Here is a 71,274-nt window from a genome sequence, read left to right as displayed (position 1 = left end):
AGTAAGAAATAACATTTGATGATTCTAAATGAGATTTCAAAGACATGTGAGGTAGGAGACGGAAGTTGTTCAGGAAAGCAAGGTATAGGTTGTGTGTCGGGAAATATTTACGAGTATCGAGCTAATGTTGACTTAATGATGTCCTAAGGAAGAGTTATAATGATCCTTAGATTGGTAATGAAGTGTTAAACAAGTGTCAAGAAGGTTCCATAAGGATCGAAGATCAAACGAACGTCGGAAACGATTTAAGAGAAATGGGGTTATACGACCGCTTATACGGTCCGTATAAGGGTCCGTATAACACCTAATAGAAATTTTGTTTCCCTGATGGTGAACCACGGACACTTATACGAATCGTACAATGTTATACGGACCGTATAAGTGGTCCGTATAATGCCCGACGGACTGATTAAGTTGCAAGTATAAATACATGTTCCCACTTTTATTTTCTCATTCTTTCCACTTCTCTATCTCTCTCAATACTTCTAGAGGGTTCTAAATATTTCATCAACACAAATTCAAGACAAATCAAAGGTTCATATCATAAATCCAAGATAATCAAGTGCAAGAAACTCATTAGGGTTCATCCAAGACAAGAAATCCCATTGGAAGTGGAACTAGGGTTGTGCTCAAGTGAAGTGTTTCCACTCAAAGATCATTCCCACACTATCAAAGGTAAGTTTTATGATCAATTCATGTTATTTAGAGTATTGAGAGGTTGAAAGACTTGGATTATAGAAGGAAATAGAAAATGGGTTACAAATATGAGAATAGTGACATTTTTTAGTAGTAACTTAATATGAATCATGATTATTTGTATGTTACGAGTATAGTTATATTATAAATAATATTAAGAACATAGGAGAAACATTATATGAGGATGAAGGTAATGTTGTATTATGACCATGGCTATGGATGCCCTTGAAATGGAAGTAGGAGAATTGAATAATGTATGGTTGATGAAGATTATTGAGTATGATATTATGGATATTGTTATTGACGTTTGGGAGTTGATATGTAATATGAGAAAAGTTGAATAAACAAAGGAAACGCTGTCCAATTTTCTCTAGCATTAGTAAGCACGCTCATATAATCGAATAGCTAATGTTGATGCGAATTCCCTTGAAGGTAGAGACGTGAGCATTGAAGGAGAACAATCAAGCGGTAGAGTAGCTAAGCAAAAAGGTATGTAAGGCTAGTTCCTTCTTTCTAAGGCATGACTCCTATAGCATGAATCCTTCTATCTTTCCATGATTTTTCTACATATCGGAAATTATGAGTCTACGATTATGAAGAGCTTCATACAAGATAAAGAAAAGAGATACGTTATGAGCATGACAATACCGATGATGAATCTAAGTCTAGAAGTCCTAAAGCTCATGATACGACATTCCTACGAAACTAATGATCCTTATATATGATTCCTACGATATTATTTTCCCTACTTCTCCATGACTTTCTTACATTCCGGGAACTATGAGTTAAAGTTGATAAAGAGCTTCTTATGAGATAAAGATGAGAAATATATCATGAATACGATAATAATGATGATAAGTTTAAGCCTAGAGATTCTAAAGCAAGATATGATGTCTATGAAGTTAATGATCCTATTTACGATCTCTTGATGTTGTTCATGGTGTACACTCATCTTAAAATGTTAGTTCCTTCAAGGTGAGATATGATGAATATGATCACTCCATAATGTAATCGGGGGTTCTCGACCTTATGTCACCCCGATATTGTTATAGATTGTCTATAAGCTCTAATGCATGCCCTATGGCAAATGTTCCGGAAGAATTACTAGTCTATGTTCATAGGGGATTTCATATGAGATAAAGCTAAGAGATATGCCATAGATACGATAATGGTAATGATGAGCCTAAGTTTAGAGATTATAAAGTCTATCATACAATATTTTTTACGAAGTTCATGCTACGAATATGATATGATTTTCATAGATTGTCTTTAAATTCAAATGCATGCTCTATGGAAAGTTATGATGAGCTTATGAGATATATGTGATGGCAATGATGATGATGAGATATACCGAGCCTTGTTATGGCCGGGTACGGAAGACATGTATGTGATATTGTCGAGCCACTACGTGGCCGAATACGGATATTGTCGAGCCACTACGTGGCCGAATACGAATAATGTTTAAGGTGTATGAGCAGATACGGTACTATGATATATATATATGATACGATGATGTATGCACTATGATGATACATGTATTATGATTATATATGATATATGCATGAAAGGTATCCACCCTTAAAAGTTACGCAGGTTATATCTTCGTCTAATGTCTTATGATTTCTCTATTATGTTCATTTCAGTGATGCCTTACATACTCAGTACAATGTTCGTACTGTCGTCCGTTTTCTTTGGACGTTGTGTTCATGCCCACAGGTAGACAGGGAGGCGAGCCAGATTTATAGAAGCCGATAAGCAGACTTTTGAGAGCACTTCATTATTCCGGAGGTGCCGTTGATTTACTATTTTGTGTACATATGTTTTGGGCACGACGGGGTCCTGTCCCGTCCATATGTCTAGTACTCTAGTAGAGGCTCGTAGATACATATGTGTGCGTACCATGGTCTCACGATTTCCTTATTGTATGTATATTATTTTGATAGCCGAAGGGCTTATGTATATAAAGGTAATTATGTTCAAAGTGAAAAATGATTTTCCTATGATTTGAGTATAAGATTAATGAATGAACACTTGATGTGGACGATGGGTAATGGTACAAGTAATGCTCGGTGGTTAGCCCCGGGTACCCGTCATGGCTCCTAGTCAGGTGGTGACAACAAGATACACTAATTGCATGCATGCGTTGGTTGAATATTCAAACTTCAAATCTTATTAATACAGAATTCAAATGAAAGAAAAAATTCTAAGTTTCATCCAATTTTTATCACAAATTCTAAGTTTCATCCAACTTTTACATTTTGTACTCCTCCTAAATTAGTCAAAAAATGGAAGATGTTCCAAAAATTAGAGTTTTTTTTATTCTGGGACGGACAAATTATATTCGAGAAAAATAATTTGTGCTATGATTCTCCCCCAAAATACCATGTTAAGTTTTCATTTGACTTAAAATTATCAAAACTACTCTAAGCCTTGTATAATAGACTACAAGTTAGTAGGAGTGATTTTGATTTAAATATAATTGAAAGATATCCAATGTCATTTACGCCGCAAGGTATAACTAGTTATGGACAGTGGTACATTCAAGACGATGGTTCTTTGACAGATTATTTGAAAGCGCCTTATGATTTTAGGGAATGCATAACTTTAAACGTCCTTGAAATGTACATAGAGAAGATCCCCATTAATAGACTTGAATTCATGACTAGGGCTCCTCGAGAAGCCCGAAATAAACCTCTTCGGGAAGCCCCGTCTAGAATTCAGGCCGAAGTCACTCAAGCAGAACCTACTTATGAACACAATTACCCTGACATGAGTCCTTATGAAGGCATTTTGACGAGCCAAATGCCTCTGGATAGTTTAAGTCAACAATTTGATGGGCAGTGGTAAATATTCATTTTTTACATTATTATTATTATTATTATTATTATTATTATTATTATTATTATTATTATTATTATTATTATTATTAGTGGCATTTGAATGCTACTAATGATGTTAATTATATTATTTAGGGTTATACATCTGATATGGATCATATCGGACAATTCTCTCAATCGGGATGGATGAATTAGGTCAGAACATCCTCAGCTTATCCCACTACTCAAAACGATGGTCCTTCCTCAAGTTTCGGTGTTGTGGATTACTATCGGTACGTCTATTTTTTTAACATCAATAGTATTATTTTATGTGTAGTAGTTAAAATACTCTACTTTCTTATGTAGGAAGAATGTGGTGGTTGCACCAAATTATAGGCAAAGACCCGCTATGGATGGTGTGGATTAGCCGAACTATATAGTGACATCATCGAGTAATAGTGAGGAAATACCTAATGTGGAGGAAAGTGAAGATGAAGAAAGTGAGGATGAGCCTCAGGTTGGAACTAATACTCAATATCAACTAGAACTATTGCAAAGACATGATGAACAGTTCGGCACACCAGGAAGAACTGAATTCACAGCACCCATTTGAACAACAAGAGTCGACCCTGGTTCAGTGGCATTCCGATGAGATCCCCTATCTTGATTATCTTCAAAATCACCCAGATGTCTTTGTCTTTACTAGGGATGATGATCATATTCGGCGAAGTTTGTGGAAAGAGCCACTGGATCTTGTAAAACAAAATGCTCGTATTGAAAAAGGCATGATTTTCATCTCAAAAAAATCATTGCAAAGGGCTGTTAAGATTTATTGCATCCAGGGAATGAGAGAGATCAAAGTTGACGATTCCACACGAAAACTTTGGCGATTGGTCTACAAGCGAAAATATCAAGGTTGCGAATGGATGCTCCGTGGTAAGGAGACTGCTAAAAAGGTGTGGACTATTTCAAAGTTCTACACAAAGCACACTTGTAATATGGGTGACCTCGAAGATGATCATTGCAATCTAGATACCAATATGATTGTTCATGTGTTAGTTAGCGACATTAGAAAAAGGCCAAGGTATCCCTTTCGCCTAAGTTTATTTTAATTGACATTTTAATACGATGTTCCTCATTGCTATATGCTGATATTTCAACTTATTCAGCTTCCCTATCAAAGATTGTATTACAGCCGTCCTGAAAGTATATCGTAGGAGGCGGAAGGCGTATCTTGGGCGTAGGTGTGCACATGAGATAGTCTATGGCAATTGGGAGGGCTCTTTTAAGAAGTTGCCGAGATACATGACGACTTTACAACACTTCAATCCTGATACTATTGTTGAATGGAATCTCAAATCGAAGCCCGGTGTGCCTGATAATATTTTTGAGTTTGTGTTTTGGGCATTCAAACCATGCATTGATGGTTTTGCTCATTGTCGGCCTGTAATATCAATAGATGAAACACATGTGTACGGGGAATACGACATAAAGCTGCTAATTACAGTTGGAATGGATGCAAATTGAGCTACATTCCCTCTAGCTTTTGCAATTGCAACTAATGAGAGCATTAGTACATGGGGTATGTTTTTGGACCACTTGAGGCAACACGTTATTAAGGATCGCATGGGAATATGTGTTATATCAGACAGAAATGCTGGCATATTGCACAATATGTTTAATCTGCAGGGGTGGCAGCCACCCTTTGCCTACCATTGTTATTGTTTAAGGCATTTGAAAGCAAACTTCCAAAAGGCATATCGAATCACAACACTTTGCAATTAGATGTGGGCGGCTGCAACAAAGCATCAGGAGAAGAAGTTTCACCTGCAGATGGAGATTATTAGGCGGGCGAATGAGGAAACCTTCCACTGGTTGAATGCAATTGATAAAGATAAATGGACATTACACCAGGATGAATGTAGGCGATGGGGTATGCTGACAACAAACAGCTCTGAGTCATTCAATGACTTGTTGAAATCTGCACGTGAACTACCCGTCACCGCAATGGTGAAAATGACTTTTAAGCAGGTTGTGGAGCGGTTCGTCAATAGATCAAAAGAGGCCAAAGCATTTGCGGAAGAAGGTCTAAGATGGATGCCAAAACCATCAAAAGTGTTCGAGTACCACAAATTTAAGGCTCAGCAACACGACCGGATAGAGTACAACTATGCAGAACGCATATTTGAACTCACAACAAGTGTGCACCAAGGTAAAGGAGGTAGCGTCAATACAATTTGTGAGATTCCAAGAGCATGCACATGTGGCAAGTGGCAATCATATCACATGTCATGTTCTCATGCCTTCAAGTGTTTTATCGGAATGGGAAAGAACGTCTCCCCATACATGGCTAAGGAATAGACAGTTCAAAATTACGCAAAAACGTATACTGAAAGGTTCTACCCACTTGTAGCGAGAGTTATTAGCCACCAGATCCATTTTCCATGATTGCAAATAAAGCATTTATCCGTAAATTCAAAAAGAAAACATACTCCCGTATTCCTAATAAAATGGATGTTCCACTAGGGAGAACACTCGAAAATGCTTATTTTGCAATTATGTTGGTCATGATAAGTGCAAGTATTCCTTACGGCATGGTGGTCAAACTACATCTCGCGGTGGAAGTACCTCTCCTGGTAGAGGAAAGTTTCGTGGTGGTGGCATATTTAGTGGTGGTGGCGGCACATCTCGCGGTGGTGACAAAAGATCAACTCAAGGGCATTAATTGATGAATGTTTTTTTTAAGTTTTTTTCTTTCTTTGATGATTGTATTTAAAAAGTTTGGGTTTGTTATTAATGAACAAGTTTAAGTATTTTCATATTGTTATGAATGATGCAATTTAATTATTTTGAGATTGGTATGAATGCTGCAATTTTGACTAAAAAATAGTACACTTAAATCTAAACCCTAAATCATAAAGAACTTAAAGCTAATGACACCAAGTCTTCAAGCAAAAATAGAGTTCGAGCATTTTTCAACCACTAAAACGGCAATCCGAAGTTTTTTTATCCTTGATGTATTGAGCCTATCTTATTAATCGCACAAAAATAAATAGGGTTCTATATAAAATATTGAAGTTTCGAGATCCCCAAGCATGATGAATCTATGATCAAAGTACGTTAAAAAGTGTAAAGAAAGAAGAGTTAACCAAAAGAAAAAAATGGGTTATCCTTTAGAATTATTGCGCTAAAGGAGTTAACGTTGCCGTTACAGTTAACTCCTTTAGAGCAGTTAAATTACTGCGCTAAAGATAGTTTTGTATTTCTTTTTTTTTGTTGAATATATTTTGGTTTAAAAGCACTTTTTAGGGATCATTTTAGTTCCGGACTCCTTAAAGTACTTATACTTTGTGTCGGGGCGCACGGTAATTCATGTACCTTAGCCTATCAAAACCATTGTACATGACACTCACCCCTTCAACAAGAGCGTGAAAACACAAACACTCTAATCTAAACTATCTTTGACATATCCACCGTTCATACTGGCGCGTATCTACGCTTCCTACATCTGCGAGTGGAATTAGCACTCCACAAATTCAAGATCCTCTAAGGGGTAGTTTGGACATGGCACTGTAACACCATCTTCTTGCAAATCAAACCCTAAATTTGCATTTTTGCTCTTTTTTCATCTCAAAATCAAGAATTTGTATACATAAATTTGTGGGTTTTGTTGAATTCACTTCAAAGGTTTGTTCTTTATTGGATTCTTGATTATATTATCCATAAATTTGTGGGTTTTGTTGAATACACTTCAAAGGTTTGTTCTTTATTGGATTCTTGATTATGTTATCCTTAATTTTTCATTGATTTTATTTTCTTTTGTTTTCTGTTTGAACACAATAATTTGAATTGGGTAATAAGAGTCTTTCATTTCCATTTCCGAGGGTCTTTCGGAAACAGCCGTCCTACCTTGGTAGGAGTAAGGTCTGCGTACACTCTACCCTCCCCAGACCCCATGATGTGGGATTTCACTGGGTTGTTGTTGTTGTTGTTGTTGTTTTAATAGCAAATGGGGTTTACCCATATGTTGGTTCTTGGTATCTGCAAATTTCATTTTTTTTCACTGAATTTGTTCTTGTGCATAAAAAGTTTAATCTTTGTGGTTATATGTGATAATTCTTTGGCATGTCTAAGTGTTTTCAGAATTGTTAGCATTTGCTGAATGTTTGTGATTATATTTTCATTGATATCTAACTTTAGTTTCAGTGTTGATGTTCTTTGAAATTTATATTCATATTTTGATTTAATTTATAGTACTATATTTATGGGGATAAGTTAAACTTAATCTTTGATCAAAATTTTCGATACATAAATTTGTGGGTTTTGTCGAATGCCCTTCAAAGGTTTGTTCTTTATGGATTCTTGATTATGTTATCCTTAATTTTTGATTGATTTTACTTTTGGGGTTTTGTTTTTTGCTTGAAACACAATTATTTGAATTAGGTAAGCAGAATATTTCATTTCCAGATTTTTCCTCTTTCATATCAAATGGGGTTTACCCTTAATGTTGATTCTTGGTGTTTAGAAATTTCATTTTTTCACTGAATTGTAACAAGTTCATTAATATAGTGGGGAGATAGTGATTTGTTGTTTGCAGTAGTATATTGTTTATAAAAGATTTAATCTTTATGGTTATTATGTTATTAGTTTTTTTTTTTTTTTTGCTTGAAACACAATTATTTGAATTAGGTAAGCAGAATATTTCATTTCCAGGTTTTCCTCTTTCATATCAAATGGGGTTTACCTTTATGCTGGTTCTTGGTGTTTGCAAATTTCATTTTTTTAATTGTTCCCTTTGCTGAATTATAACAAGTTCATTAGTGGATAGTGATTTGTTATTTATATTAGTATTTTGTGCATAAAAAGGTATATGTGATAATTGTATGGCATGTATATGTGTGTTCCGAATTGTATCAGTGTTGTTTTTCTTTGAGTTATTCATATTGTGATTTAATTTATAATATTTTTTGGGGAAGTTAAACTCAATGTATATGTTTGTTTTCTTAAAAGAAAAAGATAAACTCAATCTTTCTATGATTTGAGAATTTTATGTATGTTGAATATTTGAGTTTTTTGATCAGCCTATATTCAACTCACGAATTCCTTTTCTTTGAGTTGTTCCTGTTTAATATAAATGTTTGGCTTTTTTCTTTTCGATAAGGATGTTTGCCTTTTCTGTTTCCAGACAGAGTTCTGATGCATGATGCTGCTCGACAGATTAAGCGTGGAATTTTCACAAAAATCTTTTCCTTTTTTTTTTTTTTTTTTTTTTTTTGCTCAAGTGATGGGGTAATACTTGCAATGTTTAGACAACACCAAATAGTGCAAATTAGCACCCTCTAGTATACTATAGTGTGGATTAATTACACTAACACGTATAAATGGGGATAAACACATTCCTTTTTTGGATGTTAACGGTTCTTGTAAACACCCCAACTTGTTTGAGACTGAGGTATCATTGTTGTTCTTGTGTTTGTCATTTTTGCGCTGTTAATTATGATATTTTGACTTGTTTTGGCGCCTTATATGATCTGTGGGCTAGTTTTGTATTAGTTACATTTGTCCACCACCAATGTGATATATCCACTTGCGGCTGTGTTGTGCAGATTATGGATCATGATAATCAATTGGATGTTCCTGATACCCCTAATAGATTAGCTGCTAAAAATCTGAATGGGAGGAGGTATGTCAATGTAGAGAGTGATTTATCTACATTAGGGCATTCAGGATATGGGAATGTTGCTGCTGAGAATGGAAATCAACTTAATGTTAATGGTTTTGGAAGACGAAGGTTGTTTATGCGTCCTCCAAGAAATATCACTAGCTCCACGAAATCTGAATGCCATGCTAATTCATCAGCTATTGGTATGGGGGATTCTTTGCCTTCAAGAAATGGTGTTCCATTCATGGTTTCCTCCATTCCTAATTCCAAGGAGAAACATAACTTGCATCTTGCAAAAAGCGAAAACACAGAATCAAAAGGTCAGCAAGACCATCCTGTCATAGACTTGACAAAACAAAATGGGTCGACTCATGTGTTTGTTAAGGCTCCTACAGTTGGAGTTCAGGATATTGGTCAAGTTGAAAAATGTAGATTGCGATCAACACCATCCAGCAGTGCCAGCAAAGGAAAGGAAACTGCTGATTTAGTTAAACTTGGTTCAAGTCTTAAATCTCATGGAGAAAAGGATTCTGCCACTGATGCGCAACTTGGAGCTCGTAAGGATGGTTCTGTATCTCTTGTTAACTCACCAAGAGTAATTGGGCAGAAAAGATTGGTCCGAAATGGATGTATATCCCCACATAACATAGCTAAGGCCAAAAAGCCAGCTGGGATGGAGGACCGCAATGTTTTAGTCCATGGGCTAACTGATACCAGTCTTACAGTATCATCGGCTGGTACAATTTCAGATAGTGCTAAAGAAATGAAAACTAAAGATGATATCTCTACCGTAAAGGGTAAGGAGGTGGTAATTCATTCTTCTCCTTCGAAAGAACGTGACACAACACATACATCTAGCAGGTATGTATTTGGTGAACTATATCTATTCACAGGAAAGATAGTTTTAATTCAGTTTACATCAAATTTACTAGCTGTCCAAATAGGGAAAAATGACTTCTTCTTTTTTTTAACATCTTCTATGACATATTAGCATAGCGTGCATGTCAAGATGTACGACAGTGTAAGACCTGCTGAGGATCTACACTTTGATAATCAACGTGGAACACAGTTTAGCTTGTTTTCATGTATGGATAGATGCATGAATTCAGCCATCTGCACAAGTGATGCATCTAATTTCAGATCTGCATTTGGACATATTTGCTGTGCGGAAACCAATTCAGGAAAAATTATCTGTGCTTTGCGTACTCTGTTTTGGCTGAAATGAGCTTTTTTTGTAAGTGCTTGCTGCATCTTGTTGTATGAGATATTACTACTCCTATGTAACTTCAGAAATGAATATGTGACGTTATTCTAGTCATTTTACACTATTGCTATCGTACCTAAGTTTGTGTGAAGCAGTTATTGTACCTTTGCTCTCTTCTTATCGATGTCATAAAAGATTGCTATTTGGTTAGGTGATTTAAGTTGCTTTATCATTCTTCATGCTTTAGAAATATATTTTCTTATCCTATATTAGAGTTGTGATGCTATAGCAACCTGCTAGATTTTTTCTTTTTATTCAGTAGCATAACTTTCTGATTTCCTTTACTTTTGACTGTTAATAAATGTCCAACTATTAACTATTGTCCTCGTAAAGGTCTCATCAGATTTTTTTTTTTCATTTGAAACCAGTGATTCCAGTAGAGACTTGTTCAGACACTTTGACGAATCAGGTGGATGGAGAAGTACGCGTAACCGTAGTTCGAACATGGACTTGTCATTGTCCAATGTGCGCAGGACTTCAGAAAGAGATAGTGGTCAAGATTCAGCTTCTAATAGTCAAGATTCAGCTTCTATTAGACATGTTTCTGGTGTATCTGCAGGGCCGAAGGAATCCCCTCGTGGACCTCAGTGTCGCCTAATTAATGGACATCGTACTGCACCAAACACAGTTAAGAAAAGACTAAAGCAGGGACCTGCCTCAAGCAGCCATGGTGAATGTTCCACTTCGGTGTCTAATGATGTAGACGTCGTTTTGCTTACCTCACCTGAAAGTAGGGTTAATACAAGGTCCACCAGAAACCCAAGTCATGTAGGTACAGGCGTAGGACCAGTGATTGATGTGGACAGTCCCTCCTCTAACACAAGACATGAAGGCTCTAGTAGGAATGAAGATGCCAGAGCCAGTCAACTAGAAGCTGATGAAAGGCTCGCACGGGAACTCCAAGAACAGTTATACAATGAGGTCCCTTCCTTCGGGGGTGGCGAGGTGGTACTCTTTATGAAGAATAGTTTTAGTTGTTCTCCATAATTAGCTGTTGTCTTCACATCATGCTTGGATGTTTGATAATTTTTCTCTTCTTCCCAACAGATTGATGAAGATGTAGCCTTGGCTTTAGTGCAGGAGGATTTCTTACGTGCTTCCTCTGGATCAGAGAACCAATTACCCGGTCTTGTATGTTGGGTTTCCTTAATTTTTATTCTCCTCGTATACTTTCCATCACTTCGTAGTAACATATGTGCCACCTAGGTCTAATATTGATATTAAAAAAAAGGGCAGCCCGGTGCACTAAGCTCCCGCTATGCGCGGGGTCCGGGGAAGGGCCGGACCACAAGGGTCTATTGTACGCAGCCTTACCTTGCATTTCTGCAAGAGGCTGTTTCCACGGCTCGAACCCATGACCTCCTGGTCACATGGCAGCAACTTTACCAGTTACGCCAAGGCTCCCCTTCCGGTCTAATATTGATATTGTCATCTGATATTCAGATATCTATACATGATGTTCATGTTTGAAAGCTTTATTAAGTTCAAAACTAATAAAAGAAAAGGCTTTTAATTCCTACCCTGCTTTCTTCCTGTAATGATTGTGCCTTGATCTCTGACTAAAATTCTCTCTTTTTCCTCTTGTCTTATTTTTGGGATGTCGGGATGTTGGTTTAGAATGGATCATCGGTCACAAACGTACGTAGAAGGCAACCAAGAAATGCACCCAACATATCTCGTAGAGCTTCTCAAGCTCGGGCGTCTACCTCGAATAGGATGGCAAGGTTGAGGAGCAGTTTCCCTGGACAACCTCGTACTATCTCATCTTCTAGAGGAAGAAACTCACTGTTTCCTCCTAACATGGATGTGGACATGGTATTTATTTCTTTCACTTCTCGTCATAATTTTGGCCAGTAACGAAATATTTGGTCAGCTAAAGTTGTATTTCTTGTTATTTTACTGCGGCTTATGTTCATTTGGCTACACGTGATGACCTTTGTTAAAAAATATTTCTTCTATTATTTGGTGGACCCATGAATTGCTTAAGTGACTTTTCGTGAGGCCCATATGGATAAGTAGATGTCAATGGACAAATATAAACACTATTTTGCTGGTGACTGGCATTTATAATATCACTACTTACCAGTTGCAAAAAAAAAAAAAAAAAAAAAAACAAAACAAAACAAAAACCTCTCATGGAACCAAAAGCTCGCTCTAGAAGCTCTTTATTACTCTCTTCTGGGTCTGCTCCTGTGGCCTGATTGGTTCTTCCGGTCTCCACCTTTCTGTTCTTTGCTTCTTTCCAAAGAAACCATCAGCTTCTTCCAAAACAATTTCAGCGTCAAGGAGATGCTCTTTCCACCTTACTTATTAAAAGTATCATTTAACAAAATGATGGAAATGGGGACATGTCTAATTGCTGACCCTATATTTGCTTAATGTGTGTCCACGTTATCTGGCCGAGAATGTATAATTTACCTTTTCTGAATATTTCAGAGGATGCATATATTGGAAACATTAGAGGCTTTCAGTAATATGGATGTTGATAGTAATCTCCTTCAGACGCAGCGTGACTTCAATGAGTAAGATTTCTTATGTTTATCAGTGTCCGCGTGTTCTTTCTGATAATTAAATTAACTTTTGTTGCATTAAAATGTAAAAGGAGCCATTGGTGACTCAGCACTCAAAACACTCTTAAATGTATATTTTTGTATGATATTATTAGAAATTCCCTCCTCCTCCTATATCCTAAGTAACACAAATTTGATCCTCTCTGAAGTTAAGGTCCAAGGGTATGGGTCATCCGAGGGAGAGATGATTTTTGTGAATGAATTGTCTACGTGGTGTTAGCTTCTTTGTTCTTTAATGTGATCCCGCCTTATTTTTAAATATATAAGTGCGGTGTCCGGGCCATCTTGCGCACACCTTGACTAATTCCACAGGATACCTGTCGGCTGTCACCTCCCACTAGCAACAGGTACCAGGTAACTCTGTCCACAAAGGCTAGGACAAATGGGAAAAAATCACCTGGTGTTTGTTTGTCTCTGCTGCGATTTGAACCTGAGACCTCATGGTTCCCAATCAACTTCATTGACCATCAGGCCACACCCTTGGGTGCTGTGATCCACCCTTATACTGGCAGTATTACCTCATTTTTAGCATTATTATCTTGGTTTGGGCAAAATATTTTCTGTTCTGTCTAACATGTCATTCCCTTCTTTGCTTTAGGAATGACTATGAAATGCTATTGGCCCTTGATGAGAATAACCACCAACATGGTGGTTCATCCGCACGACAAATCAACAACTTGCCACAGTCAACAGTTCAGGTAACTGCAATCTCCTTAAAGTATCGAATTCTTACCTAAGATTAAGCCGATCTCCCGACGTTCTACCATAATATTCAAAGAAGTGCACATACAATAGTTATCCACACTAGGGACATCGTTAAGTATAGATGTTGGTTTACCTGCTGCTTCAATCAGTGGGCAGCAGGAACTGCATGTTGCTTACCCTCTTTATCCCTTGCAGAACGAGAGTCTTCAAGAACCGTGTGCTGTTTGTCTTGAAGCTCCTACCATGGGGGACGTTATCCGCCATCTTCCTTGCTTACACAAGTTTCACAAAGACGTAAACTTCTGAATTTTCTCGCCTCGAGTGTTTTATTGTTTGTTAAAGCAACCAAATTACTAACAGTCATTGAACCTATTGCAGTGCATTGACCCATGGCTGAGTAGAAAAACATCATGCCCAGTTTGCAAGTGTTCAATAACTTAACCTGCTGTAGAGATGATAGTTGGAGTTCATGCCAGTTGCAGCTAGATTCTGATACAATCTTTTACTTTTCAAGGTTGTTCAGAACAAGTTTTTTCTTTTGCTATATGGTTTCTTGCAATTACTTTTTCTATACTTGATATCCTCAAATGCATAGTTTAAGGTTTCATTTAACGACGTAAAAATAGACTTCTTACCAAATACAGATGTTCATTTTTATGATGTTGATGAGTGATAGCACATACTAGTTGTTGGTCTTGCATGGATGTAACTTCATTTTGACATTCTTAACTTTCATGTTTCCGGATGAATGTGATTTACGCATATACCAATTCGCTCGCTAATTGATAAAATAATTTAGAATGATATTTTTTTTCCTCTTTGCACTACGATAAAAAGGAAAATGTGATGTCTCAAGCTGTTGATCTAGAAACTTGGAAGACCAAGGAGGTGAATGGTGTTTATTAAAAATATTATCTGCTAATTCTGGAAAAGAATAATAAGTAATTGCTGAGATATGCTAAACTTGCTTTTGTGCCAGCTCGAGATCAAAACGAGTTGCACATACGCTCTACTGCATGTTCCTCAACACTGGGAGCATCATGAACGGGAATTTCATGGCAATTCCAGTAGGCTATCTTGTATTTGGACGCTTTAACTGTTCAACCATGGATATGAACATATTTGACAAATACCAATTCATACTAGAGAATGAGTAAGGGAAGACCCTTTGATGCTTTTGCATAAGCTCACCATAGGAGAAGGAAATAATTTTCACTCTAGCTGGTGGACAAAGTGAGCTTTGGTTTTGAGTAAATTCCGAAGTTGCCGAAATTGGTTATGATACTACTTGGATTTAGAACGATTACTTCTCAACTAAAACCAATGGTTCTTCTCTTGTCATTCTTTAGTCTTTACTAAACGTTCAAGAACTGTTTTTTTTTTTCTTATTTTTTGGGTCAAGCTGGTCCATCAAGTGTAGGTAATCAAATTGGCATCTCTTGGTGTTGATTTCATAATTTTGGTCCTAGGCCGTTGGCTAAGTTAGTCCTTCAATGCGACTGGTGAGATGTTAGTTCAGTCATTTGCAATTGGCTGAGCTCAGTTTCCACTCTCATGAAAGACTGACTTAATCTTTCTTAGGATCCCTATTTTACCAAATTGTGAAAACACTACACTTGAAAAGTTATGCTTTCGAACAATGGTAGGTTATATTTTAACACTTGTAATAACTTAAAAAAAAATTTAGGTCATAAACTACTGTTTTATCATAAGATATTAAATTCCACAGATTTAATCTTTAGGCCGTGGTATGAAGGTTCATAAATTACCAAAAATAGAATCCGTGAATTACAACAAAAAAATAAAATAAAGGCAAAAGACATAAATTAACCTTTAAATTATATCTCAAATGTCAATATCACACTTAAACATTACACACTTAATATATGAAAAAGTGATATTATTTATCCCCTGAGAGCTGATGTGGCACAATATATAAAAATAATAAAAAAGGAGGCGCGTTTTGGTTATATATTATTTATTTATCCTTTTTTTTTAATTGTAAAATTCAATTTTTTGTAACCCCCACCCTTCATTTTCTTCTTCACTTCCACCTCCGCCGGAGCTCCGACGAGCTCGTCTCCGGCAGCGACCCACCAGCTCTTCTCCGGCAACGACCCAAGAATAAGCATCATCGTTTCCTCTCCAAAATTGAGCATTTGAAAATAACAAGTCTACACACATCATGGTCTCCATTAGTTTATAGATTTACTCTCTTAATAAATTGAGATTTCCTTGCTGATCCGACCATATTCTTCATTTTCTACTGCAACATTGGGGGGGGGGGGGGGGGGGGGGTTGGAGGAGAAGAGAAATGGAGAAGAAGAAGTGATAAAAAGAGTGTTTATTAAAGTCAAATTTTTTTTCAGTGATAATTTTTCATTTCAGTATTAAACTATTAAAAATTAAAAGATTTCTGACATGACGCTATGTAACACCTCCTACCATGTGATTAGTTTTCAGCTCTCAGAGAGTAAATAATATCATTTTTTCATATATTGAGTGTGTAATAAATCACTAGCAAAATTTAAGTGTGATATCAACATTTGAAATATAATTTAAGAGTCAATTTATGTCTTTTGTCAAAAATAAAATAAAAGACTATTAAATAACCGATCACAATTCCACCTTACAAAATAACTCTTGGTGTTGAGTGTCTTTTTCACTTGATGGTTGTCTTTGAAGGTTTTGATTCTTCGCTGCTAAAAACTTACCCGCACTCAACTTATAATCAACCAAGTGATGTAATGAAGTAAAGAACATATAACTGCTCTTAGATTAATAAACATAAAACAATCCATGACAGCAATAACCAAAATACAGGGGTCTTCCAACCAAATTAATGCAATTTTAGAAAACATTTCTTCCAAGAAAATGTCTCAAGACTACACTTATTGTCGTTATCTGTAAATATTATTTAATGAAACTACTGTATATGCCTCTCTCTCTTTTAAAGAGCATCTTTGGACAGAAGGTTGTGGCTTTCAATTTTACGAGCATTGCGTAGCTCATCGCAGGAATCTCCTCTTTCAAACACTGCTGCCGCCCCCATTCCAGTGCCTGTTGTTGAATGCAAAAAACAACGTGAGACAACCATTCTAAAGATCTGTATGTGGAATTTCATTTCTGGGTATTGGGTGTGAGAGCGGAAAGGTAAGGAAGGATTAATCGTACCTATGCACATGGACACCACACCAAAGCGGCAGTCTTTTCCACGACGCTTCATCTCATGTAACAGTGTTGCAACACATCGAGCTCCTGTTTTGACATATAGAAAGTATATCTCATGAGAATAATCATTGATGTGAATTAACTACCAAGGCTAACAAGTAAAGTGGCTCAAAGGTGGAATATGCCCTATATGTACTTAAAACATTATTGATCTGATAAGATTGTTGTTAGAGCTGGTAAAGATAGACGGGAATATTCACACCCCTATTTGATCAACTGAATGCAATATTATCATATTTCTAAACTCACAACAATGTATTCTGGTACAATACATACTCTCATACATGACGTTTTTAATTAACCACCATGATTATTATTCTAAGACACCGTCAAATTTACCTGTAGCGCCCAAAGGATGACCGATGGCCATTGCACCTCCATTCACGTTGATCTTCTCTGCGTCAAGTTCAAGCTTCTTCCGGCAATAGACATACTGTGATGCGAATGCCTAAAAAAGAACCATAGTCAAGAAACTGTACTATGCATAGAAGATAGAGAGCATATGAAATTAAGTAGATTACCTCATTTATCTCAAAGAGATCAATATCTTCAAGTTCAAGGCCTGCAGATTTAACAGCAGCTGGAATTGCAACAGCTGGACCAATTCCCATAATCGCAGGGTCTACACCAACGGCAGCAAAAGTCCTGCATGAACACTGGGAGTTAGTTCTCTTTTAAGACAAATAATAGAATAAGATGCAAAACATATACTACACTCTTTACCTGACTAAGGTCAGGTATGACAAGAAGGAATTGTGAAGAAAGCCATAAGACTTTCTGACTGTGAGCAACATCACTCTAACTACATATGGCATACAAGAATTAGAAAGGGAAAAAGACCTGAATACACCAAGGATAGGCAGCCCCTTTTGCATTGCAACACTTCTTTTCATAAGAAGTACAGCTCCAGCACCATCAGTAACTTGGCTGGAGTTCCCTGCAGCAAAGAAGAAAACTTCATTAACCAAAATCAAGACTTAAAGTTACATCTCAGACCTGAATAATGAAGATCATCAAATTACCAGCAGTAGTAGTTCCACTCTTCTTGAACACTGGCTTCAATTTCGCCAAGTCTGCCACAGAGGCATTTGGTCGTATTCCATCATCAACAGAGATCGTTACTGGTCTCTCATCCCCGGTTTTTGGGTCAACAATCTTTAACAGAAGACAGCAGAAACGTAAGAGGGTATAGTTGATATAGCTATTAACGGATTCCAAAGAGATTATAATTTAGACGGTTGCTACCTTTGTGGCCACCGGAATTATTTCATCTTTGAATTTTCCAGAAGCAGTGGCCGCAGCAGCCTTACGATGTGAATCAACCTAGCAACAGAAATAAAAATGAGATTAGAATATACGTCGCCAGATAGACATGATCATAAATTGATGGGTCTATTTAACTTACTGCAGCCTGGTCTTGTTCCTGCCTTGTCACACCAAAACGGTGCGCAACGTTCTCAGAAGTAATACCCATAGGAAGAAGACAGTCTTGAGCTTGTGCCATTTGCTTAACCTGAGATCAAATGTTATAGGTTATGATGATCCTTCCAGTAGAACTCATATCCAAAAAAAATAAGCCTAACAATATATAAAGAAAAGTGACAGAATATGCTTTCATAAAACAAGGACATACTCTTGGGTTGACTGATCCTTCCCATGCCATTGGGTTTGTGGTCATGGACTCCAATCCAGCACCAATACCTGATTAGTTGGAGGCAAGTTAGCCAACATTACAAATGGAGAAACACCATATCCATGGGATACAGTTACAATAAACTTATAGTAAAAAGAAATGGTAACACACCAATGTCATAAAATCCAGCTTTAATAGCTGCAGCTACATCAGCAACTGCTTGAAGGCCTGATGAACATTGCCTGTTTACAGTTCTAACTGGCACAGTTTCTGCTCGAGAGAAAGATAAATTAGCATCTTGAAACAAGAACCTCAAACATGAAATGATGAACTTCACAACATGACAAAAATTAAACAAAAAATTACCAGGGAAACCAGCATAAAATGCAGCCATTCTGCACTCGCTCGCTCTCTGGGAACCTGGGGCCAACACTGAGCCGACAACAATATCCCCAACTTCACTAGGGCTCACATTAGTTTTTTCCATCACCGCCTGTAGTGAATGGTTTAAAGGAAGAATAAGAGGTAAATAGCTTCGATAATCTTGACATTAATCCACAACTAAGCTTAGGGTAACCCACCTTTAAAACTGGAGCAAGCAAATCATCAGGATAAGTATCCTTGAACCCTCCTCTCTTTGCTTTGCAAAGAGGAGTCCTATATGCACTGCAAGGAACAAATAGGTTCTCACTGTAAGGATACGGCTCATTCATCTAAGAAAACCACATATGTTTGGAAATGAGAAGTTGAAACAAAAACATGAAAAATATGAACTAGCAAAGTTGCAGCTCTGGTATCAACTCAGAAACTGAAGCTAGAGACGTCATCAGCTATGACAACTTACGCAACTATGACGACATCATCTCCAAAAACAGAAGTCCTCTGGTAAGCAGCACTGTCTCCAGCAGAGCAGACAGATGCCTGGTTGAAAATTGAGAGAACATAAGGAACAAAAGATATAATGAATTGCTTTTTTAGGAAACCAGATGTTCGAAATTAAGACAACCCTATTTACCACTCAAGAGAGTAATAGACATCTCATGGAATCAGTGATTCACAGTGAAAGGAGTATTCAAGAACATGCCGATCAACCAAAATAAGACTCAAGTATACAATAAACACATGCCATAAAATTAACTGAACATTCCTTTAGTTATTAAACATCTAATTATCATAGTTCTGCACAGGATTGAACATAATAAAGACATATCCACCATTGGACGTATAGGATTCCATCTGTGTTGTTCAGACTCTTCAAAAATGTTGACCGGCGCGTGACAGAACCTCCAAAAGTAGTGCAATTTGGAGGATCCGACACCGTGCAACAGTATTTTTGGAGAAACAAGAGATTTAGAACTTGCTCAGCATTTTAACTTATCAATCATAAAAATAATTTCCTTATATCTAAAACGAAAAAATACAGCAACTTGAGATGTCCCTTATGTAGTTCTCAAATTTTTAGCCTTTAATTTCAGAAGACCAATTAATACACCACAGGTGGTATCTTCTTAAAATTGGCCTAATTAAGCAGGGGCAATAAACTTCTGATGGTGGGGTTGGGGGAATGTGTTTCTTCACACAACACAAAGTAAGTTGTCAGAAAGAAGTTGCAACTTGTAATTTTGAAATATTACTAAACTGTAAGTTGTAAACTTCCTCTTATATATTCAAGAGGGGAAAGAAAAGAAAAGCAAAACACTAGTACTTCCTCCGTCCCAATTTCTGTGACACACTTTCCTTTTTAGTCTATTACATTTCTTTATCCAAAAATAATTTAACTTAAAACTTCCCCTATTACCAAATGATTTACAACCACAAAAATATGTATAGCTTGTTTTAGACCAAATGTTTCAAAACTCTTCCTTCCTTTCTTAAACCTGTGCCTAGTCAAACTATAACACATAAATTGAGACGGAAGGAGTACTACTATTTAAAAAAAGAAATGTTAAAAAAATGAAGTACAAAAGGTCGTCATCCAAGTCATAGGCTTTTGTTTTTCCATTCCCAATTATAGTATTCATTACAACTGTACCACAGCATTCCAAACAAAAGAAATTAATAGATCATCAGATCTGCAGCAAAAAATAATTCTACTAACAGTATAAAAGCACTATACAACATGAAACAAAAAGTAGTAACTTCCTTATGGTTGGACCTTCCACCTATGGATCAAATTCAGTAAAATACCCACCTAAAAACTTCTCATACCATACCAAAAGACTCAAACTTTGGCTCAAACAATATATAAATGAAACCAATAAAACCATATACAAATCTGAAACATATACTATAGCTGAAAATTTCAACCAATTGATCAAAATCAACCATACTCTCATCGAAAACCAAATCAAAAAAACTACCTTGAACACATCGAATTGATAACAAGAAACAAAACACACCCAATAAAGAAAAAGTGCAAATCAAGAACAAGCACAGATTCACACACAAAAACAAAACCATAACACTAAATTGAAAAGCAAAGAATAAAAATGAAATTGAAATGAGAAAAAGAACTCACAGAAATGGATGATTCAATGTTTTCCAAAGAAGAAGAAGTCTGTGAAGGACGAAGATGATGAAGAAGAACTCTTTGTCTCTCTATTGCTTTTTCCATATTTTCAATATAGAGAGATACAAAAACAAAATTGTTGTGATCTAATAATATGAGCTGATTGTCTACTTTTTTTGTGTGTGTATTTATATAGTGGAAAGAGAGAGAGAGAGTCGGTATGTTATGTGTGTGTATAGGGATTGTCAAAATTGGAGAAAACGTGAAAGTTTATCCTAAAAGGATGGGTATAATGGAACAAAGATAAGACTTGTAGCCTGTTTGGCTAAGTTTTAAAAATTGCTTATTTTTTTAAAAAATAATTTTAAAAAAAATATTTTTATCTAAAAACAGTTTGTGTTTGGTCAATTAATTTAAAAAGTACTTTTGAGCAGTAATTAGTGTTTGATCAAGCTTTTAAAAAGTGTTTCTATGTGTATTTTTCTCAAAAGTACTTTTCAAAAAAGTACTTTTGGACAAAAGTTATTTTTTTTAGCTTCTGAAAAACTGTTTTTGCTACTCCCAACAGTACTTATTTTCTCCCAAAAGCTTGGCCAAACACCTTATTTTTTAAAAAATAAATATTTATTAAAAAATAAGTATTTTTGGGAAAAAAATAAACTTGGCCAAACAATCTATTGGTGATATTTTTATTGGGTTTAGGGAGGTAAATGACAAATATTTTGTCATTATTTTTGGTGGCTGTTGGCTATTAAAATTTAATTTCTTCGTTTTTGGCGATTGATATCTACGCTCTAGTTCTCTAGTTTGATTTCTTCAATCTGATCTTTTTCATTTTTCTGCGCGGATTGCCCTTCAAAGGCACTTTTTGCCCCTCAAATTGGTCAGCCTTTAATTTTGGTATTTGCTTAATATCCAAAGTTTGAGTTATACGTGGCCTAACGATATACGTGGCCTAAAGCCAAATCTTTCTCTTTGTTTTGTAAAGATAATTTACGGATCATCTTATACCTATCTAGATTAATATTCACTTTGTTATGTGCTATTTTCCACCACTAAAGATATATAATAACTCTATTCATTCAAATTTAAATGAATATATTTGTATAAGAAACATCTATTGGCGCGGTTACGATAATGTATTTATAAATTCTCATAATCTAATAATCTCAATTTGTACCACTAAGTAGATGTCAAAGTAATTTCATATATTTAGAATAATTCAATCTATTTTCAAGTGAAAAAAATGTTTTAATCCACTATTTATATGAAATACTCAACTCTACAAGGGACTTCATCTTTTTAAAATTATCAAAGTCGTCATCACTTTGTTCATTTTTATACATTGCATAATGTTTATTACTCTCTAATTCATGTGACGATGTTTGGTTGGGCACATTATTAAGAAAAAAGAAAGATTCTTGAAAATTATGGTCTAAAATAACTTATAGAAATTTTGTAACTATAAATCATCTCATATGTTAAAACGAAAATTTTAAAATTAAAATTTTCTCAAATATGAAAAATATCATTCTTTTTGGGATTGACTAAAAAGAAAAGAATGTTACATAAATGGAAACCAAAAGAGGATAAAATTTGAATTATGTGTTTCAATAACCTGTCACATTTCAAGAAAACAAATATAAAATTTAGTCTCTTTTATTCATAATTTTATAATATATTCCTATAAAATAAAATTTTGGGCCCTCAATTTTGGGGGGCCCTAAAGCAATTGCTTTAGTGGCTTCCCCTAAAGTCGGCCCTGGTTTGAGTTTGAATTTCAGCTTAGTTAAAAAAATAATTGCAAGACAGAGGTTTAAAATCGCAACCTAAGGCCTAATTTTAGCTCGAATAGGCCTAACTTTGCTACGAATTCTGTCTTGCAAATTTTCTTTTACTGAGCCAGAATTGGAACTCCAAACCTCATGGTATTAGACGAAAGACAAAAATTAAAAACCATCAATTTAAGGGGCAAAAATTAAAACCAGTGCCTTTGAAGGGTAATTGTGAAAATGACCTGATGTTTTTTAAGGAAGAAATGAGAACTTTGATACTTCTCCCCTTCCTCTACGTATTTCCGTCATAGTGTTTTAGTTTGAATAAGCGTGGAGTCTAAAAAATTAATAATATTTTTTTTAATTTTGTAGTCCGAAATTAAAAGGGTGTATAATGTATTGAATTTTTTTTTTCGTCTTGTGATATAAACTTAACATGTAGGATGTTTAATTGTCAACTTATTAAATATAAAAAAGACACTTTTTTGAGATAAATCAAAAAAAAAAAAAAAAAAAGGTGAGACTCATAAATTGGGACGGATGTAATATATGGTTTACTCGCATGCCATATTCACATCATGCGTTTGGTTATAAACCATGCGTTTGAATTTAAAAATCTTTATGATTATTATTTATTAATATACATTTTTATTTTATTAAATTATTTAACTATAATAATTTGTATTATAAACACTCGGTGCAGGCAAGTCTTCATTGTATTTTTTACCTGAGCACACCCCTTTAAAGATCACTCACCTAATTAAAAAATATATGTATATGAATTACAATACCAAATTAAAATATACATGATTTGACTTCAATTTTGGTATCTGTTTGGAAAATTTATGAATATGAAATGTGATTATGATATATTATAATATATAAAAATTTGTTAATCGTTACAAACTATAAATAGATGAATGAAAATTTCAGAATCTGATCATAATTTTTAAGAAAGAATTTAAAATTATTTACATATAAAATTAAATAAATTGAAGGCAAAAAGTCATTTTTGAAGTAAGTTTTTAGTACAGATCTACACATTTTGCACCTTCAACAATCTCACAAAGAGTTGAGTAATCTGTGCAACTACTTGAAGGAATTAAAAGCATATTTGTATATGTTGTTTACACTGAATTATATTAATATATTTGCTTAACTGATTTAATAAGATGAAAATATTTTTTAATTAATCACGGTTTAATGAAAAGAATATTATCCAAAGACGTGTCATAATCTATTCGTCTAGCGTTAATGCCGTTATTTACCTTAGCTAATTTTGGAAATAATCAAAATGTCAGTGTCGTTGATAGTGAAAAGGAAAAAAAAAAAGGAACTTCAGTTTTGCACCACGCGCCGCAAGGGAGAGTGATAAATGAATGTCTTGATATGCGTGCCAAGTCGGGCAAAACGGGAGAAATTAAATCAGTTCACTCATCCGTTAGCTCACCAATTACGTCTTCGGCGGATCTAAGATATTCTCCGAGGATTTTAAAAAATAAAAATATAGTATCTAAAATTTGAACATGGAACCTTAATTTTGACCCCCTAAATCACTGAATCAATTTTTATTTTTATGTTTAGGGTGTTTAAAATCTATATATATATATATATATATATATATATATATATATATATATATAAAACATATAAAAAATATTTTATATATAGTATAATTTTTTACCGAGAATATTCGGGTGAACACCCTAATTGACCCGTCGATCCGCCCCTGGTCCAATATGACAAAATGTTGACAATATTAACGGCTCTGATTTACTCAATCAGTTGGGAACTACTACTAATATTTCCTCACGAGTGCAGCTCTTTCTTCGTTCACGTGGAAAGAAAGGGGATTATGATCATTTTGACCAAGTTTCTCCTACTTGACAACTTTTTATATTGAGGTTTGATTATCTGGTGTCGAAATATTTGGTTAAAGATAAAGATAAGTTAAATAAATGTATATGATTCTACCGCACTTGATGATAATTAGACAACTTTTTCATTTATAAAAATATTTTAAAAGTCATATTGAAGAATATTTGTGTTAAAAAACGTTTTTTGGGGTAATTGCTAATACTACTAATTGTAATTGAAAGTGGCATAAGGTTTAAGTTTTATGAGTTATAGTGAAAGGGGCCCAAGCAAAACTTCTCATGAAAAGCTCACCTCGGAGTAATTCTTTAGTTTATATAATTTTTTTATTTTTTATTAGTTTATATAAAATTCATTTTTTGTGGTGGAGTTTGATTGAAACTGTTATAAATATTATTTATTACTGTGGATGTCTATCTTTACGAGAAATATTAGGGTTAGTGACTTCGGAATCAAGTCACTTTTTCCCTATAAATATAGAGGTTCTCCTTCATTGTAAATCAATCTCTAACGAGAGAAATAAGAATTTCCTCTCTTCTCTCTTTGTGTAAATCAATCTCTAACAAGAGAAATAAGAATTTCCTCTCTTCTCTCTTTGTGTAAATCAATCTCTAACAAGAGAAATAAGAATTTCCTCTCTTCTCTCTTTCTCCACAATATTCTTCTTTCTTACTTTATTATTTTATAACACGTTATCAACACGAGTCTCTAACTAATGGAAGACAGAACTAGAGAACGATTTGCTAGAGGATATTCACGCTTCAATAGGTATTTCTTGAACTATATTCTAGAATGTTTGTATGCGTTGTCTATTGTTCTTGTAAGCACTAATTTTTGTGAAATGCTTTTGATGTGCATATTTTTGAATAATTAGCATCATGAGCAACGTTTGCATCTAAATAGATAACCTAAAATATGCATACATGTAATTACGCAAAGTAAAACCCTTTGAATTGTTCGACGGTTATAGGGCACGTTTGGCTTAGCTTAAAAAAAGTAACTTATAAGCTGAAAACAGCTTATAAGCCAAAAAAAAAAATAAGTTGGGCTACCCCAACTTATTTTTTTGGCTTATTTTAAGCACAAAATGGCTTATAAGCTGGTCAGTTAAACACTCAAAAAAGCTGAAAAGCTGTTTTCAACAACTTATAAGCCAATTCAAATGGGCTCATAGTCTAGAACAAAAACAAATTTAAGGCTTTATGAATTTTTTTAATTGTTTATGTTAACCAATTATCCTCCAAAATGGTAAACGGGTTAAGCCGGTTTGGCTATTAAGTTTATTTTACCCGAGCATAGAAAATTCTGCCATTGATTAGATCAAGCTTTGGATAAAAAGACCCACTGATGCAATTCTTCGTCGGTGGCTAATGAAATTTGCAAGTTTAGCAGTGGGTCTTGACCTACTTTTATTATTTATTATTAATAATATTAAAATTGTACTATTATATGGGCGTAAGGTTTTATACAATACCACTGTTCAACGGCTTACTGCAACAGCGTTCTTACTATATGTGTTATTTTTCTCATATGTATATAACTGTCTATATATCGGATTTTTATGAGTAATATGGCATCAGAAGTGATTTTAATTCACATGCTTCATTGTAATTAAATTTGTTAACCACCAGAAGTGGTAATATTTCTATAAGCTTGTGATTACAACTGAAGATATGTTAGAGAAAAAAATTCTCGAGAGACTATCTATAAACTTTTGAACGATTGATTTACTTAAGTTTTGTTAGGCTTAATACATTGACAACTCTTAAACTTGTTAGTGAATTTCATTTAGACACTTGAACTACGACTTATTCCGATTGAATACCTGAATATATGACAAAATGTTCCTATTGGGCACTTTCGATTCAAATTTTGGAAAACTTTTGCACGTGTTCTCAAGTGCTAATTGCATGGTTAAGTTAACCACTTAAAATATGTCACTTCCTTTAATTATATGAATTTGCCTCAATAAGCTGTAAAACGTCTCAGGCATGTTCCAATTGAGGTTGATTTGTATAATTAAAAGAGATGACATATTTTATATAGTTAACTTAACTACCTAATAGACGCTTGAGAACATTTCGAAAAGTTTTTTCAAAATTTAAACTGAAAGTGTCTAATAGAAACACTTTATCATATGTTCAGGTGATCAATTGGAACAAGTCGTAGCTCTGAGTGTCTAAATGAGTTTACTTGACAAGGTAATGGGCTATTATGTATTAAACCATTTTTTTTTAGTTAATTTCGATCTCCTTCATTAGAAGATGAAGCCTTAGTTTGTTTAACAATTGAATTATTGAACATGTACGACTAAATTGATTCACGTGTAGATGTAATTTGGAGTCAATGACTGCACTGAGCAAATTTTGAGGTTCAATAAATCCTGGAAGCTTACATAATTAACCAAATGCATCATATCCCTGATTCCTTCTTGAGTCGACCACTTCGTTTGTCACCAAAACCGCGTCTAGGATTTGTCTTTCTTCCACGAACACATTCTTAAGAGATAGAAATTATATTGTTCAGCCCCTTCTTTAGTCCACCTGCAAGGACCTTAGATTATCTTTTAGATGCTTCCTAGTAAACTTATAGGCATATAGTCCTCAATGTTCGTTGTTTGCTCCTTTTTCGGTGTGAAGACAGTGATGGACACCTTGAGGTTTCTTTCGCTGTCGGAAGAAAACCAAGGTGAATCCATCTGGTCCGGGGCCTTGCCTTCCTCACCCCATCTTCTCTGATTGCTCTCTCCAAACACTCTCTCTTATCTTCTCCTATTTGATCGAACACTATCCCTCCCATTTTCAGCTTCCAACTAAGCCCCTCGTCATACGAGTGTTCATAGATATCCACTATCGCCTCTCTTGCCTCATCCTCATCCCCAAAATGTCCAGAGAAAAGTAATTTAGGTGGGAACACAGTCAAACCTCTCTATGATGACATCATTTGTTCGGATATTTTTGGCTACTATAGCAAAATGTGGTTATAGAGAACATATAATATAACATAACATGAAAAGTCGGTTCCAAAGAAATCTTGGCTGTTATAGTAAATGTTATTAAAGAGGATGGCTATTATAGAGAGGTCTGACAGTACATGGAAAATCATGATTTACCACAAATATCAGAAACCAATAAAATGTTGATAGAAACAAAGCCATAAATTGGTCACACAATGTCATAACCAGTGACTTGAAAAGAACTAATGGAGGAGTAAAACTTTGGGCAGTTTGCACAATTTCATGTCAAGTCAAACACAATAACAATAACAAAGAGGGACAAGTGAAGTAATTTGGAGACGTAATCTCGTATACCAATTATGCATCCAATGTTCAAAATGATGTGCTCTTCATCATTTACACACAGGAAGCTGAATGTTTTAACAGAAAGTAAAAAACTATTCTTTTTCCTTTTAAACTATTCTTTACAGGCACGAGCTGTACAATTTTTATGTCCTTACTCGAGTCTTTGGCTGGAGGGCTTTTGACATGGCGCGCAGTCTGTTTGTTATCTCCGTGAATGATGGTCTTGCTTCTGGATCAGGTGACCAGCACTCTTCCATCAGTTTTCCCCACTCAGGATCACAACGTTGTGGGAGGGGAGGTCTCAGTGTGTTATTTACAATGCCACCTTCATTCACAATTAATAAAATTAGTTCAATCTTCAAACTTGCCCAGTAAGTCTCAAATTGTCTTGCAGCAGAAGGAAAAATGTATTATTTCCCTTTATACCAAACACACCCTTAATGAAGTTCCAGTTAACTTGAAATGCTATGCGGTATTCCAGAAGCTTACCAATAATAGCACCACAATGCAGGTTTGCATAAGGCTCCTCTCCTGTCAAGATCTCCCACATTGTGATGCCAAACGAAAACACATCAACCTGCCAAACGGATTAATGACATTACTTCATATCTGGAATATAAATGTTCTTCCAGTTTGAAGTTAAGCATATTAACAGAGAGATCTTACCTTTTCAGAAACCCGACTGCTGTTTCCATTCAATAGCTCCGGCGCCATCCATGGAAGTGTTCCTCTAACACCACCCGAAACAAGGGTATTTCTCTTAATCCGAGATAATCCAAAATCACCAACCTGAAAATTAGCGTAAAATTAAAATTTGCTGGCTACTGACTATATACCAGATAAAGTAACACTTGAGAGGAGCTTGGTATTTTATAATCAAAACATACACACATTTGACTACCTTGCACACAGGGCGGTGTGGATCTCCCAAGTTGACTAGCAAATTTTCACATTTCAAATCGAAATGAACAATATTTTTCAGATGCAGGTACTCCATGCCAAAAGCAGCATCTAATGCAAGCATAAGTTTTTTTCGCCGATCAAGCGCTCTACAAGAACTGAGTAATTCCATGGGTTATATTCTGAAAAAAATCAACTAGTTTCTTCGATCAAATTCTTTGAATGTGACAAGTGTCATGTGCAAAAATTATTGAAGCTACAAATAAGTGGATATGAGAAGCAGCAAACTCACCGATCCTTCCTAGCCAGGACATGCCTTAATGACCCATTAACCATATATTCAGTAACTGTAGCCACCGTTCCACCAGGTCCATCTGGAACCACCCCATAGAGTGCCACTATATTTGGATGGTGCAGTTTAGAGAGAATCTTAGCCTCTCTCCAGAATTCTTTGATCTGCAAAACACTGTAGTTAGAAATGTAACGATAGAGGATTACGAGAAACATTTGTCTTTTCTCTTTAGAATTATTAACTCGACAAAGAATTAGTCAATATGGCTGATTTATTTATGAGTAAATTGTCTTATCATGTTTAGGAATTTTATCTTCCATCCATATCTAAATGCAAATTGACTCTATGAATCTGAGTCGGGGCCTACCAGTCGTTCTTGCTCAGACGAACTCCCAGCAAAACAACTTTGTTTTATTCTCTTGATAGCAACATCTGTGCCCCTCCACTTTCCATAATATACTGTTCCATATGTTCCAGATCCCAATTCTTGTAGCTCTTCAAGATCACTGTTTCTTATAATCTGCGAGTAGTAACTCACAGATTTTAGTTCAAATTGAGAGAATCCTCTTTGTAAGTGATGTAAAATTTTAAAAAGGGGAAAAAAGTACATAAAAAGTTCAACTTTTCCATTAATTGAGTTATAAACATAACTACCTATTGCAGTTTATGACCACAAAAAGCTTAAACATTAAAATGAAACAGGAGTTTTTGAAAATTAAGTGCATATTTAACTGTGTATAAAAGGAAAGACACTTTCAGAATTCTTGAAACGATCAGTCCCCTCTGCATTGTATTGCCTACTCGTGCTTTCTTGTTTATAGTATCTGAAATGAAAGTGAAAAACACGAATGTTTCTGCAGACTTATCGTGTACTATTTATATGTGGTATCTGGTGTTTCATTCACTATCATATAGTAGGTAAAGTACTAAACTTGAGAGATCGAATGCATAAAGAACAGAAGATATCAGACTTTGTGGCTCTGGAAGCATCTTTATTGGGCAAGGGATAGGAAAAGTAGCATTCACTATATATCAGAAACAAATATTAGGTTTCATTGTTTAATGGAATTAGCTCTGGACCTGCAAGCCGTAGATCCCAGCCTCCTTTTCAATGATCGCAGAATCAGAGACAGATTCTTCCTTTCCATTAGAATCATTTTTTCCATCCTACAGATTCATAAACTGGTCAAGTTTATTTCAAAAACCAAATGAGAACTGATGTCAATGACTCAAGAAAGACATTTTATTATTACCTCATAATCAGATTCTTCAAGAACATTGTCGACGTCGGTTTCTTCTTCAGCAGATGGAAGCCCAGCACTAGGTTCGTCTTGCACATGTGGGACTACTGTTGAAGATAAAGGTATATCAGGAGGCACACTATCAGTTACATCTTCCACAATAACAGCAATTTCTCGTAATTTGCTGTCATAGGAATCATCTGACGGCTGCAAATGGAAAGCAATTCTATCGGCATTTCCCCTTTCCACAGACTTATGAGGACCATCCACAAGTGTCTGATGGGAAGAGACCTCACGAGTGTAAGCCACATCTGTAGCTGAATTTGGATTTTTCCAATCCAAATAAAAACTAGACTCCTCAGATGAAAATGGCACAGAATTTATTTGGAGGTCATTATTATCCTTTATTATGGAAGGCTGCAGCTCAACATATCGCCCTTCAGTAATATTTGTTGAATATTCATGAGAAATATTAGATGGTATAGCAGTTTTTGTGCCTCCACAGGGTTGAGTATGAGGTGATGTTATTTGAATTATATCGTCATCCATGTGGTGCTGTTTGGAAATGACTATTGAATTCTTTTGAGAGAAAGGTGGTGAAGAAGTGTGTCTTTCCACTTGGATTTTGGGATCTGATGATGATGTGTAGACACTAAGTTTCGACTCCGAGTAGCATAGAATTTTTGGCAATTTCAACTCGTGTTCCACAGCATTAACAGCTAGTATATTGCTGCTTTGACCCCATTCAGCATACTCTCGGTTGCGTTCTCTGGCTTCTATATTTGTCTGATTCTCCTTCTTGACAATTAGGCGATTTTCACCTCTCACCTCATGCTCTTTCGTTGACCATTCTTGTGATGAACTAGACATTGCAAGCGATGGAGATTTTTCTGGTAGAAAATCTGAAGGGGATGAGCTTATTGATTCTTCTCTTGATAAATTGGGCCTCTCTCCCAATCGTGATTCAGGGGCATCTTGATGCATGCCGAAACCAGATGTCATTGCCCTTTTGTTTGACATTAGCTTCTTAGAATCCAACTCTGTTAGACCAAACTGTGTAGAAGACACAGACTGTTTACTAGGGTAATTTGTCCTTGGAGTGGTTTCAATGGGACAATTATAATAGTAGCCTGTGGTATCAACATGATAGGAAGTTTCATATAGTGGTTCATCTACTGCATATGGACTACCGGCATCAACATTATCATATAAAAGGACATGGGAACAGTTAGGATCTTTGATCTGAAATGTCGCTGGGGATAAAGGAGACGATTGAACATATGAAGTAGAGGGGACCTGAACATAAGAAGAACTGGGATTTCGGAGCAGAAACTTCACATTCATTGAATTACCTCCATTACAGTTCTCAAACGGGAGATAAGTTGGGGAATCTCTTTGGCCAATAGGACTACTAAAGTCCAAAGCATTTCCAAATTGACTTGCTTGGTTTGCAAATATCTCCCTGCTAGTGCTTCTACGATGACCTGGCTCAAGCATTCCGTTTACTGCAACAACATACTGATAATCAGCTTCACTTTGCTGTAATGGCATTCCTTCAAAGGAACAAGGGCCCTCAGAAGAATCAGCAGAAGGCACGAGAAATAACCGTAGCCTTTGAGAACTTTTTCCCAAGTCGTGATATTCCTCAATCATGTGCTGAAGATCCTCGTCGGATGACACAGATACAAGTGCATCAAGATCTTCTTCAGGAAGCTGATACTTAATTGTATGAGGTTGATTACAAATTGCTGTTGTCTTTTTGATGAGCTCACTGAAAGTTAGGTTCTTCCTAATTGATATAATTCTCGTCTCCCCACCCACATATCTAAGCTTCCCATCATTCGGCCTTGGTAAGATTCTACCCCCATAGCTGCAGAGTAATCTCATCTTTCCATTGCCACAACTCTCAGAAACTCCTGCCTCGGGGTTATGGATCTGATGTGCATGAGGGGACTCCAATACATGAATGTTTCGACTAGTTGAGAAGGGAGCTACTATATCTCTATTCCTCTCAGCCGAGAATCTTGATGGTTGTTGTCCACTCACATTATATTCCCTTTCAACACCTTCAGGTGCATATGCTATCCTAGGAGAATAATCAGAAAATTGTGTAGTGCAGTCAGAATCGCTTCTCTTTATCCCCAGGAGGTCATGAAGCTCCTTAGATACAACATGACAATTTTGAGATAGATTCGAAACGCCTCTAACTGGTTGATTTTGTTCTGTATCTCTTACTATGTTTGCTTTTCTTGGTGTCAAACTTTTTCTAAGAAACTCTTCTGAAAACTCTTCGCCTGTCTGCATGGATACATTATGTCTATGCCTGTCATCATGATTTTCAGCATGCGGAAAAACATTGCCAGCATTTTGGCCTGAAATTCCACAGGACTCACTAGTCATGGTCTAAACTTAGTTGTACAATATCCTCTCCTTATACTTTGACCTTTACTTCTCGAACGTTTAACCAAATTCATAACCAACTATACAAGAGATTCTCGAAACTTCTGCTACGAGCTCGTGACCCCAAATAAATTAGTCTATGTGCAAACTCAAACCCAAAAGGGTATTGTGGAATTAGCCTCTCTGCTTCCAACAACTCAAATGTCGCACATGAACTAGAGGCAGATCCAGGATTTGAAGTTTATGGGTTCCTACAATGACTTCATGTTAATATACAATAATGACTGAGTTCACAATCAAATATTTACATATATACATATATTTAGTGGATATTTTAATACATATACATGGTCTAGGCAAAAGCTACTAGGTTCCTGTGAACCTGCGTGTTACTCTCTGAATCCGCCCCTTGACACGAACCAACTGAACAACCAGAAACAAAAGGTTATTCACAAAAAATTTGGTCAACTAGATTCATTACAAATATTTTTCGTATTCACAACACAATGTAATTGACTCCTCCTTTCTTACCAGCAGCTACACATACCTAAAACACAATTACACACAAAATATTTTTCATATTCACAGCACAATGTGAGTCCTCAGCAACTATACATACCTAAAATACAATTACCCACAATGTTTTATCAATTATCACACAAGAAGGGACAAGTTCACAATCACAAAGAATTTCTTACACACCACCAATAAAATTCAACAGTTTCAATAAACATTAAGACAAAAAGTCAACTAACAATTGGTAAAGATACAATCTTTTTCAAACCCCACAAACATATAATGCAATATGAGCATTTTCAAAAAAAAAATAACAAACTTTTTGAAATGGGAAAAAGATAAAGATCATTTGTTCTTTAGCCAAAAAGTACCTTTTTTTGTTTGGTTCTTGAAATTGAACCTGGTTTTGAGGCTCTTGAAGATTGCTATTTTTTTGGAAAAAGGGGTTCCAAAAGACATAAAAATGGAACATGAAAATGGATTTTATTTTTTATTTTTTGGATATGTGAGGTAAAGATTGATGATGATGAAGGGGGGTGTTGTAAAATGCGCAACTTTCGGAATATCAAAAGAGGAGAGAAGTGGGAGAGCACCACTCCTTGCAATTACGCGCCATCAACTTAGGACCTAACTATATTATGAAATGTAACCCCCCCCCCCCCCGCAAACCCCCACCCAGACAAAACCCCCCACATAACCGCCAATCTAAATTTAGACACACCACAATTTCATTTTATTTGTTTAGTTTTATCAGACTCAGAATTGAGAATATAAAAAGATATGTTTAAATCTTGTGTTCTTAAATTAAAGATATACTATATAATATGTTAAAAGTTTTTTTTTTTTTTTAAATGAGGTTGATAGTGCTTTTGGTTCCTCAGTTATTGCTAAATTCTGATTTTCGCTCTTGTGATATATGACTAAGCGTATTTTATCCTTCAACTACTTGAAATATGCACTTTTGATCTCTTTGTTTGTGCAAAATCATAAATCTCCTGAATGATTAATTGTTTCGCCATTTGGTTACCATTGTGTTATGTTAAATTTGGATTATTACTCCATATTTGAGAGTAATGTACTTTTAAAATAGTCTAAATATAACATAAATTATCGCACATTTTAACTAATTGAAGGTTAAATGTGTTAAGTCATGTATGACAAGAATGAAAAATTGAAATTTACCCATAATTGAGGGACTAAAAATGCTATGATCCCTTTAACATATTTTATCTAGCAAGGAAAATATATACAAGTATATTTTAAAAAAAAATGAAAGTTGTCTAGACTAACGTTCTGTCATATATAACCTCGTTTCCCTACATTACATAAAATACAAAATACAATTAAGAATAAAAAAATTCAACAATCTAAGATGTCCATCTATTTAATTTCTTGTTGCAGCTCCTTAGTGTATCTCCTGGACTAATACTCAATCAAAGAACAGATATTCGATGAATTAATTTCTCAGCAACTAATAATAAACTAATCTGTGCTAATCCGTCTGACTTTTTCTTACATATTTTTAGTTTGGGCATATTTTCTTCTCAGGGACCAATAAAGCAACTCAAATTCAGTTTTTCCTAAGTTGAGCAGGACTAGGATTGATTTGCCTATTTATTTAAGTCACAAATTTTGTTCCTTTCTCTCATTATAAATACATCCATTCATTCCTCCTAGGTTTCATTCCCATCTCAAACACTTTTGATGATATATGGAAGCTATTTTCACATACAATGATCATCCCTCCTCAGTTGCGATAGTCATAATTCGACAATCAAGAAACAACAATGATATTATTAACCCTTTAGCCGTTCAATTTCAAAACTTAAGCATCAACAACCACAATATTAATACTCATATTACTAATTTACCCACTTTAGCCATTTACTTTCACCTTCGTACTCATGACACATATTGGTATAGACCTTCTCCTCATGAGAGTTTACAATTCCAAGGACAACAAACTCATACCAAATCACGTACTTTCAATCTTGACCCTTCAGAATACATGTCATATGGTATGTTCTACTCTTTCATGCTAACACATCTAGTCGACGGCGAATGGGGTGAGGAGTTTGATCGTAATTATCGTTACGTTGTCATCCATGATATGATTAGTACATTGAGGGAATTTGTTGATCATGAGTCTAACAAGGGTCGCCAGAATTTAAAGGTGTTCGTTGGCGTAACCGTGACCGTTCACCATCATCTTGATGAGAGAATTTTGTTTGAAGAGTCGTCAAATAATAGGATGGTACCTGCTAGTAAGTCATCAATGCAGTTGCTAAAGAGAATTGAGGTTGATGGAAGTATTATGATGAATGAGGACTGTGCGATTTGTTTAGAAGAGCTTGGAAAGGAGCAGAGAGAATTGTTGTGCATGCCTTGCTCACACATCTTTCATGGAGATTGCATTACAAAATGGTTAGAGAATGGTCATTGTTGCCCCATTTGCCGCTATCAAATGCCAACCAAATAGCTAGCTTTCGTATTCTTACAACAACACTTAACAACATATCCAGTATAATCCTACAAGTAGTGTCTCAGAGAGTAGTTTGTATGTAGGCCTTACCCCTACATCTGGTAGAGAGGTTGTTTATGATAGATGCTCAGCTTAAAGAAAGCATTTCAAAGCAGTTTGAAAAGCTTTTTTTCCAAAATATATGAAAGGAAAGAAATTAAGAAGCATTAGTTTGTACATCTGACAAATAGTTGTCGGATGTGTATTTTTTTAAATTATTTTTTTTCCCATTTGTTGCTTTAATGGGTATGAACGATGGTTGATTTGAATAATTTGATAGTTCCAAGCTCACTCATTGATGTTCTTCTTTTACATTGATATTTTATTGTATGAATTCAGTATTCGTGTTACCATATTACTACAAACTTTTCTATTTGATGTAAAGACCTTTTTATGTTATAATTACGTAGTAATTAAGAGTCCACTGCATTGGCATGAACCTGCCCAAAAATCTTAGTCTAATATTGGTTTAAAAAATTATCTCTCAGAATTTTTCTCCCTCCAGTCCAAAATATTTGAGGTAAAACCTCTAAAAGTTGGTCCAAATAAATTGATGTTTCAAAAATACCAAGTATATAGTTCTCTTTCTTAAATTTGCCCTCAACACATTCTCATATCCCATAATAATTATGCCAACCTAAAAAGAAAAGAAAATCATAATTAAGGGCATTTTAGACAAATCACCTCTTTTTTTTTTTTAAGGAGTTGATAAATTCTTCAATCCATATGTCTAAGCTTAAAACCTCAATTATTTAGGACCGGGGGAGTATTTTTAAGTATAATTGAAACATCTGATGACACAGAATTTCAAGTCAGGCCAAGATTTTCAGAAGCAAAAAGCAATATTTAAAAAAAGATTATTAAGGTGTTGGCCCAAGACAACATTCAGTGGAAAGCCAATATCACATCTTGATGCAAAAGCTACAAAATTTTGGCCTCATAATATTTGTCATAGCAAGAGTGTGCAAATACACGGAGAGGAAAAGTTCATCACGAGACCAAGGGCCTGATTTTCACATCATGTCTACCTATATGAATCTGGATTACGCTTCGGTTTGGTTTGAACAACAGCCTCAATCTTCGCCATCACTTCGGGTGTTAGCAATGGAATAATATCGATAGCTTTCATGTTTTCTAGAATCTGTAGCAATTGTAACAGGTAAACAATTAACTAGGATAAGTCGACAGTAATCAAGTGAAAGACGAAAGCACAATAAAAGCCACTGAAAAGGGGCATAAAGTTAAAAAGATCGAGGAAAATGTTAGTCATCAAAGCTTAACAACCACATAGCTTCTCTTTCCCCCCTCATTTTCTCCACTATAACGTGCGCAAGTCACATGACTTGGACCTCTTATTCGAATAAATGGTCCTATCAGCTGAATAGCAGAATCTAGTTGATCAATGTTTAAGTATCTGTTAAGCCTTAACTTGAGGCAAAAAAGTAGAGCCGGTGGTAAGTTTTAATGACTAAAACTGCAGCTTTTCAAGAATGTAAAGCATAGATTTGCCTGGTCCGAAAAATATTGTGAGACATGCACAGAAATCATGTAGGTATAAACTCAAGAAATTTCTGACTCAATCAAATACTGAAGAAGTATCTTGCTAAAAGAGGAAGTGTGATAATCCTTCTAGCACAGAACTCAGTGGCAACTAGGATTGAAGAAAGAAATTCAAATCGAAAAGGTCAAGCTCATGAAATGCATTGGCATAATTTAAACTGACCTGAGACTCTTTAGTGGCACCAGTAATAACGGATGATACATTAGGATTTGACGCACACCAGGCGATTGCAAGTTGAGATAGAGGAACACCTAGTTCCTCTGCAATTGGTTTCAATCCATTCACTTTCCTCAAAACATCATCCACCAATGATCTGCTTGCAAAACTCTGCAGGGAATGTAATTATAACTTAAGTTTGCTTGAACATAGAAGGGAGATAAGAGAATTGACAATAAAAGATACACACAAGTGTACGCATTACATAATAATTTATGCGCACATCCATATCCCCATATGCTTGCTTATGGAAAATTGCACTTATAAAACCTATGTTCTTTTAAATGTGTCATGCTAGGATAAGACCAGTAGCATTTAATGAACTTAATATATAGAACTATCTAAAAGGCCAAGATAGGGGACAATCTTGGATACATCCAGATATTGATTGGGTAATCAAGAGAAAAAATCAGTTTCTCTAATAGAACCTTAATATAAGAAATTGAGGACACAAAATTTGCTAACGCTTCCATGATAAACTTGGCCAACTTAGTGTACAACCACCCCTTTCTTTTTCTTTTTCTTTTACTATACTATTGATCTAAATTACAAGTTGATTATCCAACATGTTCTTCTGACTTTTTCACTTTTTTTATTTTTCCAATTCAACTTCAGTATGGAGATTTTATACTAAACATTGTACGCCAAAGTCATTGCTCAAGAAATTGTTCAGATTGGCTTGGGGATGCTTGTCAGCGGTCTAGAAGCTAAAACCAAACCTCTAATATGTAGTGTCCTATGACGGCCTCAGCTCGGTCTGACAAGTATGCTTTGACGAAAGTACAAACCCCCCCCCCCCCCACCCACCCACACACGGGTGTTTTCTCTCTTAACAAGTTATAAGATTTCTATTTTTGTTAAGTGAAAAAAACTCAAGCTAAAATGCTACTTAGAAATCTTTAAATTGAATCAGCATGGGTAGATCAATCTACTTTCCCTTTCCATTTGGTGATCTAAGGAAATGGAATGCATCAGCCCTCAATTACCAGTTTACCACCCATTGAACAGACTATAAAATCCTGCTGACTGCTGTAAACCAATACAGCTTTGGTGCAAAGATAATACGTGTAACCAATTACCGAAGATAACAGGAGAAATCTCAATTGGTGTTTGTCTGGGAGTAATTAGAAAATTTGAGAGTCAGATTGCTTGCTTGATCCAAATTAATATTGCAAGTTGGCGATCCTCAAACAAATTGATGAACTATTAACAAGTCTGTTCTTAGGCTGATTTAGACCGGGTACGAGCAGGCTAAAGAAAAAGAAGAAATCTTGAACATACTGAAATATTAGCAGATCAAGTCTACAAAGTAAAGAAAAAGGCGAAATAGAAACAAGAAATGGGGTACAATTCTTGAACAAACAAGATTTTCTTGTGGAATGATAAGCAAAGTTAATTTATACCTTGTAATTTTCCAGTGCAAAACGACTATCAGGTGGAATGTTCTTAGCAGTATACTTTCCAGTGAGGACTCCCGAAGCAAGAGGGCTCCATGTGGTGAGACCAAGGCCATAATTACTGTAAAGAGGGATATATTCAGATTCAACCTGCAGTTCCTTAGATTATCAGAAAATGAATACAATGATAAACTGCAGACACAACAAAAGCTAACTTCTTAGAAATTTGTTATAGGCTATTGTGACATTTGCTCACCTCCTTCATGGAAAATGAAAATATTGCAGTTCTACTTCACCTTACACCTAATTAATGGTGTCCATAACGAGGCACAAGGCCCTGTATTCATAGTGTATTAGAGGGTCTTTTAAACAGAAAAATGTGGTACAATGCTCCTTCCTCTCTCTTTTATCATGGAATATCTGATATGAGGAATATAAAAGGGAGCTTACACAAGTTTCCTTCTTGCTTCAATATATTGTTACTCTTTCCTTAGCATGGATTCTAAATAATAGAGTCAAAATGTTATGCAATCAAGAAACTAGTAGTCACATACAAATAGATTGACCAAGCATCCCCTTATGTGATTAATAGCAACTCAATACTCTAAATTGAAGTCAGATGAGCACCCATGACTTAAAATTTTGGGTCTACCACTGCAAAAGAATAAATCCTTTCTACAATTTCACACCAACAAACCAGAATTCTTTTTGTCCCTTCCCCTAATCTCTCTCTTTCCCTATCTAGACTGTAGCAAGTACCGTAAATAGGGGTGTCAAATGGGCGGTTGTGCTGGATTTGGGCGGGTTAAAATGGACTGCGTCAATATGACCCGTCCAAAAGTTGCTTGGGCTAAAAAGCGGGCCAATCCAACCTGCCCAATTCGTATGACATCTTCTTTTTTAATTTCTTAAGTACCCAATAAATTATTGTTTATCTTTATTATGGCTACATGACACATCAAATAAAAATTGAAAAAATTGATAAGGTTCCTATGGTCAACTTAGACTACATATAAGCTCAATCTGGGATACATATCAGCTGGGCTGAAATGAATGGACTGAGCTAATAAATTAACCCGCCCAAACTTGAACGAATTGGGGGGTCATGTTTTCATGGGCTAATAATTTTAACACGCCTAACCATAAGTAATGTGCCAAAGAGAGAATTACAGTGAATACAAAGCAGAAACAATCTAAACGGCAAGAAGATTTCAGTAAAGAAGCCAAAACCAACAAAGGGAGAAAAAAAAACAAGATAAAGCACAATAATAATAATAATAATAATAATAATAATAATAATAATACTATTGTATTCAGGCTGTTCAACAATAGGTCCAACAAGATCCAATCTTTGAGCAACAGACCAAGCTTCAGCAATCTGTTGAGCAGACCATTCACTAGTACCCCAATAAAAAACCCATCCATTATCAATAACATAATTCATAGCTCTCACAGTCTCTTCAATAGGTGTACAAACATCAGGCCTATGACAATATATCAAATCCACATAATCCATTTCAAGTCTTTTTAAAGAACCTTTTGCACCTTCAATAATATGTTTTCTTGATAGACCTTTATCATTAGGACCATACCCACCCCAGAAGATCTTTGTAGAAACAACTATGTCTGAACGTTTCCAACCAAGTTCAGATATAACTTGTCCCATGATTTCTTCAGCTCTACCATTAGCATAAACCTCAGCATTGTCGAAAAAGTTGACACCATAATAACGACAGTATTGTATGAGTGATTTTGCTTTTACATCTATTTGGTTACCAAATGTTACCCATGAACCGTATGAAAGTTGTGATACTTTTAGGCCAGATCGACCGAGATTCTTGTACTCCATTTACATTGTTTTTAGGCAATCAAGAATCACAGTAGTTGCCTAGCAAGAAACGTAATGCAAGATTAGTGCTCCCTCCATTTCAAATATGTAATTTGGGGGGGGGGGGGGGGGGGGGGGGTGTACACACCATTTAAGAAAGTTAATTAAAAACATTAATTAAGGGTTGAGAATTGGTGTGTTTACACCCTGTAATTACAGAATTACTTTGTAATTTTTTTTATTTTTTATTTCAATTTATTTTTTATTGCTATAAAGTTAGTTTGGAAAGCCACTCATGTAATTGAAATTAAGTGTAATTACACAGTTTTGACATATTTGTCAAGTCAAATAATTACATTGTCAGCATGTAACTGGCGGGAGGTAATGACAACCAATTCTCAACTTTAATTCTCAATGAGAGTTGAGAATTGGGTGTAATTATACCCTGTAATTACAGAGTCACTTTTAGGTTTTTTATTTATTTAATTTAATTTCTTTTCTTTGAATTTATTTTTTATTAACTTTTATTTTTTAATTTGCACATTTAAATTATTTTTATTTTTTAAAATATTATTTATATTATTTGTCTTTCATTTTCTTTCTTTTCGTTTCCAACCTTTACTTCTTGTGATTCCATGTAATTACTCGTATTTTTTTAGTTTTTTTTCTTATTTTCTTCATTTAATGTAAATACGTTATTATTTTAGTTTTAAATACACTTCCTAATATTAGAAAGAAAGAGTCATTAACAAACTTGACACATAACGAATGATATTATTCAAGTAGAATTTCGTTGTTGAATGAGGTTATAGACTTATAATATATGTTTTCACTTTATTTTGAATTATATTTTTTAAGTTATGTTGGAACTTATTTTATGTTATGTTGGAATTTGACATAAATATATAACTGTATTTATTTATACCAAACTCAACTTACGATAGTGAAGTGATTTAATATTGTGAAAATATATATGACTAGTTAACTATGATTAAGTGATAGATTTTTATGTATAAACATATGTCATGCATATATTCGTCTAGTGTAAACACCTGGTGGAGGTAAGTTTTAACATCTATAAATTTGAAGGGTTTTTCATTCATGACACGTCTTATTCGTTGAAGTCTTAGAGCATGTCTGACCGGGCTTCCAGAGTGCTTAATTATTTTGGAAAAGTGTTTGTTGGTGGAAGTGTTTTCTTAAAAAGTACTTTTGAAGACCGAGTAGCAATTTGTGTTTGGTTAGACAATTTGAAAAATATTTTTGCCAATATTAGAATAATTTGTGGTTGATCAAGATTTCAAAAGTACTTCCTAAAAAAAGCTACTTTTTCAGCTTCTGAAAGGTAATTTCTGCTAGTACTCAAAAGCACTTACTTTTTCCCTTAACTGTTTGACCAATCAGTCAACTCCCTTTTATAAACACTTTTTAAGAAAAATAAATATGTTTAGCTTCTCAAAAGTTGGTCAAATAAGCTGTATCAATTAATCTACGACGTGATCAACTAAATTATATGATGCGTGGGCTAGGGGTGTACAAAGTAAATCGATAAACTGCACCAAACCGATAAACTGAGTCAAACCGAGAAAAAAACCCAACTAGTGGTTTGGTTTGACTTGGTTTGGTGTTGGCAAAAAAAACCCGACCATAATTAGTTTGGTTTGGTTTTAGCTAAAAAAAGTCAAACCGAACCAAACCAACCCGACATTATATGTATTCAATTTTTAAAATATTTTATGCATAAAAATATTTATTTGTAATGTAATTTATAAATATTTCTTAATTTTTTTCATAGTTTTTCATCTATTATCATACTATTCAAGCTTGAACTTAGGATTTTGAATGTGAATAAGTTTTATATCCTATGGATGTTAGTAACTCATATAAAGTCCAAACCAAAATCAACTCAACACTAATACTAACAAAAGAATTTCAATTTACCCATAGAAATGACAATAATGTTGGATATCTATTTTTTAGTTTTGCATAATTGGTTTAGAGAGTGAAAATACATAACTTAAGTTTTGTTTTTTCTTGTCATGTAATTAATACTTATTAGCCGTACTTATTTTAGCATGACTTAGTATTTTTAGATTATGGTCATTTTCTTTATGGCTTATTAATTAGCAATATTTATTTTAACTAATTTTATTATCTTTTGTTGAATATTTTAATACAATGTCATCACTCTTCTCACATTTTATGTTATTTTCTTATGAAACACCTTAATTACATAGTTGTATCTTACTAGGACTAAAGAAATATTTAACGTAAAAGCTATATGTTTTGTATCAAGATTATTCCGGAAAAAAAAAACAAATAACCCGAGAAAATCCGAGGTTGAAAAACCCGAATTTTATTGGTTTGGTTTGGTGTATAAATTTAAAAACCCGACGCAATTGATTTGGTTTGTTGTTTAAGAAATTCGAACCAACCCGATCCATGTACACCCCTAGAGTCGTGATCCATGATGGTACTGGTGATACAGGCTCTTATGCGTGCACCAAAAAATACAAAGAAAGTGGCGTTTTGCATAGGCTTATTAGAATCAAGGAAAAATGTCTAAATTTACTCTTATTGTTTACTCATTACTGTTTGTTTTAATATATATCATTATTAATTTATCAATTTATCGGAGACCTTATGGGTATGGCGTTATCTTTTGTTTCCAATAAATACCTTTTCCACAAATAGTTTTCTACCTTGAAAAAAATGATATGATTCTAATTTTGTGAATGATGACTAAGCAAATTGACAAAGCTGTGAAATACAATTGAAAAAATCAGCAACATTTCCAATATGGCGTTACCTTTCGTTTCCTACATGCCCTTTTCCACATTATTTTATTGAAAATACTACTCTTACAACAAAATTGTTCTGTGGAATACAAAATAGTTTAGAGTAGGACCCTATATTTGATTCAGCGGATCATTATGCATGTTCGAATATTTTCGACGAAAAGTGACATGTGGAAATTAATTGATAAGTTGCCACCACATTATATTATGGTCACTTTAAAGGAAATATCATTGTACGTGGTACGTACCTAGCTGACGGAATTTTTATATGTTCATTCTAAACTAACCAGTTTATGTGTTCTTAATTGTCTCAAATTAAAAAAGATGACTTCTTTATATGTACCCGAGGGGAGTCGAATCCCCATCCAAAAGGCTATCTAAGCTAAGTGGGTTCCATCAGGACAGCTGGACCAAGACACCACGATTTTACTAGGTCCCCAATAGATATTCTTTATATATTTAATAAATTTCTCAATATAAATACAGAATCTGTGGAAAAGTTATTGGGTTCTCCGATACCCTAGATCCGCCCCTGACTAGAAGTTTTTTTTTTTTTTTTCTCTGGGAATTTTCATATGATCAAATTATTTCTTACTTATTTCACGAACGGTGAAAAAAAACTTTTCTTTTATTAAAATGGTACAAGTGACCACGATATATTGGTATAATCTTAAAGATGTTAAAGCAACTTTTTTTTTCTTCTATAGATGTTAAAGAATTAACCTTAAATTTCACCAAAAATGTTATTTTGATCTTGAATTTGAAAAGGACAAATGCTTCTATAGTTACCCATCTAATTAATTATGAGACAAACAAATAAAAGCCAAAAGAAATTAAAAAGAGTTGAATAGGATAAAGCTGTATACATGAACCACATAATAACCAAAAATTTTTTTACCAAAAACAACATTTAAAAAATATGCTCCAAGTCCACATAACAAAACAAAAAAAATGATGGTTTAATTGGAACAGTCCATCAAATTTTGTTGGGCCTGAAAGGCACCCGCCTTGTTATCCTTCCACTGCACGGAGCGGGAGTTGTTCGTTCCTCTGTGAAACCAGCCTCACGTTGTCCGCCCCACTTTAGGAACTAGGCAGCCCATTCTTACGATTGGGACATGATCCAACTCTATGCTTGAGCAGGGCAGACCAGAGATTAACCCATCAAGCCCTATGAGACATACAAATAAAAGCCAAAAGAAATTAGAAAGAGTTGAATAGGATAAACCTGTATACATGAACCGCATAATAACCAAAAAAAAAAAACAATCTAATTGACCAAAACCAATATTTAAAAAATATGCTCCAAGTCCACATAACAAAACAAAAAAAAATGGTGGTTTAATTGGAACAATCCATCAGGTCTTGTTGGGCCTGAAAGGCACCCGGCCTGTTATCCTTCCACTGCACAGAGCGGGAGCTGTTCGTTGCTCTGTGAAACCAGCCTCACGCTGTCCGCCCCACTTTAGGTTTTAAATATGCTCCAAGTCCACATAACAAAACAAAAAAAATGGAGAGATTAGCCCATCAAGCCCTATGAGACATACAAATAAAAGCCAAAAGAAATTAGAAAGAGTTGAATAGGATAAATCTGTATACATGAACCGCATAATAACCAAAAAACATAAAATCTAATTGACCAAAAACAATATTTAAAAAATATGCTACAAGTCCACATAACAAAACAAAAAAAATGGTGGTTTAATTGGAACAGTCCATCAGGTTTTGTTGGGCTTGAAAGGCACCGGGCCTGTTATCCTTCCACTGCACAGAGCGGGAGCTGTTCGTTGCTCTGTGAAACCAGCCTCACGCTATCCGCCCCATTTTAGGTTTTAAATATGCTCCAAGTCCACATAACAAAACAAAAAAATGGTGGTTTAATTGGAACAATCCATTAGGTTTTGTTGGGCCTGAAAGGCACCCGGCCTGTTATCCTTCCACTGCACAGAGTGGGAGCTGTTCGTTGCTCTGTGAAGCCAGCCTCACGCTGTCCGCCCCACTTTAGTGGGAACCAGGCAGCCCATTCTTAAGTTTGGGCCACATGATCCAACTCTGTGCTTGGACAGGGCAGGCCAGAGATTAGCCAATCAAGTCTTGTTGGGCCTGAAAGGCACCCGACCTGTTATCCTTCCACTGCACAGAGTGGGAGCTGTTCGTTGCTCTGTGAAACCAGCCTCACGCTCTCCGCCCCACTTTAGGTTTTAAATATGCTCCAAGTCCACATAACAAAACAAAAAAAAAAAAATGGAGAGATTAGCCTATCAAGCCCTATGAGACATACAAATAAAAGCCAAAAGAAATTAGAAAGAGTTGAATAGGATAAATCTGTATACATGAACCGCATAATAACCAAAAAAAATAAAATCTAATTGACCAAAAACAATATTTAAAAAATATGCTCCAAGTCCACATAACAAAACAAAAAAAAAATGGTGGTTTAATTGGAACAGTCCATCAGGTTTTGTTGGGCCTGAAAGGCACCTGGCCTGTTATCCTTCCATTGCACTGAGCGGGAGCTGTTCGTTGCTCTGTGAAACCAGCCTCACGCTATCCGCCCCATTTTAGGTTTTAAATATGCTCCAAGTTGGGCTCCAAGTTAGGTTTTAAATAACAAAACATCGTTGCTCTGTGAAACCAGCCTCACGCTATCCTGTTATCCTTCCATTGCACTGAGCGGGAGCTGTTCGTTGCTCTGTGAAACCAGCCTCACGCTATCCGCCCCATTTTAGGTTTTAAATATGCTCCAAGTTGGGCTCCAAGTTAGGTTTTAAATAACAAAACATCGTTGCTCTGTGAAACCAGCCTCACGCTATCCGCCCCATTTTAGGTTTTAAATATGCTCCAAGTTAGGTTTTAAATAACAAAACAAAAAAATGATGGTTTAATTGGAACAATCCATTAGGTTTTGTTGGGCTTAAAAGGCACCCGGCCTGTTATCCTTCCACTGCACAGAGTGGGAGCTGTTCGTTGCTCTGTGAAGCCAGCCTCACGCTGTCCGCCCCACTTTAGTGGGAACCAGGCAGCCCATTCTTAAGTTCGGGCCACATGATCCAACTCTCTGCTTGGACAAGGCAGGCCAGAGATTAGCCAATCAAGCCCTACCATCTGGCAGGGCCCAACATTCTACCAACTTGATGCCCCCATTTGGGTTACAAGCTATTGAGCTCGGCATGCAGTGTAGATCTCATAATTAATATAACCAATCAAAGATTAATATTAAATGAGGATGTGGGATATTTGTTCATTCCACTAGTAGCAAAGCATCAAAGGTTATTAGTGTGATGCTCCATTTTTCAAAATAACTGGTGTTTTGACAATAAATTATCTCAACTAATTAACATGGACAAGGCAACCAAGTTTAGAAAGTACTAGAGCAAAAACATTCACGAAACAGTGAAACAAAGGAGGATTTCAGCAATATCATTTACGAAGTGAGGGTATTTCAACTTTTTCATTAACTATCTAAGGAGATCTTTTATGCCATGGATTGAACGTGAAATTTAAAGCTGTTCAAAAAATATTTATATTTCCATATCAAGCATTTTCATAAACCAGTGGATATACTTGTTTTAGTAATCCTTGTTTCCTAAGATCACAAAATTTTGGTCACTATCTTATACGAGTCTGGGTGTCTATCAAATTCGTTATGTCTTTCATGAGATGAATGATGGGCCTGGGTGTCAAAACTGTTATGTTTCTCATGAGATGAATGATGAGTTCACACGTGTGAACCATCAAGAATCTTTCTATGAGCCAGTGGCTTTCCCCGTCGTCTAGCCATCTACTAGCTTCGACCAACCAAGAGGATTCTTTATACAAAGGAATATAGTTTCAAAGAGTGATCATGCACACTCTAACCATTGCCATCTAGATACCAATTCTATGAATATAATAAATTTGGTGTCTGATTCCATAACTTATTTTATCTTACAATTCTGGAGAACTAAGCTGATGACTCAAATATCTTGTTGCTATTATGAATTTTACATGAAACTTCTTTTCTTCTCTTAAAATATATACTCCTTTAACAGACTTTTCGGTGTCATTACCCAAAAAGTGACTTATATTTAAGCACTTCTAGAGTAACTAAACTTTGAATTCTTTAGAAACTCATCTCTTCTTATAAATATTTTTCAAATTTTGATTAACTTCTAATCCATCACTAATATTTGGATAATGACACACCGAAAAGTACTGTTAACGGGGGTATATATTGTAAGAGACTTTTATGTCAATGGATTTTATGAAAGATATACGCCAAACTTTCAGCAGCAAATTAATCACACACGAGAAGCACAAAAGTTCAAGGCAATCACATTTAAGTTACAGTCAAGAAGTGCATAGCTAAAGATACTTATAGTACAGCTAGCTGCTGTAAATCTTTTTGTACATATGATACCTTCCCACACCCCCAAAAGAACCAAAACCAAAACAAAGAGGCCTTGCAGCTTAGACGTAAACCAAAAGACCGGAGCAATACAGAAGGTGGCTAAACGCGACTCTCCCACAAGGACTCATTGCGAACCTTGCTAGACCCTAATAGCCGCTCCACATCCGTTGGAGGGTTCAAACCAAGTTTCTTAGCACGCTCCCACCTGTCCAGTCTGCTCATTCCAAGGCATGGCCCATAAACCATATTCATGTCGAATTGCCTCAACACTTCCTCATTCTGATCATAATTATCTGCAGATTTGACAATAGCAAGGTGAACAAAAGCAACCTCTTTCAGATCACATAATATATTAGAGAAAAAAGAGAGAGAAAGAGCAATAACTTTCAGAACTTAAATATTCCACACTATTTTTTGTGAGCTCAATACTGAAAGAACATAAAGATTGCACGTAGTGTCCGTAAATTGTACATTTCTTATTTTTGCTTCCGAAGCTATTAAATCCAAATGGTCACCAATGAAACAGAAATAAACCTCAGTGGTCATTCCCCTTGCTTCACTATAATTTTATTTGTAAGTAAAGGCAAGTTCTTTTCTTGCTAGACCATATAGACACAGTTACAAGCCAATTTCAGCCGCCATGTTTTTAATACATCTGTAGTAATGATTAATGATTAAAAAGATGAGAAAATAACAATTTTACCTCTCCAATCCCCTTCCCACCCCGAAAAGGAATAGCACATTGTTTCGTAGGATAACATTTTGCCCAAAAAATATTGACGAATTAGTTCTCTTGAATCACAGAATTCAATACGATCTCGCTGATTAATTAAAGATATGAACTTCTAATGTTAGTATGCCAAGGCCATAGACTAAGGCAGGATCAGAGATGCCAGTTTTTGGACGACTTCAACGGCTTTGAATCCACAAGAATATAGATATGTTTTTCTAATTTAAAAAAATTGTGTTTGCACACTCTTCAAACATTTTACAATTATTCATCAGGAACATGGCTTATTATTTAAGAGGAACAAAGTATCTCAAAGAAGATATTCAAACAAATTGAAGAAGGAAATTAGGAGATGAGATGATAGGCTAAAAGGGGAAGAAACAAATATTGGTAATCATTTTATCTCACAATAGTTAGATCTTGGGAATGTTATCTTATTACCTTGAAGTAAATCTCCTGTATACTCCCTTTTTTACCAAGTGTGACTACTATACAAAAAGCTACCTTTTTCTTTTTGAAAACGGTAGTGTCTGGTCCAACTTGAGCACACCTCGACTATTCCACCTTACTTGCTGAATGACTACTATACAAAACGCTTTGAGTACTTCTAATCCCTAGTCAATCAATACTGATACTAGAAGAGCTGCCCCCGCAAACAACATGAGAGTAGGTTAGGCTATTCACTATCTTGCTTGAACCTTCGCTTAAAAAGATTCGCCAGCTCTAATGAGTGCAAATTTACAGACCTCAAATAATGTTTTCTTCGTTTCCTTTTTCCTTCCAAAATTATATCAAAGTGAAGAATGTTTTCCCTATTTCCTTATCTTAAAAAGTCAAAAGTCCCTCCTCAATCATATCTCAAGGAAAAAGTCGCAAGCGTGTCCCTTTTTCAATAGAGCAAAACAACAAGTACATGTGTATTTCATAGTTCGTCTTCATCTTAGTTGTCTCGTAATAATTTAGAGCCCGTTTGGATTGGCTTATAAGTTGCTTATAAGCTGTTTTCAGCTTTTTTGAGTGTTTGGCTGGCCAGCTTAAAATCATTTTATGCTTAAAATAAGCTCAAAAAAATAATTGGGCCCATTTGACTTAGCTTATCTAAAGCAGCTTATAAGTTGAAAACAGCTTATAAGCCAAAAAAAATAAGTTAGACTACCCCAACTTATTTTTTTTAGCTTATAAGCTATTTGCAGCTTATAAGCATAAGCCCATCCAAACAGGCTCTTAAAGCCCGTTTGGATTGGCTTATAAGGTGCTTATAAGCTGTTTTCAGCTTTTTTAAGTGTTTGGCTGGCCAGCTTAAAGTCATTTTGTGCTTAAAATAAGCTCAAAAAAATAATTGGGCTCATTTGACTTAGCTTATCTAAAGCAGCTTATAAGCTGAAAACAGCTTATAAGCCAAAAAAAATAAGTTAGACTACCCCAACTTATTTTTTTTAGCTTATAAGCTGTTTGCAGCTTATAGATATAAGCCCATCCAAACAGGCTCTTAGTCCCGTCATCCATTGAAGGAGTATTTAAATTTTTATAATGCATTTGTTTGTGGGTTTGGTTTGCGATTAAGGTTTAAGAGAATACCTAGTTGTAGGAACCCCTAATTTGTAATCAACCAAAAGCAAGAGTTCAATAAAGGGTCACCAAAATTCAAAGCACAAGCATGTGTACAAAAAAGAGAACTCCTAATTTACCTCAGAAAAAGAAAACGAATAAGTCCCAATTTATGTGGCACATTTTTTATGAGAAAATTACACTGTATGTTAATTGGGGTAACAATGCTACCAAAATTGACCCATTTTTTTAATTCTTACAAAAAATGACCCAAACTTTTCTCTCTCTCACTCTCTCTCACTCTCTCTCGCTCTCTGCCTTTTTAATATGTTAGTATATGTTGGTATAAGTATCTGCATATGTCTGTACATGTTTGTATATTTTGAGCTATTTTTTGTAACGTAAGTTTTGAGCTATTTTTTGCAATGTAAGTGACCAACTTGTATATTTCTGAAATTTTCTCTTTTTTTATTTCGGGAGTCAAACGAGTTTTATTTGACCGCGACTTTTTCATGTGCCTTTTAAATATTTTGAATGGTTAACTATTGTAACTTATACTCGTACTTCTTCTGTAGCTTCTAAATATATAAATTTTTGTCCGAATTCACAGTCAAAATTAAGAAATTCGACTCAGAAATTGGAATTGTGCCACATAAATTGAGACAGAGGGAATAACAAAATTTAAACATGGAAAATTATGCTCTATGTCTACTGGAAGAAAATATTTACGCCACGTAGCCCATACTTTGAGTTTGCTACCCGGCTTAGCCCATATTTGTGTATAAACACATTTTATACACTTTTATTGTATAATGCTTGCCCCACAGTATAATGTTGTATATATTGTATAAACTGAAAATATAGCTACATGGCATAATGTTTTATGTTGGGCTGTATATTTTTGAAAATTTCCCATTTGAACATGAAAAATTACGCTCTACGTCTACTGGAAGAAAATATTTAAGCCACGTAGTCCATACTTTAAGTTTGCTACCCGGTTTAGCCCATATTTGTGTATAAACACATTTTATACACTTTTATAGTATAATGCTTTCTCCACATTATCATGTTGTACATATTGTATAAACTGAAAATATGGCTACGTGGCATAACGTTTTATGTTGGGCTGTATATTTCCCAATTTAAAAAACCCTAATGCCAAAATTAAAAAGTACCCAATACGCAACATAAATTAAAACCAAAAAGGGTTGAAAGCAATTGATGTTTGACCTTGCAAATCAAGAGATCCATGAGAGATGAGTGCTGAGGGTTGAGTAACATTAGAGCCAATTGCTGCAGACTTTTTTGGTGAGGTTGATTTCTTGGTAGATGTTGAAGACGATTTTGATTGTTTAGTGATGCCACCACTATTCTTTTTTTGCTTGTAGAAACCTTTCATGTCTGATTTCGACGCCATTGTTTTTTTTTTTTTCTTCTCTGAGATTTTTGAATTTTGAATTTGTTCTTGTGGAGAATTAAGTTGGAGAGGAAGAGTCTGTTGGAATATTTTGAGTTTAATTATATGTCGGATTTTGGGCCTTGTAAATGACTAGCATTGGATTCATGTTTTTTGCGCGGATTGTCCTTCTTTTGGGGGTGGTCTTTAAATTATGTACCTCGTATTTGTGGTCTTTAAATTTTGTCCTTTATATTTGTGATCTTTAAATTTTATCTTTCACTTGAAAAGGTGGATGAATACTTGAGGTTCTGAGTTCGAACCCCCGCTTAGACATGAAATAAAAAAATAAATTCACAAGGCAAGGCTGAGGACGTGTATGCCGGATCCGACATACACTCCTTAAGGAAAAACTAAAGTTATACCGGATCCGGCATAACTAAAATTTTGCCTCATAAAACAGAACTTTTCCTTAAGGCATAGTTTATTTATGTCTTATGGGACACAGTTTTAGTTAAGGCATAACTAAAAGTATGCCCATAAGACGGAACTTTTCCTTAAGGCATAATTAAAAGTTTGCCTTGAAAAATAAAAATAAAATATATATGCCTCAAGGTAAAGTCTATCCCCTTCGATAGACTTTTGGATAAGCATAACTAAAAGTCTGCCAGAGGGGGCAGAGCGAAATTCAAACTCTGGCTTGTGAATCTTTTTAAAAATTTTGATTGCACGGGGGTTCGAATTTGAAACATATAAGTTTTAGGTGAAGGGCAAAACTTAAAGACCCGCAATGTGAGGGGCAAAATTTAAAGACCACCCCAAAAAAAGGGCGAATTGTCCGATTGGATTTGGATAACTTTTGGGCTAAATTGCTTGAAGCATTGGGCCTCTTCTTCGTATCCACAAAACAATGGTGGATATCTAAGGGTAAATTGCAAGAATGATCATGGTGGTTTTGAACTTGTGGCCCTGCTTAGTGAGATCTTAAAAAATGGCTTTTATTGCTCATTAGGTATAAATTGTAAGTATATAATTTAATTTTGTATTTAATTTTGTCTGTGAAGAAGGATTTTGAGACAATTTAATACAATGAACCTACTCAGTCGCCCGCAAGTTCTGTGCCTCATTCATAAAAATGATATGTAGTGTTCAATTGTTCACATATCGATATAACTGAAATGCATGTCTTATAGGCAACACATTACACTATCTCCACTTATTGTAACTTCTTGAAACGTCCATTTATTGTCTCATAGGTAAAACTAACTTATATATCTGATGGACAACAAAAGTTATTTTAGAAGCGGAACTAAATGCTCAATAGTATACTTTATGATGTCCTTTTCCTACAATCTCCTGGGTATCTTTCCATTTTGATTTACCTTCAACTATACGGTAGTTGGCAGGTGTTCTTCAATTCTTTAAACTTCTAATATATTTTTTTATAAAACTAATGTAATATTAATAGCTCATCTCATAACTTTGTTGAACATCATGTCATGTTGATTGACGATTCTAATCTTTAGAATTGCAAGTTCAACTGTTTATATATCTATCAATTTTTTTTTCACGTGTATCTATATGATCCAAGCCAGACACATATATGTTCAATTGATTCTCAACATGTATCGAAGTCTATTACTCGTCATGCTCATTGAAAAGAACGATTTAAATGTATCATGTGAGTTATGAATTAACATAAATTGTATCTTAGTTGATTTTTTCTAGCCAAATTCATGTAGTTTGTTGTGTGAAAATTCGAATATGAACGAAAAATATTTGCAGGTAACGTATAGTATAAGAACCAACGCTTATTTTATTTTGCTTTCTCAATTAGATGGGGTAAGAGGAATGGGAAAGGGAGGCGGCACAAAATGTAAGAATGAAACATGTAAAGCTAAGTTTTGACATATATTTTTTTTTCTTTTTGTAAAAAAAAATATTTTAGTAATTTTGTTAATGCACAAGAAAATGGTTTAAAAGGAATTAGTGTAATCTATCAAAATTAATGACAAAAATTAGGTAAGGATATAACATAACGCAAAATTCATATAGACATATCAAGTAATTTGGTTTAAAGAGTAGTTATTGTTATGTTTTATGATATTGTTACCGAAAGTATTACTACTGTTAATCTGAGTTAAAAAATCTTCCACTAGTAAATAAACGCGCGGAATTTATACAAGATCTAATCACAACAAACTTATTTGAAAGTAAAGTAGATGTGAGAATAACTTGGGTTTGAAGAAAAGATAGGAATATCTCCCGAAAATTCATATAACTAACTCCAATTTTTATTTAGAATTGAGACATCATTAATTGATGGATATTCCAAAAATATAAACTAATTTCCCCTTAATTTAATTTTTAGGTAAGACAATATTAGTACTACGAGTAGTACTATCACTAAGCCCCCTTTTTTAATTTCTTTTCAAGACACAAAAATTATTTACATCTGGTTCTTTCTTCTCTACTCAAAAACAACCTTAGCGATCTCTAGACTGGCCGCACCTTGTTCTTTTTAACTACCAGGTTTGTTCTTCTTTTTCTGTACGCCCTTTTTTTGCTTGACCTTAAATTCTTCTATGCAGTAAGAAAAAGGGAGAAAAAGAAGAGACAAGAATGGTAAAGTAGTTGCTTTTACTTGTATTTTTCTTGTACAGATTCTTGAGAAATAGCTTAGCTGAGTACCCTTTTGTGTATGATTGGTTAATTGGTTCTTGCATTTTGCTTATTTGGGTAGTTTAGTTGAAGAGTTTTAAATAGAAATAAGTGGAAATTATGAGTCTTTTGGGTTGGAAAATTAGGTATACTTAAAACACTGTTAATTTGTGTGATGGGGTTTGTTGAATCTTGCTGCTTGTACGTTTCTATCAAAAGTTTTCAACTTTAAGTACTCCTAAGATAGTAAAAAGTTTTAATTTTGGAAGATGTGGGGGGTGGGTGTTCATGTTGCATATTGTAGAAGGAGCTACTAAATTCTTCTATGCAGTTTGAAATTAACAACTGAGTAATAAAAAGGGCAAAAGAAAAGAAAAGAATGGTAAAGTTGTTGTTTTTACTTGTGTTTTTGCTGAGTGAAAGTATGAGTCTTTTTTTAAAATTTGGGTTGGAAAATTAGGTAAACTTAAAACACCGGTCATTTGTCTGATGGGGTTTGTTGAATCTTGCTGCTTGTGTGTTTCGATCAAAAGTTTTCAACTTTAGTACTAAGGTGCTAAAAAAAATTACCTATCTTTTTTTTATATTTTTTTTATTTTTTAAATTATTAACTTTTTACTTTGGTGGATTGGGGGAGAGGGGTTCATGTTTGTATACTATATAGGGAGCTACTATTTTTTGCTAACCTCATGCATGATTGATGAAGTTGTGTTCTAGGTTTTGGATTCTGGATTGATTTTCTCACATCTACTGTTGAGAAGCTTATTTTTACATTTTCTATCTTCAGTTGTGGCTTTTTTGTTTGAACACAATTGATTAGGTTCTTTCTCATGATGTATCCAGCATTGATTTAATTGCTGTGGTGGATCCTTCTTTTTCCTCATCTATGGAAAAGTATTATTATTATTATTGTTAGTATAGAAGAAAAATACTTTGAATTCAAGCTTTAGTTTCTACAGGCAGGACGTTGCACTTTTTGGAGGTGAAGAAAAGATAAGATGTTTGTGTGGTCACATGAAGAAATCATCTTGGTTTTTGAAGTTGACAAGATATTATCATAGTTCTTCCCGATTGTTGTTTTCGTTGTCTTATATTGACTCTTAGACTGTCTCTTTAATTTTCTCCATTTTTGAAGCTGGTTTTTGGCCAATTCCCTGACCAGTTTGGGATTGCCTATGGTGGTATCTTCTGTTTCTATTTGGGTGTTGATATGAAATTATGCCTTATTTATTGGGTTATTTTGAGAATGTATATTCGTTATTCTAAGTGAAAAGATCAAAATCTGGGGATTTATGTCAACCTCCTTTGCCTGGTTGTCAATCCGTGTTGAGATTTACTTTCTGCTGCTGAATTGTCTTCCTGTCTTTGCTTTTGATCTATTATAGGTTTAGCCTTACTGGTTTATAGCTTGGACAATGGATGCTGGAGGAAACTCCTTAGCATCTGGCACAGATGGAAAGAAGAGAAAAGTAAGTTATTTCTATGATCCTGAAGTTGGCAATTACTATTATGGACAAGGCCACCCCATGAAGCCGCATAGAATCAGAATGACACATGCTCTTCTTGCCCACTATGGATTATTACAACATATGCATGTTCTGAAGCCAAATCCTGCTAGAGATAAGGATCTCTGCAGGTTTCATGCTGATGATTATGTTTCTTTCTTGAGAAGCATAACCCCAGAAACACAGCAAGATCAGCTGAGGCAGCTGAAGAGGTTCAATGTCGGGGAGGACTGTCCAGTTTTTGATGGTCTTTATTCCTTTTGTCAAACCTATGCTGGAGGTTCTGTTGGTGGGGCCGTTAAGTTAAACCATGGACACTGTGATATTGCCGTAAATTGGGCTGGTGGATTACATCATGCCAAGAAGTGTGAAGCATCTGGTTTCTGCTATGTGAACGATATTGTGCTTGCCATTTTGGAGCTACTCAAAGTCCATGAGGTTGGCTTCTTATTTCTGTCCTTACTCACATTCACCAATGGAAGTTGATTGAGTGATTCAAAAATTTTAGACAGAATCGGTCACCACACATTTTTCACATTTTCTTGCTATTCATTTACTTTTCACACATTGACATCTTGTCAACAAGCTATGTTGTGATATTGTGATAATCAGCCATCCAACCATGCCATGATCAGGCTATTTTATCATGTAGTCTTCAGGAAATCGCTTTAAATAAAATAACAAGTCTCATTGATTAGGTATCCTTCCATGGTTATGAAGAAGGAATTTCTGAAATGGAGGGCTTCATGAAGCCATCCTTTAATCTCCTTGCTTAAAAAGCAGCCTATGTATAAATATGCTGGTTGTATCCATTTTATAACTGCATGCAAGGAGATGACATTATATTTCAATTTGATCGTCCAATTCACCGAGAGATGATCCCAAAAGAGAATTTCAACGTTTACACCTTATCCTCATAATTGTTGGAATATTAATGACAGTAAATGCATGATGAGACTAAGCACCAAGTATACTCTCATTTTAGCTTTTCCTGGTTCTACGTAGCTGATGGCAACACACAGAGCATTAGGTTGCTAGATGCATCATATTTTGTCATTTAATCACCAAAGCTTCTCTCGTTCGTTGAACTATTCATTGAGTTCTTCTTTGCTCATTTCATCACCACTCTCTTTTGTTGAACTATTCATTGATTTCTTCATTGCTAATTTTCCTTATTTAATATTTTTGTTGCAGAGAGTGTTGTATGTGGATATTGATATCCATCATGGTGATGGCGTGGAAGAGGCTTTTTATACTACAGATAGGGTCATGACAGTTTCCTTTCATAAATTTGGAGATTACTTTCCTGGTACGGGGGATGTACGTGATATTGGATTTGGAAGTGGAAAATACTACTCTCTTAACGTTCCACTAGATGATGGAATCGATGATGAGAGTTATCAGTCCCTCTTTAAGCCAATAATGGGCAAAGTGATGGAAGTTTTTAAGCCTGGAGCTGTGGTCTTGCAATGTGGTGCAGATTCCTTGTCTGGGGACAGGCTAGGCTGCTTTAATCTCTCTATTAAAGGTCATGCAGAATGTGTCAAATACATGAGGTCTTTCAATGTGCCTCTATTGTTGCTTGGTGGAGGTGGCTACACAATACGTAATGTTGCTCGTTGCTGGTGTTACGAAGTAAGCAAGTCGTTTACATTATCAATTTGCACATACATCTAATGAGTGATGATTGTATTTAGGCTGAGTTTTCTTCTTTCCAGTATCTTTTTGATTATGAATATGTTATTGAATGAAGTAGCCCCTAAGAGGGGAAAAAAGAAAGAAAAAAAGAAAGATGTTTTCACTGTAGTAGTTTGGCAACATACATCCCCCGCCCAGAAAGTAGAACGGGAAGAAAGACCATCAGGTGGAGGATAATGATTAGAATCTCAAATTAACTTGCCAAGTTTTGAAGATGATTTAAAAATTAAAATGTTGAAATCCTTTTATAACCCATGAATAAAGCTGTTCATGGTTCGGTGCCGGTTTTTGGTTCTAAAGAAAATCAAACTTAAGCCACACGTTGTATTTTTGTTCGCATTTTAAGCCCCAAACATGCCAGAGCATGCGAGTTCAGTAAATGTATGTCAACTAACTTGTGTCCAAAAAAAAAAAAAAAACTAATTTGTGTCCAATATGTTTGCCTCTTGTAGTTTGATTTATATCTGCATGAGTATAAATGGATACAGCGTTTCTTACCATTTGATGCCCTTAAGTGTTTTAGTATCCAAAGAATGCAAAGTTTTGAAAATGAATGTTACTCTCCTTCTATTTCTAATCAAATGTCTATTATTGTTGTTGAGTTGAAAATGCATGTTGTTTGGTAGTAGAAGTGGGTAGCATGTGGGGCACAAATTATTACTTTTAACTTTCTACTGTAGAAAGTTAAAAAGGAGACTACTGTGGAAATGGTAGATGTTTGCGCTTTAGGAAATTGACCTCTTTTGAGGAGTTTGTATTTTAACACGTGCCAACTGGGCTTCTGAATTACATTAACTCTACCTCCTGCCACCCAAAAATTGAGCACACAAGAAGGGAGAGAGAGTTAAAAAGAATACTACTGCGGAAATGGTAGGTGTGTGTTCTTTAGGAAAATAGACGTCTTTTTGAGGAGTTCGACCATGTTGTGGAGGAGGATGTTGTATTCTATGATACCCCGTGAACCTATTGGGCCTTTTCCTTATAAAGAAACTGAGCCCTTGACTGTAAAGTTCCAAGAGAAATCCTATGGAGATGTTTGGAGGCTAAAGGTGTACCTGTAGCATACATTAGGGTGATCAAGGACATGTATGAGGAAGCCAAAACTAGAGTAAGGACAGTAGGAGGGGACTCAGAGCACTTTCCAGTTGTGATGGGGTTGCATCAAGGATCAGCTCTTAGTCCGTTTTTATTTGCCTTGGTGATGGATAGATTGACGCGACAAATTCAAGGTGAGGTGCCATGGTGTATGCTTTTCGCGGACGACATAGTCCTGATCAATGAGACTCGTAGCGGAGTTAACGCTAAGCTGGAGGATTGGAGACATACCTTGGAGTCTAAAGGATTTAAGCTGAGTAGGACCAAGACAGAGTACTTAGAGTGTAAGTTCAGTGAGACACCCCAGGAGGTTGGCGTGGAAGTTAGGCTTGGTGCTCAGGCCATCCAAAAGAAAAGTAGTTTCAAGTACCTTGGGTCTATCATGCAAGGCAGCGGGGAGATTGACGATGATGTCACACATCGTATTGGGGTAGGGTGGATGAAATGGAGGCTAGCTTCAGGAGTGCTATGTGACAAAAAGGTGCCACCACAACTGAAGGGCAAGTTCTACAGAGTGGTGGTTAGACCGGCTATGTTGTATGGGGCGGAGTGTTGGCCAGTTAAGATCTCTCACGTTCAAAAGATGAAAGTTGCCGAGATGAGAATGTTGAGATGGATGTGTGGGCACACTAGGAGCGACAGGATTAGAAATGAGGCTATTCGGGATAAGGTGGGAGTGGCCTTGGTGGAAGACAAGATGCGGGAAATGCGACTGAGATGGTTTGGGCATGTGAAGAGGAGAGACATAGATGCCCCAGTGCGGAGGTGTGAGAGGTTAGCCATGGATGGTTTCAGAAGAGGTAGGGGTAGGCCAAAGAAATATTGGGGAGAGGTGATTAGACAGGACATGACGCAGTTACAGCTTACCGAGGACATGACCTTAGATAGGAAGGTGTGGAGGACCCACATTAGGGTAGAAGGCTAGTATATAAGTCTCGTTATCTTTCCTTATTAGTAGGCGCATTAGCGCATTATAATTTCTTGTGCTTTGATTTATGTTATTATTTGCTACTTTCTGTACTTTGATTACTCTATTTTATCTGTGCCGCTTTCGTGATTTGCATTTCCATATCGCTTTGAATTCCTTGATTATCCTGTTTTACTGTGTCGCTTGCATTATTTCATTGCAATATCGTTTTAAATCTTTTAACCTTATCTGACCCCCTTTTTATGCTTCTATTGAGCCGAGGGTCTCTCGGAAACAGCCATCCTACCTTGGTAGGAGTAAGGTCTGCGTACATTATACCCTCCCCAGACCCCAAGATGTGGGATTTCACTGGGCTGTTGTTGTTGTTGTTGTTGTAGCCCTTGACTGTACATTGTAATGCCTGTTGTGGTTTTCTTATACTTATGAATTGTTCTTCTGTGTTTGAGCAGACAGGAGTTGCACTAGGAATAGAGCTTGAAGATAAGATGCCGCAACATGAATATTATGAATACTTTGGTCCAGATTATACCTTGCATGTTGCTCCAAGTAACATGGAGAACAAAAATTCTCGTCAGATTTTAGAAGATATAAGATCAAAGCTGCTTGAAAATCTTTCAAAGCTTCAGCATGCCCCAAGTGTACAGTTCCAGGAGCGACCACCAGATACTGAATTGCCCGAGGTTTGCTTTCATTTCCCTAACATTGCTCTTACAAGAATTACCAGTTTCTACTAGGTTTTAGTATCCCAGATTGGGTTATAATTTGAGACAAAATCATTGAATCTGAGCTGCTATTTGTTTCTATATTTGCCACTTAATGTATCTTTGCAACATTCAGGCTGATGAAGATCAAGAGGATGCAGATTCAAGATGGGATGCTGATTCTGACACAAATGATGAAGAACGGTACTTCACTTTTTCTATTTTATTCATCTTGACAAGAGATATATTTGTTCTTCAACCTGCACCCTGTTATCTTGCTTATAATGAAAGGGTGATTCGTGCCATGTTGCTTTCATACAGTAAGCCCATTCCTAGCAGAGTGAGGAGGGAACATGTTGAACCTGAAGGAAAAGGAACGGTATGTATCAGCCTTTACCTTGTATCTGAAACAAGGTTTAGATGTGATCATCTTTTTTTGTGATGTATGGCAATGATTCAATTTGGTGTCTGTCGTTTCTGTACAGGCCTTAATTTACGTCAATTTTTTCCTTGTTCATTTCTAATGTGCTACAAATTATCTGCTTAATGTTAATGGTTTCCTGCTTCATATACTGTAATAGGAAAACTGCTGCTTGTGGTTGGCATTCTGTTCATTTTGAGTTTGCATTTCTCCCTTCTGTTAATATCATTTTGGTTAGATCAGTATAGGGGATAACTGCATCCGTGGTTGATGATTACATGTAGTGTTTTCTTATGCTTTCCAAGAGAGGTCCAATGACTTCTTTTCGCGGGCTTTAAACATGGGGAAGTGCTGTTTTGCATTCAACTTTATATATTTTTTTTCTCTGATGTTCTATCTGTCAAAATGAAGGATATGATCAAATACTTCTACTAATGGAAACTTCAAATGAGTTGATCTGGTGTTCCATAAGTTAATATTGAGAACATGCTCCTTTAGCTGTTACAGAGTATTAGTTTTGACTTAAAAACAGTTTTCATGGTGCTATTTTCTTTTCCTTCTTTCCTTACTTTGTATTGATTAGAGATTTGATGTTACTGGTGAAGATATTAGCTGGGAATTATTCACTTGTAAATATGGTTTTATCAAAACCTGTGTACTGACTTTATTTAAATATACATATATGTTACCACCTAAAAAGAAAGTTGGGAATTCAATTTAGTTCGTTAGGACATTTACTTTAGGATCTATGCTTTCTAGGAGTCTTTAGCGCTATTAGAGATTCTTATGCTGGTAGGAAGTATAGAGAATTTCTATTACTTTTTTTTTTTTTACTTTTATTTTGTAAAAGTGCTGCCTGAGAATAATTTAAATGGGAACATGGTTAGTGAGAATTCATATAGCTTACCCCAACTTGTTTGGGATTGAGGGGTAATAGTAGTAGTAGTAATAGTTGTTTTCAGTGAAGAAAGGTTATGGTAAATTGATAACAATTCTAATCACCGTTAATTGGTTAGAAAGTAGTTCAACAATTGGAAGCTTAAAGCTTTACAATCAACCCCTTCATAAAAGTAGGCCAAGATCTTGTTTAATTTGATGTTCTTAGTTTTCATTAATCTTCTATGTAGTTGGTAGTTTTGCTATTTTTTCATATTTCTCTTACCATGATGTAGGAGAAATTAGCAGCTTTCTATTTGGCTTCCATTTTCTGTAGTAGAGTCATTACCAGTTACTTGAGGATGCTCTACTTTTGAAATTCCTTTTCTTACATTTACATTTTCTTCCCTCTTATATGCGATGTCTCCTCTCGTTCCTGCTTAACACCATTGTCAATCATTTTCTACTGATGCCAAGCAATAATAGTTTGTTTTTCATTCAAATTATCAGGAAGACATGAAAACCGAGGAGCGTCTAAGAGAAGTAGAGTCGACATTTGCCGAATCAACAAGTTTGAAGGTATAGAGCATTATATGCACATTTCTAAACCGCAAAAAAGGTCGGGTAGATCTAACAATTTTCTCATTGAATGTGTTTTAATCCAGGGTGGCAATTCAGGTTCTGCACTGATAGATGGAGGACAGATAAAAATGGAACAAGGATGCTCTAACAAACCTTTTGATCAGCCAACTGATATTAATTCTTGATTGAACTTAGTCTTATCTTTTGAACTCTATTGTAATGTATGATCTTTAAGTTATACATTTGAGTCTACTTGTCATGCACACTATTTTGCAGATATGATTGTGATCCATGACCCTCCCCTCCTCCCCCCCCCCCCCCCCCCAACCAAAACCACGACCACGCGCGCGCACAAAAAAAAAAAAATAGCGCTTCACTCTGTCATATAAGTAGAAGAAAAAAACATGCAAAATGCCAATATGTCAAGATTTTGCTGGAAATGGGGTTTAGATAGGTTGTGGTTAATCATATATGTTGGATCAGATCAATTTTATTGCTTGTGATCTGTGAAGTTTTTTTAGTATTTTATTTTTGTTTTCAAATACCCACTATCCACTGATTTGAACACATATCGTCTCTAGTTATAAATTTGGTTCATTTCTTCGAGCTAAGATAGACATATTGCTAGAGAGTCATCTTCTGCGTATTTACAGGAAAAAGAAAAAAAAAATGAAAACAACAATTGTATGAATGAGTAGGCCTAAACAGTCTGTCATATGCATTATGATTTACTTTCTATATGCTACTTATTGGTTTGTCAACGTTGCAAAACTAAAAAAATGCGTATTAGCAGGCTGAACTGGTGAAATCTTCGGTTGTCTCTTTCTGGATAGGTATTTAATAAATGATCTTTTTTTACTTCTCATATCTTATGGACCTTTTAAATTTTAGACCAAGTTCATTGAAAATTTTATGAGAAAGCGTTAGACCACGTGTCTAATATTATTAAGTTATTGTAAATGTGAGATAACGATCTAATGTTTTGTTTGTAAGAATGGGCAATATTTTAGCAAATTTAGATCTAAGTCTAATGTTGTCAAATGTTTAAGAAAGGAGATTTTTCAATGATAGCCTAAAAATGAGAGTTTGCGTAAATTAACCAGTAAACTATATCACTGGCCCATGCTGCTTTGTCAATGAAACTTTCTGGGCTTAAGGAAGAAGAAGTAGTCCATTGGAATATCTGGCTAAAATCTTCAGCCCGCCCAACTATTTGTTTCACCACTTTTTTTTTATTTTTATTATTTCGCACATTACATTCTTTTCCTGCAATTTATGGAACACAGTCTGATTATGGTGTTTGTATTCAAGAAGTGGTAGAAAACGAACCACTCAACTTTCATTTTATTGTACTAAAGTTACTAAAATAAGTATCATAGAAAATCGTTAAGACTAAATAAAAAAGACATTTTATATGATTTTTTTGTCAAAGTTGAATGACTTTTGGTTATAAAAGAATTATTTAGTGACTTGTTGTGATACTTAGGCAAAGTTAAATCATTTTTCAGTTAATAGTTTAGTGACTCTTTTGTGATACCAAAACAAAGTTGAGTGATTCTTATGAATAAAAAAGTTTAATAATTTAAATATTATAAAATAAATTTTGAGTGCCCATTTGTGAAATTCTCCCAATAATTCTTACCCCAAAAAGAATAACAGAGAGAAGAAAGTATTGCCGTGGAATGACAAATTAATGTGGCAATTAAATAATAAAGTCATCAATAAAAGGACAAAGAGAAGAAAGTTTCGCAGTGGAATGACAAATTAATGTTGCAATTAACTGATAAAGTCATCAATAAGCAGGAATTTTTTTCTTGAGATGTACCCTTCACCAAAATCAGTTATATTCATTCCTAATCTACCGAATACTTTCATTTTTGATTGGCAAACTTTGACTATAGAAGCATGTGATTTTTCAAACATTTTAACAAATGTGTAAAGACAAGTTCAAAACATCTTGAAAATGGTATGATCTACACGAACATATTTTCCTCCATTTTCATGAAACAAAGGCGTTGACTAAGGGAAAATGATTTTCTCGGCAGGAGTAGGAAAATAAGTTTCATAAGAGGCATTGTCTCCTTCCGATCTCCATATGTGGATTCAGAATATAGAATTTATTGATTCTGAATTTATAGAAAGGGGAAGTTTATTGGGTTCTAGAGAAATTATTATACATATTAAGTGAATTTCTTAACACAAATATAAGATTTTTGCCAAATTTACTGGGTTTTGTCGCTAGCTTCGTTCGTGCCTATCTCCACATGCACCCCACCCCACCCCACCCCCAATCCTCCAATACCTTAACCTCTTCACACCACTTTATCCCACCCCTGTAGTGTTTGTCTAAATTATAATTAAATATTTTTGGATAATATTTTCAGTACAAAACAATTCTTGTGGAAGATATTTTTCTCCATACCAAACACACCCTAAGACTGTTCTTATTTCTCCCCTCTTTACATTGTTTCTTTTTCCGCGAAACTTTACATCAACATAATAAAGTTGGCAAATTAAATCAAACCGGTAAACTGAAAAAAGGTGAAAGAAAGTATAGGATTAGGACCAATAAAGGTTAAGCAAATGATAGTGTGATTTGACTAAGACAAAATTATGGAAAATGAGAAAGTGACTTGAAAAGTAGAGTTAGCATATGGATTTACAGCTGCAAATTTTGTAATGAAGACTTTTCATATGAATTATCAACGGAACATGTCACAGTAATCATAATTTGTATCGCATGTCACGGCTTTAATTTGTTGTTTTCTTTGGCACAACAATAATTTATCAACTACCATAATATGCTCAGTTATGACTTATGAATTTGGGATTTACCGTCAGTCGGTGGTGTCAGGTGTGTGTGTTTTTTGTTTTAATCATCGGGCGTCCAAAATCATATGGCTTGACAAATTTGAAATTCGCGCTGTGTAACAGCTAAGGTTCATTGAAAGGTGAAGTACTACTTACAATAGTTTTTCTATTTGAAGGCTTGAACACGAAACATCTAATTACGGATTAAGGAATCTCATCCATCTACTGTATCCCTTGATGGTGTTTGTGTGTGCGTCCAGGAGCAAATCTAGAAGGCTGCATAAAGTTTCACCTGAATAATAATAGTTTTGTTCACCCCACCCCACCCCTCACCTTTACATACACGCATGCACGCACATTGAGAAATCTAAATATCTATAAATATCTGACTGTGAACTAAATTGTTATTATAGCATTAACTTAAAATTACCATAGGAAACTCATATACTTCAAATCTTACACCTGCATTTGCGGCTATATATATACATACCTTTTTAGTATGTATCTATCCAATTCGAAGATTATTGTGGTGATGGTTGCATGCAACGAAAAGAATAGAAGATTTACACTATATATATATATATATATATATATATATATATATCACATTAATTAATATCTATTTCACTTTAATTCAAACTTGACCATGACAAATTAATGTGATCTATTGTAAATATTGGATGTGAGTAACTTCTTTTCGGCAGGAACTCTAATATTTGCTCTGGTTTGTTAGTATTTAGTAGTATTGATTTGCAATCTTTAGCGCACTAATTTTTTTATTATGTGATTTAAAATATAAAGGAGTAAACAAACAAAAAAGTTTTAAAAAAAAAAAACTCAATTACTACTAGTATATAAACATCAAAACAATTTAGACCCTATTATGCAGTGTAATTTTAGCAAAGAGGATTCGGATGAACCCTTGGGCACCTTGCTCCGCCCTTGCATGGAATTATTGAAAATTCGAAAAAATTATAGATAGGTGATCAGTCTTATTGAATTGTTCAATCAAGTCAAATAGGAGAGTTTCTTGCATTTGTTTGTGGCGGATAGTTTGGTTAAAACATGTTAATCTGAAAATGATTCATCCAAATCGTATCTAAATTTAACACTCATAAATAAAACAAAAATAAATTTAAAAATATATCCGTGACATAACAAACCTAAAGCAGAATCATTTCTGGTCGAAATTTTTACCTTTGATTATTATCTTGATAAAAAGAGTGGAGAGCTTTTTAGGACTTCTTTCTTCGAGTGTTCAAATGGAAGACATTGTGAAAAAGTAATCTTTTTTCATCAAAAAAGTGCAAAAAATGAAATTTGCAGATTCCTTTTTAACTATCAAAACCAATTAATGATTGCTTATTGATGCTAATGTTTCATCATACATGCACTATCTTCTTTATATCATTTTCAATTACTACTATAATTTACTTGTCTATTTACCAAAATTGCAAAGACATACTTAAATTGACTTAACTTACAAACAACTTTTGAATAATTTGGTTGACTTTTACATAAAGGAAAAATATGATGACGATAAAAAGTAAAATTGCTGACCGCGGAGAAAATGTTAATGGAAAGAATGAAATTATTGTTATATTTTAAAAGATTAACCCTCATTCTAGTACAAAGCTATCGTGAAAAATATGGATGCAATGGTTGTTTTTGGTGATAATAGTTGCTAAGTAAAATAGATTCTTATCGTTCTAAAGTTGTCGTGAAAGATAAAAATGTAAAATTACTTGCCCGAATTGAAATCTGGATGGAATTCGAACTTCGTCTTCCTTCGATCAAGAAAAATATTACAAGGAAAACTCCAATTATGTCTTCACCAAATATAAAGAGGCGTCACCACCCGGATTTTACAACATTTAATTCCATATCTAGAGTTAATTTATGAAAATTCATTATATTTCTTCAGGCGGAATATCATTAATTCATCACAAAATTAAGAGAGTTAAAAAATTAAAATAATTGATATTTGGTTAAAAAATGAAATAAAATATTAATTGGTGAATTATCTCGTGAGTCACAGCAAAACGGGACCAATTTGCACCAATTTTATGACGTACCTTATTTATCCATCTATTTATTAAGTTTGTATTATACATTTATTATATTATTATAAGGCGGGTCCTTTTAAATCTGTTAAAATAAAGGGATTCGTGGATAAATAGGTCTTCTCTCTTCTGGCGATTTTTCTTTTTTTTTTTTTTCTTTCCTGTTGGGATTGTCTTTTGTACCAACGAAACCGTACCATCACGTGGGATGTCAAAAAAAAAAAATCTATTTAGAAGAAAAATAATAAAAATCATACTCTACAACTATTATTATAAATATCAGCTTTAAAAAATAATGCAGTCGGATGAATGAAAAATTCATCATTAATCAGAGATCTTGATTTGAGCACTGGAAATTGAGAAGTCTTTGATAGAAAAACGATTTCCTCTTTATTGGGCCCAATCGGGCTGTTTATCCGTAATCAAGTCAATATTTAAAAAACATCATGGAGATTATGAAACGAGGAAGAAAAAGTGAAAAAAGAAAAACTTGAAAGCGTCGATTTTAATTTACTAGATCATTAAGAAAAATGAAAGTTATTTAACATACTAAATATTCTAAAGGTAAATTTCTAGTAAGCTAAAACTCAAGTATGAAGTGTAAAATAGACAATCTGATGCGAAAAAGATTAATATAACCTTTTTTTATTGTTATTTTTTCCCCATGGGATACAAATAGCTTAATCAATATGACAATATGAATTTACTTCAGAAAGAAGTATCCCTCATAAAAACAAAAAGCAAAAAATAAATAAATAACGCAGATATATTTTAATAATAAAGAGAAATACCCCAATCACTGCGAAGGTACAGCTGAAAAGGAAAAGTTCCTCTTTAAAGAACTGAAGTGAAATTTAAAAGAAAAAAAAAACTTAAAAAGGATTTTAAATTAAAAAAAAAGGAAATAAATAAGTTGAGGTTATTAAAGCGTCTACTCTACCGTAATAATCGTAGCCATGTGACTGGTCTTCGTTCCGAGTTGCGTGTACTTTCGCGAGCCGTGATTGGAGGAAATATGGGCCCTATTCACAACCCGAACCAGTTGATAACGGGTCAAACTAAAATTGTATAGAGAAAATATTGACATATTGACATGTCTTTACCGGCGGGCATAGACGGGGCGTTTTACTTAATAAGGAGCGAGGCGTAAGCCCCATGAATCTTTAAATTTATAATGTAGTAAAATAGCATTTTAACACAAAAATTATATAAACTATATTAATAGTTTAAAAAATTAAAAATGTGATTAAAGAAGCTCATAGAAAACAAAACTTCTACATGATTTTACAAGTATAAATAATGCAATAAGTTATTATGAGATGCAAACCAACTCTAACATCATAACTTTCAAATATTAAAATAATCACAATTTCTTAAAGAATACTACTATTATATTATGCAATTTACCTCCCTAAAAAAGAATAATCAATAAACTTCATTATGATAATTTTGAGACATAGGGCAAAAACGTGAAGAACAATAACAAGTGAAGATGTAAAATTTGGCTATGTATTTTTTTTTTTTAAATGTTAGGTGATATTCACCCTCACAGTATTCTCAAATAGTAAATATGCAATACTACGGTTTGTTATTTGAGTTACTCTAAATCATCTTATTTCCATAGATGAAGAAAACTATTAAACATCATTCATTTAATAAAGAATTTTCAGGGCTAATAATGTTGACCGAGGAATTTGACACATAATTTGTGTAAGAACTCTTAGGCGAGCCCCGAGTGTTGGGGGTTAAACGTGTTTAAGGCGTACAGTCGGGCGCTTAGGGCGTAAGACTCACAGAACTAAGCCCCACACGTAAGCCTCGAGGCGTTTTGCTAGTGCCTCACCCCGAGGCGAGTCCCAAAACTGCCTTTTAAAACACTGGTCTTTACGCACAATGTTATCACTTGACCATATTTAGCTAAGAGTTTAAAGACGTGCATTTGTCAATGTCGTTGGTATAAGAAATTTTTACATTATTTTAGCACATATTCCTGTTATAAGATAAATGTTTACCTTCATCGAATATTTAGACCAACCGAATGGATACACATGACACATATCTTCAAAGCATTCTTATTATGTACTAAACAATAGTTAACTAATACACATTCTTACCTTATTTTCTGACTTATTCATGGTAAATTAGTACGATTTAGGATAATATCAGGTGTAGATAAGTTTTTACCTTATTGTAACGGGTAATCTGTGTTAGTTTCAAGATTAATCTCACATTTTAAAGAGACATAGTTGTAGACATCTTTTGATGACCTGAAATATTATAAAAAGTTTCTTACACTGATGATGTATTTAACTTAAATTCTTTAGTTAATATTCATTATTGAATTTTCCTTAATTTTACCATTTTGAAGTCATGTAAATTATGTAAATACCGAGGGCAAATATTTTTCTTTTTCAGTTCGTACTCCAGTAGTTTCACTTTATATGACGTAGTAGTTTCACTTTATATGACGTATTTGGATAGTCCAACAACTTTTCTTTTGACTTTTACTTTTTCATATATCTTTTAGTTATTCTTAATTTATAAAAGGTTGTTATCTATAATACTTTGTAGCTTATAATGATTTTTTTCTATTTTAAAAAGATTGAAAGATTGATATTTGAATTGAGATAGAAAATTAGAAGATTAATTTAACCAGTATATTTTGAAGCCTTTCATCTCTTGAAACGGAGGGACTAATATATTTGGAAAATGAATGAACCAACTTATAGGGAAGAAAAGTAATATAAAAGTTTCCAAAAGTTTATATATTGCTTAATTGAAATTGATATAGAAAATGGAGTTACGCAAGTACAATGCAATGCTTACAAATTTAACCATTTCTTTTCTAAAGCAACAAACATTGTTTCTCAAATGGCCTCTAACCACCCTAGATTAGATGCCTCGATTTTGAGCTAAAATTAAAAATGGAGAACTTTTTGATACGGACAGCGTTTTGCTCTCTTTAGTGAGACTACCCAATACAAATTTGAATTAGTCGGACCAATAAATTTTGAATACCGAATGGTTAACACCCCCCCCCCCCCCACCCCCCCACCCCCCCAAAAAAAAAATAGGTTTCTTACTACAAGATCATATTTGTTTAACAAGTACCTACTTCAATTCCTATAATCTGAAAAGATGGGTTAAATCTTGCTTTTTAAGTTGAAGGAGAAAACTAGAAAGTGTAAAGAGTACACTACATATTATTGTCTAACTAGAAAGTGTAAAGAATACACTACATAGTATTGTCTATTTAGTCTTCAGTCTTCACGAGGCGCCAACAGTTTTTTCCATCAAATTTTCAAAATTGTCTTTTTATTCTTTAGTAGTCTTCAGTCTTCACGTTGAAGCAAAGGCTTTCATTATTTTGACATAAAAAAAAAGAAAATTAAAAAAGAAAACGTTTAAAGTAGTTGTAGTTTGTAAATGTTTTGTTGAGGTAGGTGCTTTAAATACCTTTTTTATATTATCCAAAGTGCTTCAAAGGGGTACCATACTATAAATGACTATAATTTCTATTTTGTTTTTACCGTATTAGTATAATATTCTTAATCACAGAATAAAATATTACATACATGAGTAGACTAGGTAATTCCACATTTGCAATATTCATATAAAATATTTCTAAGGTCAAACCCATCGGTAGACATCTGTGGTCGTCCAGTTCTTTCACTTGAGCACCTAAAGTGGACCTTGTTTCATTTAGACACCTAAAGTGGGCAATACCTGTTCCAGTTAGACAATTTTTGCACCAGATTTTTTAAATCCCAAGCGCGTGTATATCAGTTGTCTCCTACGTGGATTAAGTGACCAATTACATTGTACCAGCTCATTTAAATTTTGCCAACTCAATTAATGATGTGCCAACTCAGTTGCCAACTCATTTTAATTGGCCACATCATTGCTCACGCGGGAAAATGAACTAAAGACCACATTAGGGCTCAAAATTACCCATTTCCATATACACATTTCAGGTGCAAACGATCAGACGATTTGCCACGAAAACCGAGGTAAAATTTTCGTCGATTTCGTTCAATATCTTCTCCATTTTCACTTAATTCTTAGTTAATGATCACTCATAAGGTATTATTTTCATTTATTTGCAGGTTTTAGTCTGGAAATCGACCCTTTGGACTTTGTTCGTTTCAACTTCATTTGCGAC

At 34.8% G+C, this 71,274-nt stretch overlaps 6 protein-coding genes and 1 pseudogene across 8 annotated transcripts; 3 read left to right on the top strand and 4 right to left on the bottom strand.

The window, feature by feature from the left end:
- Positions 1-6,870: 6,870 nt before the first annotated feature.
- LOC132609156 (uncharacterized) lies at positions 6,871-14,433 on the top strand. 2 transcript variants are annotated; one of them, XM_060323019.1, is made up of 9 exons: positions 6,871-7,199; positions 9,119-10,035; positions 10,807-11,383; positions 11,486-11,569; positions 12,056-12,253; positions 12,875-12,960; positions 13,607-13,706; positions 13,909-14,007; positions 14,092-14,433. In XM_060323019.1, exons 2-9 carry the CDS (start codon positions 9,122-9,124, stop codon positions 14,152-14,154), a joined length of 2,121 nt encoding a protein of 706 aa, XP_060179002.1. In that variant the 5' UTR covers positions 6,871-7,199; positions 9,119-9,121; the 3' UTR covers positions 14,155-14,433. The 2 variants fall into 2 exon arrangements, with proteins under 2 accessions (XP_060179002.1, XP_060179003.1); XM_060323020.1 differs by having other exon boundaries at positions 6,871-7,269.
- A 2,025-nt stretch (positions 14,434-16,458) lies between these two features.
- On the bottom strand, positions 16,459-21,256 carry LOC132609240 (3-ketoacyl-CoA thiolase 2, peroxisomal). Its single transcript, XM_060323117.1, has 14 exons — positions 21,096-21,256; positions 19,422-19,498; positions 19,159-19,243; positions 18,944-19,070; positions 18,749-18,847; positions 18,578-18,645; positions 18,350-18,457; positions 18,190-18,267; positions 17,967-18,099; positions 17,785-17,881; positions 17,466-17,589; positions 17,284-17,392; positions 16,888-16,971; positions 16,459-16,773 (listed from the first exon to the last, which is right to left on the bottom strand). The coding sequence occupies exons 1-14, from the start codon at positions 21,189-21,191 to the stop codon at positions 16,664-16,666; spliced, it is 1,395 nt and encodes a 464-aa protein (XP_060179100.1). The 5' UTR covers positions 21,192-21,256; the 3' UTR covers positions 16,459-16,663.
- A 6,691-nt stretch (positions 21,257-27,947) lies between these two features.
- On the bottom strand, positions 27,948-33,295 carry LOC132611160 (uncharacterized). The gene is made up of 9 exons (XM_060325564.1): positions 33,218-33,295; positions 30,483-33,121; positions 30,310-30,396; positions 29,597-29,749; positions 29,230-29,393; positions 28,939-29,095; positions 28,704-28,826; positions 28,527-28,614; positions 27,948-28,362 (listed from the first exon to the last, which is right to left on the bottom strand). The coding sequence occupies exons 2-9, from the start codon at positions 32,868-32,870 to the stop codon at positions 28,181-28,183; spliced, it is 3,342 nt and encodes a 1,113-aa protein (XP_060181547.1). The 5' UTR covers positions 32,871-33,121; positions 33,218-33,295; the 3' UTR covers positions 27,948-28,180.
- Positions 33,296-35,394: 2,099 nt separating this feature from the next.
- On the top strand, positions 35,395-35,865 carry LOC132611636 (E3 ubiquitin-protein ligase SGR9, amyloplastic-like). Its single transcript, XM_060326037.1, has one exon. The coding sequence runs from the start codon at positions 35,395-35,397 to the stop codon at positions 35,863-35,865; it is 471 nt and encodes a 156-aa protein (XP_060182020.1).
- Positions 35,866-36,747: 882 nt separating this feature from the next.
- Positions 36,748-40,936, bottom strand: LOC132611635 (probable voltage-gated potassium channel subunit beta; annotated as a pseudogene).
- A 7,063-nt stretch (positions 40,937-47,999) lies between these two features.
- Positions 48,000-51,880, bottom strand: LOC132610808 (uncharacterized). Its single transcript, XM_060325214.1, has 2 exons — positions 51,606-51,880; positions 48,000-48,390 (listed from the first exon to the last, which is right to left on the bottom strand). The coding sequence occupies exons 1-2, from the start codon at positions 51,790-51,792 to the stop codon at positions 48,197-48,199; spliced, it is 381 nt and encodes a 126-aa protein (XP_060181197.1). The 5' UTR covers positions 51,793-51,880; the 3' UTR covers positions 48,000-48,196.
- A 2,267-nt stretch (positions 51,881-54,147) lies between these two features.
- Positions 54,148-62,501, top strand: LOC132609445 (histone deacetylase 19). 2 transcript variants are annotated; one of them, XM_060323421.1, is made up of 8 exons: positions 54,148-54,303; positions 55,818-56,375; positions 57,132-57,572; positions 60,108-60,338; positions 60,496-60,563; positions 60,681-60,738; positions 62,167-62,235; positions 62,322-62,501. In XM_060323421.1, the coding sequence occupies exons 2-8, from the start codon at positions 55,848-55,850 to the stop codon at positions 62,421-62,423; spliced, it is 1,497 nt and encodes a 498-aa protein (XP_060179404.1). In that variant the 5' UTR covers positions 54,148-54,303; positions 55,818-55,847; the 3' UTR covers positions 62,424-62,501. The 2 variants fall into 2 exon arrangements, with proteins under 2 accessions (XP_060179404.1, XP_060179405.1); XM_060323422.1 differs by having other exon boundaries at positions 54,247-54,396.
- Positions 62,502-71,274: the final 8,773 nt, after the last annotated feature.

The sequence above is a fragment of the Lycium barbarum genome, chromosome 9 (assembly GCF_019175385.1).
Source record: "Lycium barbarum isolate Lr01 chromosome 9, ASM1917538v2, whole genome shotgun sequence".
NCBI classification, from domain to species: Eukaryota; Viridiplantae; Streptophyta; class Magnoliopsida; order Solanales; family Solanaceae; genus Lycium; species Lycium barbarum.
Note: the sequence above shows the minus strand (reverse complement) of the source record. Positions and strands in the feature narration are given on the sequence as shown.

What these genes read in the sequence shown, in the direction of transcription:
- LOC132609445 (XM_060323421.1), top strand. Translation starts at nt 55,848, where the DNA reads ATGGATGCTGGAGGAAACTCCTTAGCATCTGGCACAGATGGAAAGAAG. An exon ending in CTCGTTGCTGGTGTTACGAA is followed by an intron (nt 57,573 to 60,107) that starts GTAAGCAAGTCG and finishes GTGTTTGAGCAG; the next exon opens with ACAGGAGTTGCACTAGGAAT. An exon ending in AACCTGAAGGAAAAGGAACG is followed by an intron (nt 60,739 to 62,166) that starts GTATGTATCAGC and finishes TCAAATTATCAG; the next exon opens with GAAGACATGAAAACCGAGGA.
- LOC132609156 (XM_060323019.1), top strand. Translation starts at nt 9,122, where the DNA reads ATGGATCATGATAATCAATTGGATGTTCCTGATACCCCTAATAGATTA. An exon ending in AGAACCAATTACCCGGTCTT is followed by an intron (nt 11,570 to 12,055) that starts GTATGTTGGGTT and finishes ATGTTGGTTTAG; the next exon opens with AATGGATCATCGGTCACAAA. An exon ending in TGCCACAGTCAACAGTTCAG is followed by an intron (nt 13,707 to 13,908) that starts GTAACTGCAATC and finishes TATCCCTTGCAG; the next exon opens with AACGAGAGTCTTCAAGAACC.
- LOC132611160 (XM_060325564.1), bottom strand. Translation starts at nt 32,870, where the DNA reads ATGACTAGTGAGTCCTGTGGAATTTCAGGCCAAAATGCTGGCAATGTT. An exon ending in TTGAAGAATCTGATTATGAG is followed by an intron (nt 30,397 to 30,482) that starts GTAATAATAAAA and finishes ATGAATCTGTAG; the next exon opens with GATGGAAAAAATGATTCTAA. An exon ending in GCATTGTGGTGCTATTATTG is followed by an intron (nt 28,363 to 28,526) that starts GTAAGCTTCTGG and finishes TTGTGAATGAAG; the next exon opens with GTGGCATTGTAAATAACACA.
- LOC132610808 (XM_060325214.1), bottom strand. Translation starts at nt 51,792, where the DNA reads ATGGCGTCGAAATCAGACATGAAAGGTTTCTACAAGCAAAAAAAGAAT. An exon ending in TGGATCTCTTGATTTGCAAG is followed by an intron (nt 48,391 to 51,605) that starts GTCAAACATCAA and finishes TCAAATCTGCAG; the next exon opens with ATAATTATGATCAGAATGAG.
- LOC132611636 (XM_060326037.1), top strand. Translation starts at nt 35,395, where the DNA reads ATGTCATATGGTATGTTCTACTCTTTCATGCTAACACATCTAGTCGAC.
- LOC132609240 (XM_060323117.1), bottom strand. Translation starts at nt 21,191, where the DNA reads ATGGAAAAAGCAATAGAGAGACAAAGAGTTCTTCTTCATCATCTTCGT. An exon ending in GATGATGTCGTCATAGTTGC is followed by an intron (nt 19,244 to 19,421) that starts GTAAGTTGTCAT and finishes TGTTCCTTGCAG; the next exon opens with TGCATATAGGACTCCTCTTT. An exon ending in AAGGATCAGTCAACCCAAGA is followed by an intron (nt 18,458 to 18,577) that starts GTATGTCCTTGT and finishes ATTTGATCTCAG; the next exon opens with GTTAAGCAAATGGCACAAGC.